Source organism: Rana temporaria (genome assembly GCF_905171775.1).
Source record: "Rana temporaria chromosome 2 unlocalized genomic scaffold, aRanTem1.1 chr2q, whole genome shotgun sequence".
NCBI classification, from domain to species: Eukaryota; Metazoa; Chordata; class Amphibia; order Anura; family Ranidae; genus Rana; species Rana temporaria.
In genome coordinates this window covers 8,039-75,932 of record NW_024404419.1, presented here as the reverse complement: position 1 = coordinate 75,932, position 67,894 = coordinate 8,039, and the positions used below count along the sequence as shown (strand labels likewise).

At 52.4% G+C, this 67,894-nt stretch overlaps 1 protein-coding gene across 1 annotated transcript; it reads right to left on the bottom strand.

Moving 5' to 3' along the window:
• Positions 1-19,422: 19,422 nt before the first annotated feature.
• On the bottom strand, positions 19,423-47,721 carry PTGFRN (prostaglandin F2 receptor inhibitor; the record flags this gene model as incomplete). Its single annotated transcript, XM_040334196.1, has 8 exons — positions 19,423-20,724; positions 22,677-22,973; positions 23,700-23,807; positions 24,231-24,626; positions 29,898-30,299; positions 36,596-36,931; positions 39,163-39,585; positions 47,325-47,721. Coding segments are annotated over 8 exons (2,529 nt in total), but the record flags the coding sequence as incomplete, so codon positions are not given.
• Between the last annotated feature and the right edge of the window lie 20,173 nt (positions 47,722-67,894).

The following is a 67,894-nucleotide window of genomic DNA, read 5'->3' as shown; positions in this document are numbered from 1 at the left end:
AGTCCATACCAGTATAGATCCCAGCACATCACCCAGTCCATACCAGTATAGATCCTAACACGTTTCCCAGTCCATACCAGTATAGATCCTAACACATCACCCAGTCCATACAGTATAGATCCTAACACATTACCCAGTCCATACCAGTATAGATCCCAACACATCACCCAGTCCATACCAGTATAGATCCCAACACATCACCCAGTCCATACAGTATAGATCCTAACATGTTTCCCAGTCCATACCAGTATAGATCCTAACACATCACCCAGTCCATACCAGTATAGATCCTAACACATCACCCAGTCCATACCAGTATAGATCCTAACACATCACCCAGTCCATACCAGTATAGATCCCAGCATATCACCCAGTCCATACCAGTATAGATCCCAGCATATCACCCAGTCCATACCAGTATAGATCCCAACCCATCACCCAGTCCATACCAGTATAGATCCCAACCCATCACCCAGTCCATACCAGTATAGATCCCAACCCATCACCCAGTCCATACCAGTATAGATCCCAACCCATCACCCAGTCCATACCAGTATAGATCCCAACACATTACCCAGTCCATACCAGTATAGATCGCAGCACATCACCCAGTCCATACCAGTATAGATCCCAGCACATTACCCAGTCCATACCAGTATAGATCCCAACACATTACCCAGTCAATACCAGTATAGATCCCAACACGTCACCCAGTCCATACCAGTATAAATCCCAACACATCACCCAGTCCATACCAGTATAGAACCCACCACATTACCCAGTCCATACCAGTATAGATCCAAGCACATCACCCAGTCCATACCAGTATATATCCCAACACATTACCCAGTCCATACCAGTATAGATCCCAACCCATCACCCAGTCCATACCAGTATAGATCCCAACCCATCACCCAGTCCATACCAGTATAGATCCCAACACATCACCCAGTCCATACCAGTATAGATCCCAACACATTACCCGGTCCATACCAGTATACATCCCAACACATTACCCAGTCCATACCAGTATACATCCCAACACATTACCCAGTCCATACCAGTATAGATCCCAGCACATCACCCAGTCCATACCAGTATAGATCCCAGCACATCACCCAGTCCATACCAGTATAGATCCCAACACATCACCCAGTCCATACCAGTATAGATCCCAGCACATTACCCAGTCCATACCAGTATAGATCCCAACACATCATCCAGTCCATACCAGTATAGATCCCAGCACATCACCCAGTCCATACCAGTATAGATCCCAGCACATCACCCAGTCCATACCAGTATAGATCCTAACACATCACCCAGTCCATACCAGTATAGATCCCAACACATCACCCAGTCCATACCAGTATAGATCCCAACCCATCACCCAGTCCATACCAGTATAGATCCTAACACTATACCCAGTCCATACCAGTATAGATCCCAACCCATCACCCAGTCCATACCAGTATAGATCCCAACACATTACCCAGTCCATACCAGTATAGATCCCAACACATCACCCAGTCCATACCAGTATAGATCCCAGCACATCACCCAGTCCATACCAGTATAGATCCTAACACTATACCCAGTCCATACCAGTATAGATCCCAGCACATCACCCAGTCCATACCAGTATAGATCCCAACACATCACCCAGTCCATACCAGTATAGATCCTAACACTATACCCAGTCCATACCAGTATAGATCCCAGCACATCACCCAGTCCATACCAGTATAGATCCCAACACATTACCCAGTCCATACCAGTATAGATCCCAACACATCACCCAGTCCATACCAGTATAGATCCTAACACTATACCCAGTCCATACCAGTATAGATCCCAGCACATCACCCAGTCCATACCAGTATAGATCCCAACACATCACCCAGTCCATACCAGTATAGATCCCAGCATGAGATTTTCCCATTCAGATGGGATGTGTTGTTACATTGTATTACATTGAGTTACATTGTAACATTTTATATATCACTTGTGCTGTGTCTGGAAAATATAACGCTGATGATTGGTTGATGAATCTCTCGTTTTCCCTTCTCTGATCTCCTGCAGCCTTTTTGCAGCCATTTCCCGTCTATAGGATCTCCAGCGATAGGCTGGATCTGATTGGTCGCTGTGGGGGGGCAGCACAGACGCAGCTCCTGCCGCAGACACCGCCGACTGCGTCACACAAAAAAGGGAAGCAGAAGTGGTGAAAGATTGTGACTCCCCAAACACCTCACAGGAACCCCCCCTCCCCCCACAGGACACACCCCTCCCCCAACAGGACACACCCCTCCCCCCACAGGACACACCCCTCCCCCCACATCACTGCGGTTAACCCCTCCGTGGCCAGAACATTTCACCCTCCGCCGATAAGAGCGATTGCCATCAATCATTATATATATAACCCGCGCACATTACACACGCCGATCGCACTTCTTCTCTACAGCTTCTTGTCGCCACTCCAACCCGGATATGTCCCTCCCACCCGGATATGTCCCTCCCACCCGGATAGGTCCCTCTCACCCCGGATATGTCCCTCCCACCCGGATATGTCCCTCCCACCCGGATAGGTCCCTCTCACCCGGATAGGTCCCTCTCACCCGGATAAGTCCCTCTCACCCGGATAGTACCCTCTCACCCGGATAGGTCCCTCTCACCCGGATAAGTCCCTCTCACCCCGGATAGGTCCCTCTCACCCGTATAAGTCCCTCTCACCCCGGATAGGTCCCTCTCACCCGGATAAGTCCCTCTCACCCCGGATAGGTCCCTCTCACCCGGATATGTCCCTCTCACCCGTATAAGTCCCTCTCACCCCGGATAGGTCCCTCTCACCCGGATAAGTCCCTCTCACCCCGGATAGGTCCCTCTCACCCGGATATGTCCCTCTCACCCGTATAAGTCCCTCTCACCCCGGATATGTCCCTCTCACCCCGGATAGGTCCCTCTCACCCGGATATGTCCCTCTCACCCGTATAAGTCCCTCTCACCCCGGATAGGTCCCTCTCACCCCGGATAGGTCCCTCTCACCCGGATATGTCCCTCTCACCCGTATAAGTCCCTCTCACCCCGGATAGGTCCCTCTCACCCGGATAAGTCCCTCTCACCCCGGATAGGTCCCTCTCACCCGGATAAGTCCCTCTCACCCGGATATGTCCCTCTCACCCGTATAAGTCCCTCTCACCCCGGATAGGTCCCTCTCACCCGGATAGGTCCCTCTCACCCCGGATAGGTCCCTCTCACCCGGATAAGTCCCTCTCACCCGGATATGTCCCTCTCACCCGTATAAGTCCCTCTCACCCCGGATAGGTCCCTCTCACCCGGATAGGTCCCTCTCACCCGTATAAGTCCCTCTCACCCCGGATATGTCCCTCTCACCCGGATAAGTCCCTCTCACCCCGGATAGGTCCCTCTCACCCGGATAAGTCCCTCTCACCCGGATATGTCCCTCTCACCCGTATAAGTCCCTCTCACCCCGGATATGTCCCTCTCACCCGGATAGGTCCCTCTCACCCCGGATAGTCCCCTCTCACCCCGGATAGGTCCCTCTCACCCGGATAGGTCCCTCTCACCCCGGATAGGTCCCTCTCACCCCGGATATGTCCCTCTCACCCGGATAGGTCCCTCTCACCCGGATAGTCCCCTCTCACCCCGGGTAGGTTCCTCTCCCCCGGATAGGTCCCTCTCACCCCGGATATGTCCCCTCTCACCCGGATAGGTCCCTCTCCCCCGGATAGGTCCCTCTCACCCGGATAGTCCCCTCTCACCCGTATAAGTCCCTCTCACCCGTATAAGTCCCTCTCACCCGGATTGGTCCCTCTCACCCGGATAGTCCCCTCTCACCCGGATAGACCCCTCTCACCCCGGATAGGTCCCTCTCACCCGGATAGGTCCCTCTCACCCCGGATAGGTCCCTCTCACCCTTGATAGGTCCCTCTCACCCCGGATAGGTCCCTCTCACCCGGATAGTCCCCTCTCACCCGGATAGGTCCCTCTCACCCGGATAGGTCCCTCTCCCCCGGATAGGTCCCTCTCCCCCGGATAGGTCCCTCTCACCCGGATATGTCCCTCTCACCCGTATAAGTCCCTCTCACCCCGGATAGGTCCCTCTCACCCGGATAGGTCCCTCTCACCCGTATAAGTCCCTCTCACCCCGGATATGTCCCTCTCACCCGGATAAGTCCCTCTCACCCCGGATAGGTCCCTCTCACCCGGATAAGTCCCTCTCACCCGGATATGTCCCTCTCACCCGTATAAGTCCCTCTCACCCCGGATATGTCCCTCTCACCCGGATAGGTCCCTCTCACCCCGGATAGTCCCCTCTCACCCCGGATAGGTCCCTCTCACCCGGATAGGTCCCTCTCACCCCGGATAGGTCCCTCTCACCCCGGATATGTCCCTCTCACCCGGATAGGTCCCTCTCACCCGGATAGTCCCCTCTCACCCCGGGTAGGTTCCTCTCCCCCGGATAGGTCCCTCTCACCCCGGATATGTCCCCTCTCACCCGGATAGGTCCCTCTCCCCCGGATAGGTCCCTCTCACCCGGATAGTCCCCTCTCACCCGTATAAGTCCCTCTCACCCGTATAAGTCCCTCTCACCCGGATTGGTCCCTCTCACCCGGATAGTCCCCTCTCACCCGGATAGACCCCTCTCACCCCGGATAGGTCCCTCTCACCCGGATAGGTCCCTCTCACCCCGGATAGGTCCCTCTCACCCTTGATAGGTCCCTCTCACCCCGGATAGGTCCCTCTCACCCGGATAGTCCCCTCTCACCCGGATAGGTCCCTCTCACCCGGATAGGTCCCTCTCACCCCGGATAGGTCCCTCTCACCCGGATAGGTCCCTCTCACCCCGGATAGGTCCCTCTCACCCCGGATAGGTCCCTCTCACCCGGATAGTCCCCTCTCACCCCGGATATGTCCCTCTCACCCGGATAGGTCCCTCTCACCCGGATAGTCCCCTCTCACCCCGGGTAGGTCCCTCTCACCCGGATAGGTCCCTCTCACCGGATAGGTCCCTCTCACCCCGGGTAGGTCCCTCTCACCCCGGATAGGTCCCTCTCACCCCGGATAGGTCCCTCTCCCCCGGAGAGGTCCCTCTCACCCCGGAGAGGTCTCTGTCACCCCGGATAGGTTCCTCTCACCCCGGATAAGTCCCTCTCCCCCGGATAGGTCCCTCTCACCCCGGATAGGTCCCTCTCACCCGGATATGTCCCTCTCCCCCGGATATGTCCCTCTCCCCCGGATAGGTCCCTCTCACCCGGATAGGTCCCTCTCGCCCCGGATAGGTCCCTCTCACCCGGATAGGTCCCTCTCACCCCGGATAGGTCCCTCTCACCCCGGATAGGTCCCTCTCACCCGGATAGATCCCTCTCACCCGGATAGGTCCCTCTCACCCGGATAGATCCCTCTCACCCCGGATAGGTCCCTCTCCCCCGGATAGGTCCCTCTCACCCGGATTGGTCCCTCTCACCCGGATAGGTCCCTCTCACCCCGGATAGGTCCCTCTCACCCGGATAGGTCCCTCTCCCCGGATAGATCCCTCTCCCCCGGATAGGTCCCTCTCACCCGGATAGGTCCCTCTCACCCGGATAGGTCCCTCTCACCCGGATAGGTCCCTCTCACCCGGATAGGTCCTCTCACCCGGATAGGTCCCTCTCACCCGGATAGGTCCTCTCACCCGGATAGGTCCCTCTCCCCCGGATAGGCCCCTCTCCCCCGGATAGGTCCCTCTCACCCCGGATAGGTCCCTCTCACCCCGGATAGGTCCCTCTCACCCCGGATATGTCCCTCTCACCCGGATAGGTCCCTCTCACCCCGGATAGGTCCTTCTCACCCGGATAGGACCCTCTCACCCGGATAGATCCCTCTCACCCGGATAGATCCCTCTCACCCGGATAGGTCCCTCTCACCCGGATAGGTCCCTCTCCCCCGGATAGGTCCCTCTCACCCGGATAGATCCCTCTCACCCCGGATAGGTCCCTCTCCCCCGGATAGGTCCCTCTCACCCGGATTGGTCCCTCTCACCCGGATAGGTCCCTCTCACCCCGGATAGGTCCCTCTCACCCGGATAGGTCCCTCTCCCCCGGATAGGTCCCTCTCACCCGGATAGATCCCTCTCACCCGGATAGGTCCCTCTCACCCGGATAGGTCCCTCTCACCCCGGATAGGTCCCTCTCACCCGGATAGGTCCCTCTCACCCCGGATAGGTCCCTCTCACCCCGGATAGGTCCCTCTCACCCGGATATGTCCCTCTCACCCGGATAGGTCCCTCTCACCCGGATAGGTCCCTCTCACCCCGGATATGTCCCTCTCACCCGGATAGGTCCCTCTCACCCCGGATATGTCCCTCTCACCCGGATAGGTCCCTCTCACCCCGGATATGTCCCTCTCCCCTGGATAGGTCCCTCTCACCCGGATAGGTCCCTCTCCCCCGGATAGATCCCTCTCACCCGGATAGGTCCCTCTCACCCGGATAGGTCCCTCTCACCCCGGATAGGTCCCTCTCACCCGGATAGGTCCTCTCACCCGGATAGGTCCCTCTCACCCGGATAGGTCCCTCTCACCCGGATAGGTCCCTCTCACCCGGATAGGTCCCTCTCACCCGGATAGGTCCTCTCACCCGGATAGGTCCCTCTCACCCGAATAGGTCCCTCTCACCCCGGATAGACCCCTCTCACCCCGGATAAGTCCCTCTCACCCGGATAGGTCCCTCTCACCCGGATAGGTCCCTCTCACCCGGATAGGTCCCTCTCACCCGGATAGACCCCTCTCACCCGGATAGATCCCTCTCACCCGGATAGGTCCCTCTCCCCCGGATAGGTCCCTCTCACCCGGATAGGTCCCTCTCCCCCGGATAGGTCCCTCTCCCCCGGATAGGTCCCTCTCACCCGGATATGTCCCTCTCACCCGGATATGTCCCTCTCACCCCGGATAGGTCCCTCTCACCCTAAGTCCTGTTCGGCGGTCAGGCGGCCAACACAAAATCCCCCCCCCCCCCGCTCAACAACTTTAACCCCAAGTGTGTCCCTCATTCTGAACTTCACAAGTTGGGAGGTATGCACAAGGTGGTGGGACGACAGACCGGTGACCCCAGTCCAGTGGCGTCTGTCCCTTAAGTACCCCTCCCCAGCATGCACAGCGGGACGATCACCCCCACAGATTGGCTGCCGAGAGGGACACCCAATACACCCTGACTCTGCTGCTGCCATCCTTTGCCCCCCAGGCGAACATTGGTGGTTACTCCCAGCACAGCCATGGCTGGAACAGAGGCTAAACTTGGTCCCAATTACACAAGTCCGAGTCACCTAACAGGAGCAGTCCGCTACACAGCCCTCCGTCATTCTCAATCTTTGGAAATCTGCTGATTTCACTAAAATAATCCCTGGTGATCCTGCCATGAAGATCCTTGATAAGGCACTTCCTGTTACAGGGTGACAACGCTCTGTTCCTGTCTCCCAGTGGTGCTCCTGTGTTGTCACCCTGTCACATGCTCCCCCTGGTGGCGATACAAGGGGCCGCACTGATACACATTTCACAGGCAATGATGTGCTGGACACGGGGACATCTCTGGAAAAATAGGGACCCCCCTCCCCATCTTTAGCTGGACACGGGGACCCCCCAATCTCTGGCCAGACACAAAGACCCCCCTCCTTTATCACTGGCTGGACACAGGGACTCCTCTCCATCTTTAGCCGGACACAGGGACCCCTCCCCCCCCCATGTATTGTTGGACAGAGGGACTCCTGATTTCTCTGGCTGGTCACAGGGATCCCCCATCTCTGGTTGAATACAGGGATTCCCAATGTCCCTGGCTGCATTCTGGGACCCCCCAATCTCTGGCTGGGCACAGGAACCCCCCCCCCCCCACACCTCCTGGCTGGACACAGGAACCCCCCCCCACACCACCTGGCTGGACACAGGAACCCCCCCCCCCACACCTCCTGGCTGGGCACAGGAACCCCACCACACCTCCTGGCTGGACACAGGAACCCCCCCCCCCCACACCACCTGGCTGGACACAGGAACCCCCCCCCCCCCCCACACCTCCTGGCTGGGCTCAGGAACCCCCCCACACCTCCTGGCTGGACACAGGAACCCCCCCCCCCCCCACACCTCCTGGCTGGGCACAGGAACCCCACCACACCTCCTGGCTGGGCACAGGAACCCCCCCACACCACCTGGCTGGACACAGGAACCCCCCCCCCACACCTCCTGGCTGGGCACAGGAACCCCACCACACCTCCTGGCTGGGCACAGGAACCCCCCCCCCCACACCTCCTGGCTGGACACAGGAACCCCCCCACACCTCCTGGCTGGACACAGGAACCCCCCCACACCACCTGGCTGGACACAGGAACCCCCCCCCCCCCACACCTCCTGGCTGGACACAGGAACCCCCCCCACACCTCCTGGCTGGGCACAGGAACCCCCCCCCACACCTCCTGGCTGGACACAGGAACCCCCCCACACCTCCTGGCTGGACACAGGAACCCCCCCACACCTCCTGGCTGGACACAGGAACCCCCCCCCACACCTCCTGGCTGGACACAGAAACCCCCCCCACACCTCCTGGCTGGGCACAGGAACCCCCCCCCCCCCCCCCACCTCCTGGCTGGACACAGGAACCCCCCCCCCCCCACACCTCCTGGCTGGACACAGGAACCCCCCCACACCACCTGGCTGGACACAGGAACCCCCCCACACCACCTGGCTGGACACAGGAACCCCCCCACACCACCTGGCTGGACACAGGAACCCCCCCACACCTCCTGGCTGGACACAGGAACCCCCCCCACCCCTCCTGGCTGGACACAGAAACCCCCCCCACACCTCCTGGCTGGGCACAGGAACCCCCCCCCCCACACCACCTGGCTGGACACAGGAACCCCCCCCCACACCTCCTGGCTGGACACAGGAACCCCCCCACACCACCTGGCTGGACACAGGAACCCCCCCACACCTCCTGGCTGGACACAGGAACCCCCCCACACCTCCTGGCTGGACACAGGAACCCCCCCCCACCACCTGGCTGGACACAGGAACCCCCCCACACCTCCTGGCTGGACACAGAAACCCCCCCCCACACCTCCTGGCTGGACACAGGAACCCCCCCACACCACCTGGCTGGACACAGGAACCCCCCCACACCACCTGGCTGGACACAGGAACCCCCCCACACCTCCTGGCTGGACACAGGAACCCCCCCCCCCCCTCCTGGCTGGACACAGAAACCCCCCCCACACCTCCTGGCTGGGCACAGGAACCCCCCCCCCCCCCCACACCACCTGGCTGGACACAGGACCCCCCCCCCACACCTCCTGGCTGGACACAGGAACCCCCCCACACCACCTGGCTGGACACAGGAACCCCCCCACACCACCTGGCTGGACACAGGAACCCCCCCACACCACCTGGCTGGACACAGAAACCCCCCCACACCTCCTGGCTGGACACAGGAACCCCCCCACACCTCCTGGCTGGACACAGGAACCCCCCCACACCTCCTGGCTGGACACAGGAACCCCTCCTTCTCTGGCTGGACACAGGTACTTCCAGTGTTCCTGGTTGGACATAGGGGCCCACCCATTGATGGCTGATTACAGGGACTCTTGAACCCTCTGGCTGGTCAGAGAGACCATCATCTCTGTCTGCACACAGGAACCCCCCACCCGCAATCTCTTTCTAAACATGGCCTACTATAATTCCGCATTACACAATGTCCTCTTCCCATCTTCCAGGAAGGTTTCTAGAAGGTGAGATCAGAGAGAGGAGGTCACCACATTCACAATGACCCAGGAAGTGAAAGACTTGCAGGCTGTGAATGGTGGTGTCACCCTCTGTGAATGGTGGGGTCACGCTCTGTGAATGGTGGCGTCACGCTCTGTGAATGGTGGTGTCACCCTCTGTGAATGGTGGTGTCACCCTCTGTGAATGGTGGTGTCACCCTCTGTGAATGGTGGTGTCCCCCTCTGTGAATGGTGGCGTCCCCCTCTGTGAATGGTGGCGTCACCCTCTGTGAATGGTGGTGTCACGCTCTCTGAATGGTGGCGTCACCCTCTGTGAATGGTGGCGTCATGCTCTATGAATGGTGGCGTCACCCTCTGTGAATGGTGGCGTCCCCCTCTGTGAATGGTGGCGTCCCCCTCTGTGAATGGTGGTGTCCCCCTCTGTGAATGGTGGCGTCACGCTCTGTGAATAGTGGCGTCACCCTCTGTGAATGGTGGCGTCACCCTCTGTGAATGGTGGCGTCACGCTCTGTGAATGGTGGCGTCACCCTCTGTGAATGGTGGCGTCATGCTCTATGAATGGTGGTGTCCCCCTCTGTGAATGGTGGTGTCCCCCTCTGTGAATGGTGGTGTCCCCCTCTGTGAATGGTGGTGTCCCCCTCTGTGAATGGTGGTGTCCCCCTCTGTGAATGGTGGTGTCCCCCTCTGTGAATGGTGGTGCTACCCTCTGTGAATGTCGGTGTCATCCTCTGTGAATGATGGTGTGAGAAGCTGGAACGCAGCAGACCTTGAGAAGCTGGAACGCAGAAGACCTTGAGAAGCTGGAACGCAGAAGACCTTGAGAAGCTGGAACGCAGCAGACCTTGAGAAGCTGGAACGTAGCAGACCTTGAGAAGCTGGAACGCAGAAGACCTTGAGAAGCTGGAACGTAGCAGACCTTGAGAAGCTGGAACGCAGAAGACCTTGAGAAGCTGGAACGCAGAAGACCTTGAGAAGCTGGAACGCAGCAGACCTTGAGAAGCTGGAACGCAGCAGACCTTGAGAAGCTGGAACGTAGCAGACCTTGAGAAGCTGGAACGCAGCAGACCTTGAGAAGCTGGAACGCAGCAGACCTTGAGAAGCTGGAACGCAGCAGACCTTGAGAAGCTGGAACGCAGCAGACCTTGAGAAGCTGGAACGCAGCAGACCTTGAGAAGCTGGAACGTAGCAGACCTTGAGAAGCTGGAACGCAGCAGACCTTGAGAAGCTGGAACGCAGCAGACCTTGAGAAGCTGGAACGCAGCAGACCTTGAGAAGCTGGAACGTAGCAGACCTTGAGAAGCTGGAACGCAGCAGACCTTGAGAAGCTGGAACGCAGCAGACCTTGAGAAGCTGGAACGCAGCAGACCTTGAGAAGCTGGAACGCAGCAGACCTTGAGAAGCTGGAACGCAGCAGACCTTGAGAAGCTGGAACGCAGCAGACCTTGAGAAGCTGGAACGCAGCAGACCTTGAGAAGCTGGAACGCAGCAGACCTGGCCTCCAGCTTCTCCATGAATATGAAGATTTCTTGATGTATTCTGCTGGCCCACATTCCCGCCTTTGATTTCTGGACACAATATGGAGACGCCTGTTGGGAAAATACAGATCTTCTTACAAATCCTTCAGAGAAAAGACGCAGATTCACAAGAGACGTGACCCCGACTTCACCTTTCCAACGTCTTTGAAGAGCGTTTAAGTCGAAGAACAAAGTCTATTTCTTCTCTTTGTTGAGTTTTTTTTTTAGCAAATGATCTCACGGTTGGTGGTTCTGTATTATAACAAATACTAGAATAGCGTGTTTGGGAGGTGTGAATGACCCTTGACATCGGCACCCCCCCCCCTTGGACCTAATGCTGTCTTACGCTTTACAGTTCTATCTATGTGGTTATGATGTCATTGTGCGTCCATCATCCTGTCCATGGTCTATTAGTAAGTGGGAACATGGAGAGGGGGGGGACGTAGTTCCAGCACTGAATGCATGTAATGGCAAGGGGTGCTGGGGGGCCTATTGATGTTGACGGCTGGGGGGATCTATTGTTGGTGGGGTTCTATTGTCGCTGGTAAGGTATATATTTTAGCTGGGGTAGTCAAATGTTGCTGGGGATCAATAATAGCTGGGGAGGGGTCTACTGTTGAGGGAGGGGCCTACTGTTGCTTGCTACTGGAGGGCCTATTGATGCTGACAGCCGGGAGAGGTTTTGTTGAAGGCCCATTGTTGCTGAGGGGATCTATTGTTGCTTTGGGGGGGTTCTACTGTTCCAGGCTGTTGGAGGGTCTATTGCTGGTGACAGCTAGGAGATCTTTTGTTGCAGGTGGGGGGCTATTGTTGCTTGGAGGATCTACTGCTGAGGGAGGGGGTCTACAGTTCCTTGCTGCTGGAGGGTCAATTGATGCTGATTGCTGGGGGATATTTTGTTGCTGGTGGGGTTGTTGTTTCTGGGGGAAACTTGATTGTTGCTGAGGGGGGGGGGGGGGGTCTATTTTACTGCTTTTATTGTTATCATTAACGACTCATTTTCGTATAGGTGTCGCACCTTTCTTGTGCCCCATATTTACGCCGGTCGTCGCAGATAATGGGGTGGGGAGTGATGTGGGGGCCACTTGTCAGTATGAAGATGGAACACGTCTCTGTTAATCTCTGATGCAGAATGTGACTCTTCTTTTATGAGACTCGCTGTTATTGTCCGATGCAGAACGTGACTCTTCTTTTATGAGACTCGGTGTTGTTGTCCTGCACTGGAAATGTTTGTCTTTGTTCGATGTTCTTGGCAACTCTAAGAACTGAAGTTCAGTACTAAATCCCTAAATGGTCGGAAAGACGAATGTGGAAGGGGGAGGGGGACAGAACTGGGGTGTGAATTGTATTCCAAGGATAAATTCCAGGAAGGGGTTGAGGCCGGGTTCACACCGATACGTCACGACAGTCACACACCTTTGGATCCGACCTTGCTCTGCAACTTGAAGTCCGACATGCGTCCGCCTTCACCGGACAGCGATCCGACTTTGATCCCCGACAATACCAGGCACTGTGTGTCGTATGAATCTTTAGGGGGAACTCCACACTCTAAGAGCATACCAGGCACTTTGATCTGGTATGGAGTTTAAGGGGAACACCTCCACTGAAAAAACGGCGTGGGGTCCCCCTAAGATCCATACCAGACCCTTATCTGAACACACAGCCTGGCAGGTCAGGAATGGGGGGTAGGGACGGACGAGCGAGCGTGCCCCACCGAACCATACCAGGCCACATGCCCTCAACATAGGGGGTGAGTGCATTGGGGCAGGGGGGAACCCTGCACCCCCCCAACCCATAGCACATTGTCCCCATGTTGATGAGGAAAAGGGCCTCTTCCCGACAACCCTGGCTGTTGGGGCTTTGCAAGGGGCTTATCGGAATCTGGAAGCCCCCTTTATGAAGGGGGCCCCCACCCTATGTGAATGAGTATGGCAGGACCTCCAGCTGTTGCAGGACTACAAGTCCCATAAGGCATACCAAGACTGACAGCCACAAGCATGACACCCAGAGACAAAAGCAGGGTTTGACAAATTTGCTTGGAATCTAGGAGCCAGCTAAAAAAGTTAGGAGCCAAAAAACACGCACCCCGTCCCGACGAGCTCACGCGCAGAAGTGAACACATACGTGAGTAGCGCCCGCATATGTAAACGGTATTCTAACATCACGTGAGGTATCGCCGCGATCGTTAGAGCGAGAGCAATAATTCTAGCCCTAGTCCTCCTCCGTAACTCAAAACATGCAACCTGTAGATTTTTTTTTTAAACGTCACCTATGGAGATTTTAAAGGGTAAAAGTTTGTCGGCATTCCACGAGCGGACGCAATTTTGAAGCGTGACATGTTGGGTATCAATTTACTCGGCGTAACATTATCTTTCACCATATAAAAAAAAAAAATTGGGATAACTTTACTGTTGTCTTATTTTTTAATTAAAATAAAGTGTATTTTTTTCCCCAAAAAGTGCGCTTGCAAGACGGCTGCGCAAATACAGCGTGACAGAAAGTATTGCAACGATCGCCATTTTATTCTCTAGGGCAGGGATATGCAATTAGCGGACCTCCAGCTGTTGCCAAACTACAAGTCCCATGAGGCATAGCGAGACTCTGACAGCATCAAGCATGAAACCCAGAGGCATGATGGGACTTGTAGTTTGGCAACAGCTGGGGGTCTGCTAATTGCATATCCCTGCTCTAGGGTGTTAGAATAAAAATATATATATAATGTTTGGGGGTTCTAATTAGAGGGAAGGAGATGGAATTGCTGTTTAACTTGTAATGCCAACGGCCACCACCAGATGCCGCCAGGTCACAGAAGGAAGAGCTTGGGACTTCACAAGGCCGCGGCCTCAATTACCGGCCATCGCGCGGCCGGGGGCGCACGGAGACACAGGATCCTGTGCCTCCATGCCCCCCCCCCACCGAGTGATGATGGCAGCCGGCAATTGTGGCCTGCAAAGCCGCGGTCTCAATTGCCGGCGGGGGTCACAATTTCTTGTCACCAATGCGACCTGGCGCCCGGATATTATCAACCCCTGGACAAAAGTATGACGAGATTTGTAGTTTTGTAACAGCTAGAGGTCCGCTAATTGCATATCCCTGCAGTATGTTGTACATTGGACCCCTAAACCTTAAAAAAACGGTGTAGTGTTTTTTTTTTAAAGTAATTTATTAATTGTGTCCAATGTCTCCTGATATTCAGCCCGTGTGTACCCGGCTATAGAATGCCACGCTTTGCGGGCAGAACGGGAACCAAGCTTGGAAGGTCCAGATAAAGAGGTTGAGGGAGTGGAGAACCAAAAAAAAGGATATTTAACAGTCAAAAAGGGCGAAGACCGCGCAGGATGCTCCCTCGGCTTCTACTTCTGAGGAAGATAGGTACGCTCACCACTAGCAGCATCCTTGATAAAAATGTCAAGCGTTGATCCAAAGAAATGTCTGTCCCTCAAAAATCATGTGGATCAAACACTTCCTACAAAAAAATAAAAGATTTTAACCAAAGTGCCCCACACGTGTGTACTGACATGAGACCCATGCAAGAGATGAGAGTGTAGGAATGGCCTACAGGGTTATTTTTTGTTTGCCAAGGTCCAATCCTCCTGTAGGCAGCAGTAGAAACCAAAATGTGCGAGAGAAGGGACGGGAAAGATAATATGTGGATTCCACTGACCTACGAGCAAGTTGGCTTAAAAGGGGCGCGATAAGCACCCATAGCCGTACCAGGGACAAGAAAATTAAAGTTTCGCCCCCTCCCCTTCCTCGGTTTCTCCCGTCAACCTTCGTGTCTCATCACACAGATTAGCAGATCTCCATTGAGTATTGTCAGGTCTTCTGTACATAATGCACTAGAAAGAGGAGAACGTTCACGTATGTGTCCATGATCCTCACAGAACCCAGAAAGGCCCACATGAGAATGACAGGCCTGGAGGATTTCCATGAAGAATTTCTGGGCTCCATGAAGACATTCAGAGCTTCGAGACCCAAGATTGGTGGATACCGCTTTTGGTCTTGGGAATAGTAAACAGGTTGGGGCAATAACCCCTGGGTCTAGAAGGCCCGACAATACTCAGTGGAGATCTGCGAATCTGTGTGATGATACACAAAGGTTGACGGGAGAAACTGAGAAAGGGGGGGTGACACTCCAGTTTGTAGCCCAATGAGCTCCACTACCTGATGGCAAAACGTCTGACATGCAATTTGCCCCAAGCATTCACAAAGGTTAACAATCATCTCCGCACTTTGGGAAGTTGGGGCACACCTTCGTGTCTGAGGATTAAGCAAACTTAAGCCGGGTACACACTGGGGTGGATTCAGTAAGCAATTGCGTCTGCGTAACCATAGTTACGCAGCGCAATTGCTTAGTTGCACCGGCGTAACGACTTTTCTGTATTCAGAAAGCTTGTTACGCTGACTGCAGCCTAAGATATGCATGGCATAAGGCTCTTATGCCCTCATATCTTAGGCTGCATTCTTATGATGGCCGCTAGGTGGCGTTCCCGTAGTGGTCAGCGTAGAGTATGCAAATTGCATACTAACGCCGATTTACAACCGTACGCAGTTTACATCATTTACGGTCGTCGGGTTCCGCGTAAGTCTGCCCATGCTATTAGCAGCGGCAGCCAATGCCAAGTATACCCATCTTTCCCACGTCGTGATGTTTGAAAATTACGTCGTTTGCGTAAGTGAATCGTGAATGGCGCTGGACGCCATTTACGTTCACGTTGAAGCAAATGACGTCCTTGCGACGTCATTTGCCGCAATGCACGTCGGGAAAGTTTCCCGACGGAGCATGCGCACTACGTTCGGCGCGGGAGCGCGCCTAATTTAAATGATCCACGCCCCCTACGGGATCATTTAAATTACGCGTGCTTACACCTGGCAGTTTTAAGGAGCACCCGCGCAAATTACGTAGCTACTGCTTCATGAATGAAGCGTAGCACAGGTAATTTACGGAGGCGCAGCTTTAAAAAAACGGTACGCTGCGCCTCCCTAAGAGGGCGCAATTCCTACCTGAATCCAGCCCACTATTTTTTTTTTGTTCAACTCCACACAAAAAAAAAAAGAAGAAATGCAAGGTCAGTCCAGCAATCTTCCCCACTGAGCTGTAGCCAGCAGCAGTATAAACCGAAGGTTTCCACTGACCGAAGGATTCCACTGACCTTCGAGGAAGTTGGCCTAACAGGGCGTGATAAGCACCCATAGCCGTCCCGGGGACAAGAAAATTAAAGTTTGGCATTGAACAGGAAATATCTGTAATTTCAGAACTCTGCCTGGTCGGTGGTCTCTGGAGGAAATAACCGGCTTCTATGATTTACTTCATTACAAAAGTAGAACATCCTCAGGAAGTGTGATCTGGTCTACCACATTCAGCATTCTCATATACAGTCTGCAAAGTGTGAGAACCGCACGGCTCCGAGAAGTCATCTGTCAGGACACCCAGCTTCTTACACAGCGCCCCCCCTTATCCAGGGCTGTGGAGTCGGTAGATAAATGTTCCGACTCCGACTCCTCAGTTTTATGTACTTCCGACTCCGACTCCTCTGTATTAATATGCGAATGTATTTTATACATTCCTTGAGGGAAAGAAACGCAACCTACCACAGGACTACTGGCTGGGAAGTGCACAGTTTAAGCAAAAGACAAACACAATGAAAACAATCAAGTGGCTGGATAGTAGCAGCAGGCATAAACATCAGGAACAGGATCTTTACCAGTTCAAAAATACAAACCACATTATTTGGTTGTTTTAGAACAAAAACAAAGCTTATCTATAATGAACCAAAATCTGTAAAACCTAGAAATGGTTTATATTAATCTTGAAATGTAGTTCTAGGCTTAGCAAATGCAAATCAATTCAATGTAGAGTTCTAAGGAAGAGAATTGCCTCTGCCAGATCCTCTTTCATAGAGGCTCTTAAGTCAGACTTTATTATTTTTAGGGCTGAAAATAATCTTGCGACACTGACTTGGGTGGGTGGCATTGCAGTAACTATTCTGGCCACATCACTAACGATCTCTGGATAAACAAGGATGGCTTCTTCAACAGTAAGTTTTGATGAGCGATCATACTTTTCATCTTCTTTTAGTGCTTTATAAAACTCCTGTTGGAATTTTTTTATTTGGACACTTACTGGTTCTCTAACATGCGTTCCCTGTAAAAGCAGAACACAACACTATGGAAAGTATAAGTATTGCAGCTCCTAATTGTGCGTTGCGTGCCATATAGTGAAGCACATGAAAAGCGTGCTTCTTCACGGTCACTTAACGTGTTCGTTTTGCGGTTACGTGAGGCACTGCATGCATTGGTCTTTATTCTTACAGTAGAGAAGTCATTAATTATAACTTTTTGTGAATTGGGACATTTAAACTTGCTTTTTTTTATTTTTTATTCCAATCTAAATTTAGTAGGAGTCGGAGTCGGTGCATTGTTTTCCGACTCTGACTCCGACTCCAGGTACCCAAAATTTCCCCCGACTCCGACTCCTCAACTCCGACTCCACAGCCCTGCCCTTATCACAATCTATAATCACATTCTTCTATTGCAGATTCTTCTACAGATGCGACATGCGAGGTTCGTTACAAATCCAAATTCAGACAAAAAAAATGTTCTTAGTCGGATACATCAGAATAGCAACAAATGAAAATTTAAATTAACTCAAAATAAATAATAAACAAAATGATCAGAATTTGAATAAAAAGAAAAAAAAAAAAACATTGCAATGGCGCCATCGTTGCAAGAGGATTCCCAACTTGCACTACTTGAGAATGAACTGCACCTCCTATATGTGGCCACTAGATGGCACCATCACCATAAGAGGATTCATTACTTGCACTGCTTGAGAATGAACTGCTGCATGTGGCCACTAGATGGCACCATCACAAGACTTACAACTGTAAAACCTCATATATAAAATGCAGATAGTAATCCTAGTGGACAGGCCTGGCACAGTATAAAAATTTAAATGAGATTCCTACTTGGGCAGCGTTATAGAATTAGAACAAAAAAAAAAAAAAAGGAGTGTGAAAGGGAAGAGATAGAAATGAAACAGAAAACAGTATAGAAAATTAAAAATAGAAGAGAACAGAATAGCACAGAACAAGACAGAATAGAAAATAAAAGGAAGTGAGAAAAAACTAAATTGAATAAAAAAAAAAAACAGAAAAGAAAAGAATAGAATAAAAACAGAATAGAAAAGATTGAATACAACCATCTTCTGAATTTTAAAATAACCAATATAAGGGGTGTGTCTCTAGAAAGGCCGTCCACAAGGTTTAGGAGGGTGTCTATGGGAATGTTTGACCGTTCTTCCAGATGAGCATTTGTGAGGTCAGGCACTGATGTTGGATGAGAAGGCCTGGCTCGTAGTCTCCACTCTAATTCATCCCAAAGGTGTTCTATCGGGTTGAGGTCAGGACTCTGTGCAGGTCAGTCAAGTTTCTCCGCCCCAAACTCACTCATCCATGTCTTTATGGAGCTTGCTTTGTGCTCTGGTATAAATCATTTGGTGGAGGGGGGGGAGGTTGGATTATAGTGTGCGGTGGAGGGTGGATTATGGTGTGGGGGGGAGGGGATTATTGTGGGGTTGGGTTTGACCCCTTAGTTCCAGTGAGGGGAACTCTTAAGGCGTCAGCATACCAAGACATTTTGGACAATTTCATGCTCCCAACTTTGTGCGAACAGTTTGGGGATGGCCCCTTCCTGTTCCAACATGACTGCTCAGCAAGCAAGGTCCATAAAGACTAGGATGAGAACAAAAGGGGGGGGGGTGGTAAGTAGACCCAGCAATAATCAGCCTTATTACCCCCAAAAAGGGGGGGGGGGCTGCAGGTCTTTGTCCCTCCATTCCAATCATTTTTTATTCACATTCTGCTATTCTTTCCCTTTATGGAAGATGGACCCTTTAAATGAGCTGAGTATTCCGGGTCTGGTAAATGGGGGGGGGGGGGGGGGGAAGTTGTGCGCGGCCCAAATGAGGGGGTGTAAACAAAACAATGAAGAGGGTTGAGGCTATGGGGGAAGGGAATTTGGCAAGAGTGTTTAGGGGGTACCATTACTTTTTTTCCCCCCCAGCAACCGTCCCCCCACCCCCACCATAACCCAGAAACACACATTTCTCATCACCGTCTACAAAACGCGTCGAGCGGACACCAAAATAAAAAATAGAAACTGCATTTTTATTGCTCAGACGGAGAAATTTGGGATAAAAACACACAAAACATCGATATGGCGATTTTCTTCTCCGTCAGGAGTGCAATCAGACTGTTCTGGAAGACGAAAGGGTCAGTCCGGAACCAAAAACTGCCAGCGATCACCCCCCCCCAAATAAAAAGTGAGGGGTACGCGGCTCCCACATGGAAGACTAGGAGCGGGGTTCCAGCAGGGGCTCATCTTCTACCCCACAGATCTAAAAAAGGAAAGACCGGCTGCAATTCAATCCAGAAAGTAATGGAGAGCCTCCTCCTGGGCGGTACCTCCATGATTAAGTCCAGCCTTGTGGGTGGGACCCATCGGACAAGGACGTCCCAGGCGGGGACTCTGTTCATGTTAACTTTATTTTCTTCATAACTTTTTCTGGGAAACGACTTCCGATTTATTTTTTTGGGGTGCAGTCTTTTCTTTTGGAAGGGTGACCCTGCTGGCGGGTTTGGGTCGGACTCGGGGCAGGAAATATAAAAACAAACGCAATTACTAAAACATTTCACACAAGTCTTCAGACATTCAGAGGGAGGATTGTGGTGTGCCGTGTGGGGGGGTCCTCGGCGGAAGGGGCAGGTCACAGTGTCTGCGTTGTACACAGGTCCGTGCCGCGGGGGGCACACCGTCCGCAAACAGCACGCCGGCCGTAGTGTGGCGTTTGCGAGATATAGCACCTGCGCTGGCGGCAGCGTTGCACAAAAATTCCCTTTCCCTGGGTCAGCCGCCAGTCAGGCCGATGGACGTGGGGAGTCAGTCATTATGTAGGGGGGGGGGGGGGGGTACATCCCATCATTTCAGGTACTTATTGCTTTGTAGAGGGGGAGCCGGGTGCAGCAGCAGCAGATCCTTCCCCTCCCCCCCCCCCCCCGTGTCGTACCGTCGTTATGGTCCATTCCTGGAAGAGGCGGGGGGATATAGACAAAGTGGAAGACAGACCCCTCCCCCGCACTGGGTCAGTGGTACAGTCCCATCAGAGTCACACGTGGCTCTTTTTTGGCATTTGTAGAAAAAAGAACCCTCCCCCCCAATTCCGGGTAACAGTCAGTGGCTCATTCAGCGTGGTACAGCACCGGTGAGCGCACGCCACCGTCAGTCCATCTCCATCGACATGAGCCGGCGGTGTTCCCGCCGCTTCTCCGGGACCGGCTGCACCTTGCAGCAGTAACGAGTGCTGAAGTATCCAATCAGGCAGGAGAGGAGGCCGGCCACCAGGGACAGGCTGACGCCAATCAGCAGCGGGTATTTGAATGCACTCAGTACTGCGGGAGAAAAGGAAAACAAATGGATGGTAAAGTTTTAGGATTCAGAAATTGCACTACTTGAAAATGAACTACATCTCTTATATGTGGCCACTAGATGGCGCCATCATCACAAGAGGATTCCTAACCTGCGCTACTTGAGAATGAACTGCGCCTCCTATATATGGTCACTAGATGGCGCCATCACCCATCACAAGACTTACAACTGTGATACCTCATCTATAAAATGCAGACGGTCCCCCCTGTGGGCAGGCCTGGTACTGCACACACCTCTACACCATAATCTGCAGATGAGGAGATGCACCCAATGATCTGCCAGAAATCCAGCAAGTCACCAACTTCCTTTCGTGAGCCGACAACGCTGTCCTTGTGGCACTGAAAGCACAAGCATGCGCTGTCAGCCCTGATTTATGTACTACAGAACACCTCCTGTCTACGTTAGTGGGGGGGGGGGGGGGTTATGGAGATGAAATGGTAAGGGGCACAACTCCAGTACCCCCCCCCCCCCCCCCGAGCATCTTGCGTCATCTAGTGACCCCAGGGCTCCCCTATGCACCAAACTCCAGTACCCCCCCCCCCAGAACACCCCTACGTCATCTAGTGACCCCAGTGCTCCCCAAAACTCCAGCACCCCCCCCCCCCCCCCAGAGCATCCTGCGTCATCCTGTCACCCCAGGGTTCACCACAACTCCAGTGCCCCCCAGAGCATTCTTAGTAATCTAGTGACCCCAGGGCTCCCCACAACTCCAGTGCCCGCCCCCCCCCAGAGCATCCTGCATCATCTAGTGACGCTAGCACTACCCCTGTGCACCCCACAACTTCAGTACCCCCCCCCAGAGCATCGTAGGTCATCTAGTGACCACAGTGCTCCCCTATGCACCCCACGACCCCAGCACCCCACTTCATCTAGTGACCCCAGTGCTCCCCTGTGCACCCCACAACTCCATCCCCCCCAGAGCACCCCATGTCATCTAGTGACCCCAGGGGCTCCCCTGTGCACCCCACAACTCGTGACCCCAGAGCATCCTGTGTCATCTAGTGACTCCAGTGCTCCCCTATGCACCCCACAAACCCCCCCAGAGCACCCAACGTCATCTAGTGACCCCCAGTGCTCCCCACAACTCCAGTACCCCCAATGTCATATAGTGACCCCAGTGCATCCCACAACTCCAGTACCCCCCTTCATCTAGTGACCCAAGTGCTCCCCACAACTCCATTCCACCCCCCCCCCCAGAGCATCCTGTGTCATCTAGTGACCCCAGTGCTCCCCACAACTTTAGTACCATCCCCCCACCCCCAAGGAAACTTGTTTTTGTTTTATCTAGTGACCCCAGCACTACCCTGTGCACCCCCCACCCCAACTTCAGTGCCTCCCCATAACATCCTGCATCATCTAGTGACCCCAGTGCTCCCCACAACTCAATCACCCCCCCTCCGGATGAACATCCTGTGTCATCTAGTGCCCCCAGGGCTCCGCACAACTCCAGTGACCCCCCCCCCCAGAGCCGTATATTAGCCCGGGCTCACAGAACTATACCCACACATGCGCAGCGCTCAGGGAAGGCGGAGGGACTAGTGAAGTCACCAGATGGACCTCTGTGTTGGATGACTTGATAAGGGGGAGGGGTTTGCTCTCAAATGGGACCTGCAACAGCCAAGTCCCAGGTGGGATGGCTCATTGGCATTCATCTGGGGGGGGGGGGCATTCCTCAGTATATGGAGGGAGAGTCTTTCTTGCTTCATCTCTTATAAATAGGAGAAAGGGGGGGGGGGGGCAATAAATTTGGGGCATCAGGTGGTTCTGACCCAGAATGCAGCACTCTACAGATCCCTCATCCTACAATAAGAAATAATTCTCATAAATGACTTGAAGCCGCACTGATTTGTCTTCACACACTGCACTGATGCCGCCCAACCAGCCTGGAACAAGCTGTACGTGGAGTGGAACTTACAATCCATCCTGATGCTGACGGCCACCGGGGAAGACGTCACGCTCTCCTGTCTGCTCCAGCCGCCCTCGCCGGTCCTCACCCAGGGGGTCACCGTACAGTAATGGCCGCCGGCGTCCTCCTCCTCACAGCCGTACACCCGCAGCCTGTACTCCATATCACTGATCCGCTCTAAGGCCACCTCGCTGGAGCCGTTCCTGCGGCTGTGCTGGACCTGAGCCGTCCGATCCGCCCCCGCCAGGAAGACGGTGGAGCCGCTAGGCTTCTGGACGTACCAGGAGACCTCGAATGCCATGTCCGCTGCGGAGAAAACCAGAGAAAGGTGAGGAGGGTCTGGGATGGGAGCGGGGGGCGATGAGAAGGACAGAATGGGTGCCATGTCTACCGGGGGAGGGGGAAGAGACGGAAAAAAAGAAAGGAGGGGGGAGGGGGAGAAAGGAAGGAAAAAGGGAAAGGGGGGCCAAGCTGCAGTGTCACTGCTGGGAGGGAGGGGGGGGGAGTTGGGCTGCAGTGTCACTGCTGGGAGGGAGGGGGGGGAAGCAGAGCTGCAGTGTCACTGCTGGGAGGGAGGGGGGGAAGCAGAGCTGCAGTGTCACTGCTGGGAGGGAGGAGGAAGCTGAGCTGTAGTGTCAGTGCTGGGAGGGAGGGGGGAGCAGAGCTGCAGTGTCAGTGCTGGGAGGGAGGGGGGGGAGCAGAGCTGCAGTGTCACTGCTGGGAGGGAGGGGAGAGCAGAGCTGCAGTGTCACTGCTGGGAGGGAGGGGGGAGCAGAGCTGCAGCGTCACTGCTGGGAGGGAGGGGGGAGCAGAGCTGCAGTGTCACTGCTGGGAGGGAGGGAGGGAGGGGGGAGCAGAGCTGCAGTGTCACTGCTGGGAGGGAGGGGGGAGCAGAGCTGCAGTGTCACTGCTGGGAGGGAGGGGGGAGCAGAGCTGCAGTGTCACTGCTGGGAGGGAGGGGGGAACAAAGAGCCAAGCTGATTAAATTAAGGTACTTCTAAAAATGGCGGCATTATAATGCGCTGCCGTTACCTGGATCCACGCCGGGTCCATCGATGGTTACGATGCACCAGAACTCGGATCGCTCACCACGGTAAATACTGGAGCTGTCTGAGCGAGCCGTCACATTGAAGACGGGACCTGGTCAGAGGAAATAAAGTGACATGATGAGGACTATGAACACAAGATCTTACTGACCACTTACATTTGAGACCAGCAGGGGGCACACCAGGCCAAATCGACCCGAGAATGGATTCCTAGGTTGTGCCCCCTATTGAGGGTAAGGCTGGTGCCAGGAGTCCTCACTTATTAGACATTCATATGCACCCCCCCCCCCCCGCCAACCTCATTGTTATGGGGGGGCCCCAACGCCATATTAAACGCCTATTGGGGGGGGGCCAACACCATATTAACGCCCATTGGGGGGGGGCGAGGGCCAACGCCATATTAACGCCCATTGGGGGGGGGGGCGAGGGCCAACGCCATATGAATAGCCAAGGGTTTCATCCATCACCATGCATCATCCATCACCACCTTACTCCCATGACATATCTCTCATCTCACCTGAATTTTGGAACTCCAGCTGTACGGGATTGGTGGTCTGATTCCGCACCATCCGCCACGCCCCGCCCCCGCCCTGCGTCCAGGCCGAGATCGCACACCGATAGGCTCCGCTGTTATGGTTCTGCGCCTGGTAGAGTCTGAAGATGTAGACGCCCTCCTTCCCCTTCTCTAGGAAGGTATTACTGCCGGCGGGCAGCCTTCGATGCGTCGCCCCCTCGCGGTTCAGAGAGATGACAACGACGGGGGGCTGAATGGGGTCCTGGGGTGTCAGCGTCACCTGCACTGAGTACTGGGGGAAGGGGATGTTCTTAGGCTGCACCGTGCACATCATCTCGAAGGTTCCTCCGGCTGCCGACACCGCCTGTACTGGCCTGGCGGTAACAACGAGGGAGGATTCTGCGGGAAGAGGAGAAACGATTAGGGGGGTTTACAAAGATCCAGAGCCGAGAATGTACCCCCCCCCCCCTTCATAGTAACAGAAATGTCATCACCAATGGGTTCCGAACATTCCAATGGCGTCATCAGGTGCCACCATTATACCATACACAGTCTGGTGCGTCAATTCTAAAAAGTCACTGGCAAACGGCCCCATGGAATCCCGGGACATCCTTCTAACAGGATGCAATACCACGAGTAGAACATAGGGGGCATCACACAGATATCAGGGCCCACATATGGAAACTGAAGCCAGGTATCAGTGACAGATCATGTTTTCAGCAACAGGGCTCGACAAATCCCGGGCACCAGGTCGCCATGGCGACTAGAAATGGCATCCTGGCGACTTGGCTTGTGAGCTGGCGCCATCTGGTGGTGAGCCGTTGGTATTACAAGTTATTACCACCAGATGTGTGGGCTGGCGCCATCTGGTGGTGGCCGTTGGCATTACAAGTTAAACAGCAATTCTAATGTAATTTTTCACTATTTTCACTGCCATCTGCTTCCCTCTAATTAGAACCCCCAAACATTATATATATTTTTTATCCTAACACCTTAGAGAATAAAATGGCGATCGTTGCAATACTTTCTGTCACGCCGTATTTGCGCAGCGGTCTTACAAGCGCACTTTTTTGGGAAAAAATTACACTTTTTTTAATTAAAAAATAAGACAACAGTAAAGTTATCCCCATTTTTTTTTTATATTATGAAAGATAATGTTACGCCGAGTAAATTGATACCCAACATGTCACGCTTCAAAATTGCGTCCACTCGTGGAATGCCGACAGACTTTTACCCTTTAAAATCTTCATAGGCGATGTTTAAAAAAATCTACAGGTTGCATGTTTTGAGTTACAGAGGAGGTCTAGGGCTAGAATTATTGCTCTCGCTCTACCGATCGCGGCGATACCTCACATGTGTGGTTTGAACACCGTTTACATATGCGGGCGCTGCTCACGTATGTGTTCACTTCTGCGCGCAAGCTCGTCGGGACGGGGCGCGTTTTCTGGCTCCTAACTTTTTTAGCTGGCTCCTAGATTCCAAGCAAATTTGTCAAACCGTGGTTTTCAGGATTTTCCCTTACATCTCACAGATGACTTCCCCTGCGTCTCCAACTCCGTAATCAACACAGATCTTCCCAAAGAGGGATCCTGAAAACATGACCCGTCTGGGGAGTACCAAGGACCGGACTATACAAGGTCCTCAGCATCTGAACACTCCCCCAAGGTGTATTCAGCTATGAGGCCCACCCCAAATCTAACAGAAGATCAGCGAGATGACGGGGAAAGGGATTTACGCCTCTAAAGTTTGATCAAGTTTACAAAACCTTTGAAATGGAAAATATGAGTGTCAACGTGAAAGAACAAAAGCGGAAAAAAACAAACAAAAAAAAAAACGCGAATCTTCCATGAAACTGAAAGCAAAATGGGATTAATTTTTTATTTCCTCATACTTATTTTCTTCCTCAGCAGATTATGCCTCTATGCGATTGCCCGCAGATGGTCCACCTCCACAGATGAACCCATCATTTTCAGGAAACTAGGAGAGAGAGAGAGCTAAACAGGATGCTGTGTCGCTGCGCCAATGCAGCAGGAGCTGCCAGCAATCAGCTTAATGTAAATACCAAGGAAAATGGGGTTAAATAAAACAAAAAGGCGGGGAAAGGACATGGACTTTCACTATATTGTTTATTTAACCACTTAAACCCCGGACCAATATGCTGCTACATGACCCAAGGTGTTTTTACAATTCGGCACTGCGTCGCTTTAACAGACAATTGCGCGGTCGTGCGACGTGGCTCCCAAACAAAATTGGCGTCCTTTTTTCCCCACAAATAGAGCTTTCTTTTGGTGGTATTTGATCACCTCTGCGGTTTTTATTTTTTGCGCTATAAACAAAAATAGAGCGACAATTTTGAAAATAATGCAATATTTTTTACTTTTTGCTATAATAAATATCCCCTAAAAACATATAAAAAAAAAATGTTTTCCTCAGTTTAGGCCGATACGTATTCTTCTACATATTTTTGGTAAAAAAAAAAAAAAAAAAAAAAAATCGCAATAAGCGTTTATCGATTGGTTTGCGCAAAATGTATAGCGTTTACAAAATAGGGGATAGTTTTATTGCATTTTTATTAATTTTTTTTTTTTTTTTTTACTACTAATGGCGGCGATCAGTGATTTTTTTTGTGACTGCGACATTATGGCGGACACTTCGGAGAATTTTGACACATTTTTGGGACCATTGTCATTTTCACAGCAAAAAATGCATTTAAATTGCATTCTTTATTGTGAAAATGACAGTTGCAGTTTGGGAGTTAACCACAAGGGGGCGCTGAAGGGGTTAGGGATCACTGTGTGTGCGTGTACAACTGTAGGGGGGTGTGGCTGTAGGAGTGACATCATCGATCGAGTCTCCCCTATAAAAGGGATCACTCGATCGATGCGCCGCCACAGTGAAGGATGGGGAAGCCGTGTTTACATACGGCTCTCCCCGTTCTTCAGCTCCGGGGAGCGATCGCGACGGAGCGGCTATAAACGAATAGCCGCGCCGTCGTCCCGGATCGCTCCCCGAGGGAATCCGACCGCCGCATTTAGCTGGGGGGGTCCTGATTGGACCCCCGACCCACGGAAAGGCAAGGACGTACATGTACGCCCATCTGCCTGTACGTGCCATTCTGCCGACGTATATCTACATGAGGCGGTCGGGAAGTGGTTAAAGTGTAACTTACACAGGACCCCCTCCCTCAACCACCCCCAGCGATCTCCCATTCTGAGCCCCGGTATAGCCGTCTCAGGGGGTCAAGGCTTAAAAATCCCCTTGGCATTCACGCGTCTTCTTCCCCACTGACAGGACGGGCTACGTGGATTCTGATTAGTTGGCGCTAGGGGGACCACAATTCCAAACTACCATTCAGGGACACCCTCCCTTCCCAAAAATCAGCTCGTGCTGTAACGAATCACAGCACAGTGATTGGACACAAGAGGCGGGATTTATGATTTCTCCAATCACAAGCGGGGGGCGGGGATTGTGCTCCTCCAGGCATTCCCGGGCAGGACAAGTACTGTCAGTGAGTAAAGCGGTGATGTGGCGGCCTTTTTTGGGGGCATCAGATTGGCCCTGGGGGGTGTCTGTCAGTTTCATTCCGGGACACTGTATTGTCCTGGAATGAATGTGCCCGGGACAGACCTGCAACATGCGGGACTGTCCCGGGCAATCCGGGACACGTTGGCGCCGACCAATTAGTATGCTCCAAAATGTCCCTCCTGATGAGGTATGTGTTGGAGATTCAGATGTAAGGGTTTCCAAGCAGGACCCCTGACACCGCTATACCAGGGCTCAGAATGGGAGGTCGCCGAACAATAGTGGACATAGCCGACCTATGGAATACAGTGGAACCTTGGATTGCGAGTAACGCGGGAAATGAGCGTTTCGCAATAAGAGCGCTGTATTTCCTAAAATCCTAACTTGGTTTGCGAGTCCGGACTCGCAAAACAAGCAGGATTCAGGCCAAAGCGGCGTGCAGTACCGCATTTGGCCTGAGCTGGACGGCAGCGATCATCGCCGTTCGGAAAGGCCCGAGGACAGCTTGGCTTTCTGAGGTCAGCCGAACTGTCCTTGGGCCTTTCTGGCCATTTCCGAGGCTCTTAGCCCTCTGGACGCATGCGGTATTGCATGCCATTGAAGTCAATGCGGGAAAAAATTCAATTTTAGTTTCCATTGACCTCAATGGGGAAACTCGCTTTGATATGCGAGTGCTTTGGATTACGAGCGTTCTCCTGGAACAGATTATGCTCGTAATCCGAGGTTCCGCTGTATATGGTACTGTGCTGCCACCTAGAGATTGCAGGCAGAAATGCTTCCCTCATAGAAGCGGATGTATCAAGGAAGTGGGGGAGGGCTACAACCCAATAGGAAAGTCTACAAAACTTTCGGAGTTGCCTGCAGCAAAACCTGAAGGGTGGACTCTACCGGGAGACAAAGACAATCCCCACCACACAGGAGGGGGGGGGGGGGGGGGGAATACTACATCTACCAGGAGACCACACTAAAGCTTCACTACAAGACAAAAAAAGACTACCTAGATGGAGAACCTGCTTCCCTGACATTGCTTGCAGCCCGGAGTCCTGTTTGCAAAGGAAATTTTAGACCAGCTATAACAGAAGACAAGCGACTTTTACTGCATTGCTATTGCATACAAACGTCTGCCAGGAAAGGATAGGTAGTATTTGTATCAGGGTTTGACAAATTTGCTTGGGATCTCGGAGCCAGCTAAAAAAGTTAGGAGCCAGAAAACGCACCCCGTCCCGACGAGCTTGCGCGCAGAAGCGAACACATACGTGAGCAGCGCCCGCATATGTAAACGGTGTTCAAACCACACATGTGAGGTATCGCCGCGATCGGTAGAGCGAGAGCAATAATTCTAGCACTAGACCTCCTCTGTAACTCAAAACATGCAACCTGTAAATTTTTTTAAACGTCGCCTATAAAGATTTTAAAGGGTAAAAGTTTGTCGGTATTCCACGAGCGGACGCAATTTTGAAGCGTGACATGTTGGTTATGAATTTACTCGGCGTAACATTATCTTTCACAATATAAAAAAAAAAATGGGGATAACTTTACTGTTGTCTTATTTTTTAATTAAAAAAAGTGTAATTTTTTCCCAAAAAAGTGCGCTTGTAAGACCGCTGCGCAAATACGGCGTAACAGAAAGTATTGCAATGATCGCCATTTTATTCTCTAGGGTGTTAGGATAAAAAATATATATAATGTTTGGGGGTTCTAATTAGAGGGAAGAAGATGGCAGTGAAAATAGTGAAAAATTACATTAGAATTGCTAATTAACTTGTAATATTTAACTTGTAATACCAACGGCCACCACCAGATGGTGCCAGCTTACACATCTTGTGGTAATAACTTGTAATACCAACGGCTCACCACCAGATGGCGCCAGCCCCCTTCCAAGCCAAGTCGCCAGGACCCTATTTCTAGTCGCCATGGCGACCTGGCGCCCGGGATTTATCGAGCCCTGATTTGTATGCATGTAAATGTGCAGCACTCTGAAGGTCTTGTAGGGTTTTCGGGTAGCTGGAAGCAGTTTGCCCATGCAGCATTCTTGTTCAGTAAAAACATCAATATACTACTGGGATTTTTACCTTGGGTTCACTGCAAGAATGCGACAAAAAGTTGATACACGAAAGAGAAAAGGCAACAATACAAAATGTTCATTACCTTCTGCAGCCCAGTCGACAGTGACGGGTCTGGAGGTCTCCCGGCTCACCGGCGTCCAGCTGCTGTTAAGTTGCCGCTTCCACACGGTGCCCACACAGCGGTAGCTCCCCCGGTCCTCCTCCGACGTCCACTGGATCCGCAGGGCGAAGGTGCTGGGGTCCTGGCGAGAGAAGATCACCTCGCCCTTGTCCAAACGCTGCTGGTACGCCTCTCCTGCCTGGAGGGTCCAGTCCTGGTTCATGGAGCCCACCAATCCGGAAGTGGCAGGGTTCTGCCCCTGGAAATACCAGGACACGGACAGCCGCGGGTCCCCCGAAACAGTCATGTGACACAGGAGCTCCGTGGGCTCATCCGACATCTGGGGAAGAACGGACGTGTTCAGCATCACCTGGAGGTCCGGCACTGCGGAGATGGAGGGAACGGGGAGTTAGTGCAGAAATAAGGGGAGTTTACAGCAATGGTGTTCCCCCTCCCCCTCTATAGAGATCAGGGTGTAACAGATCACAGGGAAAGGTAGATGGGGGGGGGGGGGGAGAGATCACAGGGAAAGGTAGATGGGGGGGGGGGCAGAGATCACAGGGAAAGGTAGATAGGGGTGTAACAGATCACAGGGAAAGGTAGATAGGGGGGGTGGAACAGAGATCACAGGGAAAGGTAGATAGGGGTGTAACAGAGATCACAGGGAAAGGTAGATGGGGGTGTAACAGAGATCACAGGGAAAGGTAGATAGGGGGGGGGGCAGAGATCACAGGGAAAGGTAGATCGGGGGGGGCAGAGATCACAGGGAAAGGTAGATCGGGGTGTAACAGAGATCACAGGGAAAGGTAGATAGGGGTGTAACAGAGATCACAGGGAAAGGTAGATGGGGGTGTAACAGAGATCACAGGGAAAGGTAGATAGGGGGGGGCAGAGATCACAGGGAAAGGTAGATCGGGGGGGGGGCAGAGATCACAGGGAAAGGTAGATAGGGGTGGAACAGAGATCACAGGGAAAGGTAGATAGGGGTGGAACAGAGATCACAGGGAAAGGTAGATAGGGGGGGCAGAGATCACAGGGAAAAGTAGATAGGGGTGGAAAGGATCACATTACATCACATCAGTGATCTGTTACACCCCTATCTACCTTTCCCTGTGATTTCTCTGATGTGATGTAAAAGGTAGATAGAGGTGTAACAGAGATCACAGGGAAAGGTAGATAGGGGTGTAACAGAGATCACAGGGAAAGGTAGATAGGGGTGTAACAGAGATCACAGGGAAAGGTAGATAGGGGTGTAACAGAGATCACAGGGAAAGGTAGATAGGGGTGTAACAGAGATCACAGGGAAAGGTAGATAGGGGTGTAACAGAGATCACAGGGAAAGGTAGATAGGGGTGTAACAGAGATCACAGGGAAAGGTAGATAGGGGTGTAACAGAGATCACAGGGAAAGGTAGATAGGGGGGACAGAGATCACAGGGAAAGGTAGATAGGGGTGTAACAGAGATCACAGGGACGGGTAGATCAGGTAGATGGAGGAAGGGGTGTAACAGATCACAAGGAAAGGTAGATAGGTGTCTGATCTGATCTCTCTGATGTGATCTCTGTTACACCCCTACAGGGCCGATCCGCCCTATAGGCTCACTATGCAAGCCGCTTAGGGCCCCCGCAAAGTTGCGGTGGGCCCCCGAAAATAAATAGAGTAAATTTTCAGCCCCTCACCCCGCTTCTCAACTCGCTGGCTGCATGGGAGAAGAGGTAAGAAGTCAGCACCCCTTGCTTCTCACATTAATGTAAGATGTCAAGGTACGCGTTTCTCAACTTTAATCTTTATTGTGACATGTAATTTAGCTTAGGGCCCCAGGGAGGTCAGGATCGGCACTGCACCCCTATCTACCCTTCCCTTGTGATCTCTCTGATGTGATGTAAAGGTAGATAGGGGTGTAACAGAGATCACAGGGAAAGGAAGATCAGGTAGATGGTGGAAGGAGTGTGACAGATCACAAGGAAAGGTAGATAGGGGTCTAACAGATCATATTCTCTGATCTCTCTGGTGTGATCTCTGTTACACCCCTATCTACCCTTCCCTTGTGATCTCTCTGATGTGATGTAAAGGTAGCTAGGGGGGGGCAGAGATCACAGGGAAAGGTAGATATGGGGGGGGGCAGAGATCACAGGGAAAAGGTAGGTAGGGGTGTAACAGAGATCACAGGGAAAGGTAGATCAGGTAGATAGAGGAAGGAGTGTGACAGATCACAAGGAAAGGTAGATAGGGGTGTAACAGATCACATTCTCTGATGTGATCTCTGTTACACCCCTACAGGGCCGATCCGCCCTATAGGCTCACTATGCAAGCCGCTTAGGGCCCCGCAAAGTTGCGGAGGGCCCCCGAAAATAACTAGAGGCCCCGCCTGGTAAGAAGTCATTTTCAGCCCCTCACCCCACTTCTCAACTCGCTGGCTGCATGGGAGAAGAGGTAAGAAGTCAGCACCCCTTGCTTCTCACATTAATGCAAGATGTCAAGGTACGCGTTTCTCAACTTTAATCTTTATTGTGACATGTAATTTAGCTTAGGGCCCCAGGGAGGTCAGGATCGGCACTGCACCCCTATCTACCCTTCCCTTGTGAACTCTCTGATGTGATGTAAAGGTAGATAGGGGTGTAACAGATCACAGGGAAGGAAAGATCAGGGTGTATAAGAGAGGCCACAGGGACGACGAGAGAGGGGCCACAGGGACGACGAGAGAGGGGCCACAGGGACGACGAGAGAGGGGCCACAGGGACGACGAGAGAGGGGCCACAGGGACGACGAGAGAGGGGCCACAGGGACGACGAGAGAGGGGCCACAGGGACGACGAGAGAGGGGCCACAGGGACGACGAGAGAGGGGCCACAGGGACGACGAGAGAGGGGCCACAGGGACGACGAGAGAGGGGCCACAGGGACGACGAGAGAGGGGCCACAGGGACGACGAGAGAGGGGCCACAGGGACGACGAGAGAGGGGCCACAGGGACGACGAGAGAGGGGCCACAGGGACGACGAAAGAGGGGACGACGAGAGAGGGGCCACAGGGACGACGAAAGAGGGGACGACGAGAGAGGGGCCACAGGGACGACGAAAGAGGGGACGACGAGAGAGGGGCCACAGGGACGACGAAAGAGGGGCCACAGGGACGACGAAAGAGGGGCCACAGGGACGACGAAAGAGGGGACGACGAAAGAGGGGCCACAGGGACGACGAAAGAGGGGACGACGAAAGAGGGGCCACAGGGACGACGAAAGAGGGGACGACGAAAGAGGGGCCACAGGGACGACGAAAGAGGGGCCACAGGGACGACGAAAGAGGGGCCACAGGGACGACGAGAGAGGGGCCACAGGGACGACGAGAGAGGGGCCACAGGGACGACGAGAGAGGGGCCACAGGGACGACGAGAGAGGGGCCACAGGGACGACGAGAGAGGGGCCACAGGGACGACGAGAGAGGGGCCACAGGGACGACGAGAGAGGGGCCACAGGGACGACGAGAGAGGGGCCACAGGGACGACGAGAGAGGGGCCACAGGGACGACGAGAGAGGGGCCACAGGGACGACGAGAGAGGGGCCACAGGGACGACGAGAGAGGGGCCACAGGGACGACGAGAGAGGGGCCACAGGGACGACGAGAGAGGGGCCACAGGGACGACGAGAGAGGGGCCACAGGGACGACGAGAGAGGGGCCACAGGGACGACGAGAGAGGGGCCACAGGGACGACGAGAGAGGGGCCACAGGGACGACGAGAGAGGGGCCACAGGGACGACGAGAGAGGGGCCACAGGGACGACGAGAGAGGGGCCACAGGGACGACGAGAGAGGGGCCACAGGGACGACGAGAGAGGGGCCACAGGGACGACGAGAGAGGGGCCACAGGGACGACGAGAGAGGGGCCACAGGGACGACGAGAGAGGGGCCACAGGGACGACGAGAGAGGGGCCACAGGGACGACGAAAGAGGGGCCACAGGGACGACGAAAGAGGGGCCACAGGGACGACGAAAGAGGGGCCACAGGGACGACGAAAGAGGGGCCACAGGGACATGAGAGAGGCCACAGGGACAGATCTAGATTTCAGTCGCAGGCCCTGGAAGTGGATCCCACCAGAACCTCAGCCAATAAATCGGGATGGACGGAGGAGGCCCACCCACACAATCTGCACCCCCGATCAGCCATAGGATTTCCACCTTTATATAATGTAATCCAATCTGTGATTTGAGGCCGGTGAAGAGTGATAAAACCTTTCCAATACATTAAAAGGCAGAGAGGAAAATCCAAAAAGTTCCCGGAGGTGAGGGGGGGGGGTTATATTCCTGGACGAGTCGCGGCCACACACAGAGAGCAGCCGGCATACGGGAAGGCATTTCCTGCTGGAGAGGAGCGCCGACGAGGCCTATAAATTCCATGCAGGCTTCCATGAGACAATTACAGGAGAAGTCTGCCATAAAAACTACATACAAAGCAAGGTGTACTGTTGCCATGGTTGCCAAAATGTAATTTGTTTTGCAGTCATAAAAGCTCAGAGCGGAAAGTGGAAGAATATTATTTTTTATAAACGGAGGGGAATTTCGCTTTTCTGTTTTGCGACACAAGTGATGGGAAAGTCCCTCTTGGAAACACAGAGGGCACGCCATTTCAAAAAAATAAAAAATAAAAGTCTGGGCCGGAGTCGGCCCTTAAAATGACAAAATTTCTCGGGCCGCCATCACATTTATTGCACCTCTGGAGATTCCTATTAATTAAATTCCGGCGGCCTGCGCAGATCAGGTGCGGCTGGCGGGATTGGACGCGCTGAAGCGAGAAGCGCTAATCACACAACCCAGCAGGAGGTCCGATGTAGGAAGGAAGAGTCAGCCGAGGGTGACGTGAAGAGGCGCAATCTACTTGTATTAACCCGAAAAAAAAAAAAAAGGAAATTCTTCCCCCCTCCCCCACCAAGACCAGACACCCCCACAGCATCAGCACTGACAACACGAGTAGCTTCATGAAAAATAATAAAAGATAACAAAAATGATAATGAATGATAGATTAAATAGTACAAAATTAACATAAAATGTAATTAAATCCCCATTTTTTTTTTTTTAATATAAAATAAAAAAAAAACTAGATACAGCCCATCCCCCCGACACACATCAGACTGGAGAACTCTGCAGCCTTGGCACAGTCATTCATGATGTCTTAATGGAAAAAAAAAAAGATAATAAAAAAAGTAGTTTAAATATATATTTTTTTTATAATAAAAAAAAAGAAAATTTATATATATATATATATATATATATATATATATATATATATATATATATATATATATATATATATATATATATATATATATATATATATATATATATATATATATATATATATATATATATATATATATATATATATATATATATATATATATATATATTATTATTAAGTGGTAATAATAAGTGGTAATATATATTTTTTTATAATAAAAAAAATTATATATATTAATTTATTATTTTTTTATTATAAAAAAATATATATATATATCACTACTCATTATTATTATTGAGTAGCGATATATATATATATATATATATATATATATATATAAATATAATATTTATTAATTTATTGTAAAAAAAATATATCACTACTCATTATTATTATTATTATAATAAAATTTATATATATATATATATATATATATATATATATATATATATATATATATATATATATATATATATATATATATATATATATATATATATATATATATATATATATATATATATATATATATATATATATATATATATATATATATATATATATATAAAATTTTATTATAATAATAATAATAATAATAATAATAATAATAATAATAATAATAATAATATATATTTTTTTATAATAAAAATAAATAAATATATATTTAAACTCCTTTTATTATCTTTTTTTCCCCCCCATTAAGACATAATAAAAATGAACTAGGAACAAACCACCATCCTTACACCACAGACCCCTACAGCTTTACCACTGCCATCCCCAGTGGTCGAATGAAAAAAATATTTATAATACATTTATATGGATTTTTTTAATTTATATTTTTACACCCATTAATACATTAAAGTATGGCAGCGACAAAACGGTGGGGATCTCTGGTCTGGGGAAGTGGGTTGTTCCTATTTTTATATATATATATATTTTTTTCCCCCTCATTAAGACATCAGGTATGTCAGCAACAAAGCTGTGGGGAGCTTCTGGTCTGAGGATAGGGAGTTCCTAGTTTTATTTTTTAATAATATTATTATTATTATTATTATTATTATTATTATTATTAATAATTCATTATCCGTTATTTAGGCTTTGTTTTTCCCAAGACATTGATGCAGTACCAGGGCTGTAGGGGTCTCCGGCCTGAGGTGGGGGAGGTTTTGCATATACTGTATATTAAAAAAAATTAAATAAACATTTATATATATATAATATATATATATATATATTATATATATATATATATATATATATATATATATATATATAGAGGCCTTGGTGCCGTCAACCCCAGTGGCCAAAAAATAAATAAAAAATTAAGCCATACTCAATTATTTTTTTTTTATAAAAAAATACAACCAGGAGCAACCTCCTCTCATCCTTGATGTCCCCAGCCGCATTATATCTGACATACCAAGAGCACATGGGGTTAACAGGATCACTTACCTTCAGAGACCACCTTCACCTTGACAGCATCGGACGTCTGCTCTGCCGCTTTCTTCCAGCTGCCATCCCTCAGCGGGGTCCAAGCGGAGCCCCGACACGTGTAATCCCCCGAGATCCGAGCCTGGGGCACCTCCAGCTTGTGGGTGTAGGTCCTCTCCTGGGACGGTTCTGGGTCGGGTCCCCCGGGCAGCTCTTGAATGTCTCCACCATCGGACCGGAACCAGCGGACTTGGATCAGCACTGGAACATTGGAGTCCAGAGACACCTGGCAGGGAAGGGTGAGGGGGGACCCCTCTTGGACCTCCACTTCCTTCATCGGTATGGTCACTGTCAGATCTACAATACAAGAGGCATGGGAAAAGACTTATTAATGGCGTCGCTCCCCCATAGATAATGCAGAGTATATTCTCTAGGGCGCAGGCTGGCATCATTTTGGATTAAAGGGAAGGCGCTCGGTTTTGGGAGACATAGGATAATGGTGATGGGTCAGATTTTTGGGACACATAGGTAGTGAGAGCCCAATCTCCAAGAGCCCAAGCTGTGGTCATGCTGGATTGGATTAGAGGGATGAAGCTCACTTTTGGGACATACAAAGATAACGGGCGTCTAATCTTGGAAAGTTCCCGGCTGGGGTCATGTTGGATTGGAGGAGGGATAGGGCTTGGCTTATAGGGACACATGGGGTAATGAAATCCAATCGCAAAAGGCCTGCTCTGGGGTCGTGTTGGATTGGAGAGATGGGGTTTAGCGCGAGGATACACATGGTAGAGGTAACCCAATTTCAAAAAGGCCCAGAGCTAGGGTTGGGTTTGATTTGAGGGATGGGGCTCAGTTCTGGGACACGCAATGTAGTGGGTGCCCAATCTCAAAGGGCCCGAGTTGTGGTTGCGCTGGATTGAAGGGGACAGGACTCAGGTTTTGGGACCCATAAGGTAATGGGAATCTAATACTGAAGGGGAGACTGGAGTTGTGCTGGATTTGAAGGAAGGGGCCCAGCTTTGGGAACACACAAGATAATGGGATATTATGTTTAAGGGCCCACATTGTGGTTGTGTTTGATTTAAGGGATGGGGGTTTATCTTGAGAACACACAGGGCAATGGTAGCCTAATCTCCAAAGGCCAGAAACTAGGGCTGTGTTGGATTGAAGGGATGTGGCTCAGTTTTGGGGGACACATGGTAGTGAGAGCCTAATCTCCAAGGGCCCAAGCTGTGGAATGGATTAAAAGGGACGGAGCTTAGTTTTAGGACATACAAAGACGACGGGAGTCTAATCGTGAAGGGCCCGGCTGGGGTCATGTTGGATTGGAGGGATGGGGCTCAGTTTTGGGACACACAAGGTAGTGAGAGAGCATAATCTCCAAGGGCTCAAGCTGTGGTCAAGTTGGATTGGATTGAAAGGACGGAGCTCAGTTTTAGGACAAAGACAACGGGAGTCTAATCGTGAAGGGCCCGGATGGGGCTCAGTTTATAGGGACACGGGGTAAAAGAAGTCTAGTCCCAAAAGAAGAAAAGTGCAACGCTCAGATGTAATAAAGTGACATTTTCGGAAGGACGAGTTGCCATCTTTCTAACTTATACCACCATAATTACAAAAGGCTTCCCCTGGGGTCGTGTTGGTCTGAAGAGATGGGGTTTAGCTTGAGGACAGGGTAATGGTAGCCCAATCTCAAAAGACCTAGAAATAGGGCTGGGTTAAAGGGAAGGAGCTCAGTTTTGGGACATACGATAACAGGAGTCTAATGTTGAAGGTGCCCGGCTGGGGTCATGTTGGATCGGAGGGATGGGGCGCAGTTTACAGGGAAACGTGGGGTAATGGAAGTCTAGTTTTCAAAAGGCCTGCTCTGGGGTTGTGTTGGATTGGAGAGATAGGGTTTAGCATGAGGATACACAGGGTAGAGGTAACCCAATCTCAAAAGGCCCATAGTTAGGTCTGGGTTGGATTGAAGGGATGGAGCTCAGTACTAGAACATGCAAAGTAGTGCGAGTCTAATCTCAAAGGGCCTGGGTTGCGGTTGCACTGGATTGAAGGGGGGACAGGGCTTGGGTTTTGGGACCCATAAGGTTATGGGAATCTCTAATCTTGAAGGCGAGACTAATCTCCAAGGGTGAGGAGCTAGAATTGTGTTGAACCAAGGGGAGGGGGCTTGGTTTTGGGATACACAAGGTAGTGGTAGTCTAATCCCAATGGTCCTGGGCTGGGGCTGTGTTGGCATGGGGCTCAGCTTGGGGGACACCTAGGGTTATGGGAGTCTAATGTTGAAGGGTCTGGGCTGGGGGTCTAATCTTGAAGACCCCCGGGATGGGATCATGTTGGACTGGAGGGATGTGGCTCAGTCGGGGGGAAACGCAGAGAGGGGACCTGGCGTGTTCGGATCATAGGTTGCGTGCATTTGATGGCTAATCCGAGAAATGCTGAACTGCCATTCCCAGCTTCCCTTCATTATTAACCATTTCTATTATCCACATTACAGAAGATCATTATACGGGACAAGCTGGTAACAGACCTCCCGTGTTATCCATGGGACACAAACAGTCAGTCAACACAGGCTCCGCCCCCTCACTCACCCATTGGCCAAACCTCCACCTGAGCCACGCCCACTTTCTTCTCCTGGATCTTCTCCCAGCCATCGGGCCCCTGCACCCAGGTCTGGGCCACACAGCTGTAATCCCCTCCATCAGATGTCTGGGCGCCATCTACAGTCAGCTGGAACTTGTCAGACCCGGCCGTGTCCAGCCGCACCTCCCCGTGATTGTATCGGTCAGCATAGTCCGGTCCAGGCTGGAAACGCCCTAGGTGGGTCAGTGTCAGGACCTTGCTGGAGGTGGAGCCTGCCGTCTGTCGCTCCCAGGTCAGGGACAGGTGAGTGTGAGCGGCTGAATCGGAGAAGCCCGCCTGGCACTGCAGCTGGAAGGACCCTCCTTCCGTCACATTGCGCACAGTGGTCGAACGTCCCTTCGGGCCGTGCAGGCTCAGCGTGTCGGGGATCACTAGAGAGAGAAGGAGAGAGGCATTAGGATTGGTGCAGGACAAACCCCAGAGACCCAATACATGACAGGTTGGCGATGCAGAACAAACCCTTGTGAGCCCTTTACATTACCATCATTGGAGCCTTGTGTTCCCCATGTTCCTTAAAGGGTCAGTCCACCCAGAACTGATCATTCAGTTTAGTTTCCTCCATTTAATGGGCATCTCTGTACTGGAGTTCTGGTTTTGTTCACCAGCTGCAGCATTTTTGAGGAGCTCCAACCATCCTTGTTGGGTTTTATCTTAGAATATGAAGAGCGCAATAGGGAAACATCACCGAGGTTGATGGACCAGAACCAGGAAAATCCCCGGGGACACACAGGAGCCAGCAAGTGGCTCATCCCAACAGACTGCCATTAGAACTGAAACAACGCTTTTGGGTGGACTAGCCCTTTAGAACAGCCTTCCATCTCATGTAGTGGTCGTAGTGGTTCCTGAATTTAATTGCCCATCTCTGACTATTTTAAAAATTTCTAAAAAAAAAAAAAAATTATGGATAACCCCAGATGTCCTCGGCCCACACAAGGTCAGATGTCCGTTGCCCCCCCCCCACAAGGTCAGATGTCCTCGGCCCCCCACAAGGCCAGATGTCCGTTGCCCCCCCACAAGGCCAGATGTCCTCTGCCCCCCCACAAGGCCAGATGTCCTCTGCCCCCCCACAAGGTCAGATGTCCTCTGCCCCCCCACAAGGTCAGATGTCCGTACAGACTGGATCTGTTCTTTTTCAGATACCTGGCTGGTGGCCCCGAGATGGTGAGGTTTTAAATGAATATGAAGGGCCCCACAAGTATGTAAATGTGGAGGTGTGATGTGAAATGGGCATTGTGTACCTTGCTGAATCAGAGTCTATGCAGGACTACAAGTCCAAGAGGAACCCTCAGAGTATCTAGTCCACCATAGTGCAGACGAGACAGGGGGAGAGCGATGGAGGATCCAGACAGTACAAGGAGCTTGCGGCTTTCCCGCCATACAAGTGTAAGTCAGGCACTTCAGGGGTTAATAAAGGAATATATTATAGGAATACTAGGCCAAACATGGCCGCCCTCTGGCCAATGTATTGTATGTACAGTATTGTAGCGTCCTCCTTATAGGAGAACTCGGCATGTCATTGTGCAGCGGAGACCCCCCACTGAATGGAGATCTGTTCTATGTCAGCACAACCCCCCACCCCAACCACCCCCTGGGGGCACTTCTTTCTTCAAACACAACTTCAAAAAGGATTCTGAAGGTCACACGAAGGGTCACTCTGCCTGGTACCCAGGACGCCATGAACAGGGCCCCAGACAGTGTCCTCACTTCCCTCGTTTATAGAAAATGGGGGACATCTATGGGAGACGTGTTTAACAAGAGACAGAACTTCATTACATAGAAGATTTCTGGTAGATCAACTCTAAAAAGTGTATGTAGAGCGCAAACTTATTTTTTTCTTACAGTTGGATGGATTGTAGAAGTGTGAGGACTCCGGGGGAAAGTTTCCTACTCCTGCCTGTGCCACCCACTTTGTTCTGGTGTCACCGTAGCTGAAAGGGAAATCTTACAATTTGTGGTCCCCAGAACAGGAAGAGGAAATATTCCAATGGGGACACCTGTCCGAGAGGGGAATTCTCTCACTTCCTGATGTGTCTCTTGGATAGGAAGTGAAAGGAAATCTCCCCAACTGGATGGCAATAAAACTGAGGGGGTCTTAAACAATCCCTACTCCATCCAAAACTAAAAATAATGCTTTGGCTTTACATAAACCTAAAATGTCCAGAAGAAACAAGAAGGAAGAGCCAGGGTTCATTATTCCCAGACCATGGATTGCTATATGCTGATCTCATACAGAAGAGTTCACCAATCCTGGGTCATCGGTTACTTTGGCCTGAGATTGGTGAACTCCTCCATATAGGACCAGGACAAAAGTAATCCATGGCCCGGAATTGGTGACCAGGACGGAGTAATCCATGGCCCAGGATTGGTGAACTCCTCCATACAGGACCGGGATGAAGTAATCCATGGCCCAGGATTGGTGAACTCCTCCATACAGGACCGGGATGAAGTAATCCATGGCCCAGGATTGGTGAACTCCTCCATACAGGACCGGGATGAAGTAATCCATGGCCCGGGATTGGTGAACTCCTCCATACAGGACCGGGATGAAGTAATCCATGGCCCGGGATTGGTGAACTCCTCCATACAGGACCGGGATGAAGTAATCCATGGCTGGGATTGGTGAACTCCTCCATACAGGACGTAATCCATGGCCCAGGATTGGTGAACTCCTCCATACAGGACCGGGATGAAGTAATCCATGGCCGGGATTGGTCAACTCCTCCATACAGGACTGGGATGGAGTAATCCATGGCTGGGATTGGTGAACTCCTCCATACAGGACGTAATCCATGGCCCAGGATTGGTGAACTCCTCCATACAGGACCGGGATGAAGTAAGATTTACTGAGATTTACTAATAGGTTGCCTTGGTATCAGTGAGCTCCTCGATACAGGACCAGCATATAGTAATCCATGGCCTGGGACTGGTGAACTCCTCCGCGTGGAACCAGGATATAGCAATTCGTGTCCCGGGATTGGTGAAGGCGCCTGTACAGGACTGGGATATGGCAGTCCATTGCCTGAGATTGGTGTAAGCTTTTGTACAAGACTGGCATATGGTAACCCATGGTCCGGGATTGGTAAACTTTTTCATATGGGACCAGCATAAAATGTATCTATATTCCAAGATAAAGCTCCTCCATACAGGACCAGGATATAGATACATTTATGCCAGTCCCATATGAAAATGTTCACAAATCCCAAGCATTGCCTTACTTTATCTCAATCCCATACAGAGGCATTCACCAATCTCAGGCCATGAATTACTATATCCTGGTTCCACATGGAGGAGTTCACCAGTCCCAGGCCATGGATTACCAAATACTGATCCTGTATGGAGGAGTTCACTGATCCCAGGCAATCTATTAGTAAATCTCTGTACCATGCCAAGACGTTAACCCATCCAGGTCCATGGATCATTATATGGCGCTTCTGTACAGAGAAAGTTCACCAAACCCTGGCCATGGATTACTAGATCTTTAGGCCAGTCCCAGGCCATGGATTACTCTATTACGTTCCTGTCTGGAGTACATCAATCTTGGACCACAAAGTATTAGATGCTGGTCCAGAACAGAGGACTTCACTATTCACCAATCGAGGAGAAAGAAAGAAAAGAAAAAAAAAAGAAAAAAAAAAAAAAAAAAAAAAAGAAAAGAAGGAAAGAAGAAAAGAAAAAAAAAGAAAGGAAAGAAAAAAGAAAGAAAAAAGAAAGAAAGGAAAAGAAAAAGAAAGGAAAAGAAAAAGAAAGAAAAAGAAAGGAAAAGAAAGGAAAAGAAAAGAAAATAAAAGAAAATAAACTTGGGCCATGAATTACTTATATCACAGTTCTGTACAGAGGAGTTCACCAAGCCCAGGACATGCTGGTCTCATGCGGTGGAGTTAATGGGGGGCTTCACCGTTTATTCAGGACCAGGATATGGTAATCCATTGCTCAGGATTGGTAAACTGTGAAGCCCCCCCCATGGACTCCACCATATGAGACCAGCATGTTCCGGGCTTGGTGAACTCCTCTGTACAGAACCAGCATGTAGTAATTTTGGCCCAAGTTTGGTAAAATGGTAATCCATTGTCCAGGATTGGTAGAGGAGATGACTGAACCCAGGCCATGGATTACTATATGCTGTCCGTACAGGGGAGTTCCTGAATCTTGGGTCATAAATATATGCCGTCTCGTGAGGAGAAATTTCCCCAATCCTATGCCATGCATTACCACATGTCCGTCCCGTACAGAAGAGTTCCCCAATCCAGGACCATAGATTAATATATGCCAATCCCATGTGAAAAAGTTCCACCATCCCGGTTCATGGATTACTATATGCTGGTCCTGTACGGAAGAGTCCACCAATGCCAGGTCATGGATCACCACATAATGGTCTCGTAAAGGAGACGTTTCCCAATCACAGGCCATGGATTACCATATGTCAGTCCCATATAGAAGAGTTTCCCAAGCCAAATCCATGGATTACCTGAATCAATCCTGTATGGAAGAGTTTGCAAATTCTGGTCCACAAATTGATATATGCCAATCCCTTGTGAGAAAGTTCCACCATCCCGGTTCATTGATTACTATATGCCGCTCCTGTATGGAAAAGTTTCCCAATCCCAGGTCATGGATCACCACATGCTGGTCTCCTAAGTAGGAGAGGTTTCCCAATCCCAGGCTATGGATTACCACATGCTGGTCTCCTAAGTAGGAGAAGTTTCCCAATCCCAGGCCATGGATTACCATAGGTCAGTCCCATGCAGAAGAGTTCCCCAAGCCAAGGCCATGGGCACATGATGGTCTCGTAAAAGGAGAAGTTTCCCAATCCCAGGCCATGGATTACCATAGGTCGGTGCCATGCAGAGGAGTCAAATACAGGAATCAATCCTGTATGGAAGAGTTCGCCAATTCTGGTCTACGAATAGATATATGCCAATCCCATGATAAAAAGTTCCACAATCTCGGGCCATGGATTACTATATGCTGGTCCTGTATGGAAGAGTTCCCCAATCCCAGGCCATGGATTACTATATGCTGGTCCTGTATGGAAGAGATCCCCAATCCCAGGCCATGGATTATCATACGCTGGCCCCATGTAAAGGCATTTACCAATCCTGGGCCATCACCAGCTACAATGTTCTTGCTGTTCTAAAGTGCAGCCATAGAATTTATTACAAATCTATAGAAAGCCAAGAATTAGAGAACACTTATATAAAATATTCTCCATCCAAAAGCTGTAAATTATAACATTTGCAGATCGGTTGACATTCAGTCAGGGAGGTTATCATTGGGAAAGTGTCCCCAGGGGAGGTTATCATTGGGTAAGTGTCCCCAGGGGAGGTCATCATTGGGTAAGTGTCCCCAGGTATCTAAGTGGACTTACACTTCGAGATTGGAGTAGGGTAAGTTGCTGAGATATGCATGTGTGGGGGCTGGGGGGGTCCGCAGTGAGTAAATCTAATGTACATCTTTGGGTCTGCATTTCTGAACACAACCAGCAGGAGGCAGCAGACTCATCTACTCACCACTGACAGCGACTTTTGGAAGGAACAAAGGAAAAAAAGGTTCAGAGAGTTTTCCAACATAAATAAAGTCCTGATTAAAGCAGAGAGAATGATGGGGCTTCCCACGTATCAACCACAGAGTGAAGCTGGACCAATCCCAGGACCCGCAAAGCCTTTAAAAAGTGTCTCGCTAGCAAAATCCAAACACGTATAGGAGTGCCAAGCTGTACTCCGGCAGGTCCCGGCATCCCACAATGCGTGCCTCGCTACTATTTCTAGAAAAGGCCATTCCGAGCATTTGTGGGAGGTTCTGGGGTTTGGGGCTCCCGAGGAGCCGAGACCAGCACAGGGGTGAAACCCCTGGCAGTACCACCTCTTACAGAATGGCAATTGGATCAAAGCACAGGTTCTCTTTAAAATAAAAAATAAAATAAAAAAAGTTAGGGCTGATTATTTTCTCTTGCAGCATAGAGTGGACTGACTTGCTCCTGAATTCTACAAAGTGAGTGCAGCTCCACCTGCAAGAGAGGCCACCGAGTCAGCAACCCCACAGCAAGCAATCAGGATTTTCTTTCAATCTCTATCCTACAGATGAAAGATCAGAGGAGAGATCTGATTGGCTAAGCTATCAATTTACAGAAGGAGAGGTGAGGCACTTCCTTCTCTGGGAGGGTACAATCTCCACAGCACCCAAATGCTACTCGCCCACAAATCGAGGAACGGTCAATGCCCACATCAATGAATTCTCATGGAATTATGGGAAATGTTGCTCCTATAGTTCCCCCGGAGATCTTCTTTAAATATAAAGCAAAGAAGGAGGCCTGGACTCTCATTGTGGAACTCCAGCCAAAGCATTCCAATTTGGAAACAGTTGGGAGGGTTGCGAAGCTCTGATGGGATTCTGTATTGCGGTCTTTGTCCCCAATGAGATTTCCTTCACCTGTCGGTTTTGGCTTGCCCTTCGATTTTCCACCAGGACAGAAGCTCCCCTATGTGTTGCATCCTTGCAGCTGTTGCTGGGAGAAGGTCACCAGCTAGCCCTTCCTCCTATGCCAAGAACAAAGCTTGGGCACCCAGAAGTAACATCACCCCAAGCCAGAAGTGGCGTTGGATCACACAACTACAGCAGTGACGCCAAGCTACAGCAGCTTCCATGAGTACTGGGGCCTTTAGACAGGACCAGGATGCCTGCCCCCCCCCCCCCCAAGACGCATTTTAGCAAGGCTTCCGCCCCCAGCACAGCAATGCATGCATCACAATCAGGGCAGCCATCAGAAATGTTGGGGCCCCTTACACAGCTTTAGGCCTGCCCAACCCCCCAGGGCTGACCACCAACATTCCCCAGGGCACGCCCACTCCACGCCCAGCATCACCCATTCCTCTCCACAATGTATCCCCATCCATGCCCAGTCTCACCCATCCCTCTCCAGGATGCTGGGCGTGGGTGGGATATACATTGTGGAGACTGGGATGGATGGTGCTGGGCGTGGGCAGGGATAATTTGTGGAGAATGGAGGAATGGATGATGCTGGGCGTGGGTTGGGATATACATTGTGGAGACTGGAGGGATGGATGCTGCTGTGCGTGGGTGTGGAGACTGGAGGGATGGATGGATGGTGCTGGGCGTGGGTGGGGATGTACATTGAAGACTGGAGGGATGGATGGCGCTGGGCGTGGGAGGGGATATACATTGTGGAGACTGGAGGGATGGATGGTGCTGGGCGTGGGTGGGGATATACATTGTGGAGACTGGAGGGATGGATGGTGCTGGGCGTGGATGTGGAGACTGGAGGGATGGATGGTGCTGGGCGTGGATAATTTGTGGAGATTGGAGGAATGGATGGTGCTGGGCGTTGGTGGAACATACATTGTGGAGACTGGAGGGATGGATGGTGCTGGGCGTGGGGATATACATTGTGGAGACTGGAGGGATGGATGGATGGATGGTGCTGGGCGTGGGTGGGGATGTACATTGGAGACTGGAGGGATGGATGGTGCTGGGCGAGGGTGTGTAGACTGGAGGGATGGATGGCGCTGGGCGTGGGTGGAGATATACATTGTGGAGACTGGAGGGATGGATGGTGCTGTGCAATGGTGTGAAGACTGGAGGGATGGATGGCGCTGGGCGTGGGTGGGGATATACATTGTGGAGACTGGAGGGATGGATGGCGCTGGGCGTGGGTGGGGATATACATTGTGGAGACTGGAGGGATGGATGGTGCTGTGCTTGGGTGTGGAGACTGGAGGGATGGATGGTGCTGGGCATGGGTGGGGATACACCCTTCTTACTCATATCTAGGAGGGGTCCTGAAGGACGAGGGAGCAGGGAAAGACCTCCAAAAAAGTGTCCAGTAGCAAGCAGAGGAATAAAAAAACAAAAAAAACACACACACACACACACACACACACACACGCGACACGTCTCAGAGGGACCTCCTCTTGGGGACGCATTTCCTTTCTTGGTGGGAGAAGCCCACCTCATACGGTGTTCTAGACTGGTAAAAGAAGATGAGAGTTCCACACAGATGTTTTTTCCATACAAATGGCTCAAATTTCAAGAACTACAGATATCTAGCAATTGAAAAACATTTGGCGCCTTCTGCCGGTCCCCATATATTTCTTACCTTTCAGCTGCACATGGTCGTCGTAGTTCCCGCTGACGGTGGCGTCGGTGCTGGGGGTGGAGCAGGTGTAGTTCCCCTCGTCGGACGAGCTTAGCTGTCGTAACCGGAGGAGGACCTCGCTGTTCCCCGTTCTCTGAAGCTGGATGTCGCCCGCCCTCACCCGACCTTTAAGTGCAGCGTCTGTGAAGGTGTCATCCCAGGTACTGAGGACCCTGACCACAGGGCCCGACCCCGGGGAAAATGTCCATTCAAAGTTCTGCTCTCCGGGGCCCTCATAGTCACTAACGTTACAGGAGATGGCGACATCGGTGCCTTCCACCCGCAGGAGGGGACCTGAAGGGACGCGGACAATACGACTCCACACACCAACTGTAGAGAAAAAGAAACACACAGGGTGAGGAGGACATCACTCAAAGCCCCGAACATCAACATTTACCAGACCCCAAAATGGATGTATGAGGAAGGGGGTCCAGACTGGGTGGAAGACAAATAAAAGGAGGAAGAATAAAGTTTAGGGAAGGAGGAAGGAGGAAGAATAAAGTTTAGGGAAGGAGGAAGAATAAAGTTTAGGGAAGGAGGAAGAATAAAGTTTAGGGAAGGAGGAAGAATAAAGTTTAGGGAAGGAGGAAGAATAAAGTTTAGGGAAGGAGGAAGAATAAAGTTTAGGGAAGGAGGAAGAATAAAGTTTAGGGAAGGAGGAAGAATAAAGTTTAGGGAAGGAGGAAGAATAAAGTTTAGGGAAGGAGGAAGAAGGAAGAATAAAGTTTAGGGAAGGAGGAAGAATAAAGTTTAGGGAAGGAGGAAGGAGGAAGAATAAGGTTTAGGGAAGGAGGAAGGAGGAAGAATAAGGTTTAGGGAAGGAGGAAGTATAAAGTTTAGGGAAGGAGGAAGAATAAAGTTTAGGGAAGGAGGAAGTTTAGGGAAGGAGGAAGAATAAAGTTTAGGGAAGGAGGAAGGAGGAAGGAGGAAGAATAAAGTTTAGGGAAGGAGGAAGGAGGAAGTTTAAGGAAGGAGGAAGGAGGAAGAATAAAGTTTAGGGAAGGAGGAAGGAGGAAGAATAAAGTTTAGGGAAGGAGGAAGGAGGAAGGAGGAAGAATAAAGTTTAGGGAAGGAGGAAGAATAAAGTTTAGGGAAGGAGGAAGGAGGAAGAATAAAGTTTAGGGAAGGAGGAAGAATAAAGTTTAGGGAAGGAGGAAGAATAAAGTTTAGGGAAGGAGGAAGGAGGAAGAATAAAGTTTAGGGAAGGAGGAAGAATAAAGTTTAGGGAAGGAGGAAGAATAAAGTTTAGGGAAGGAGGAAGAATAAAGTTTAGGGAAGGAGGAAGAATAAAGTTTAGGGAAGGAGGAAGAATAAAGTTTAGGGAAGGAGGAAGAATAAAGTTTAGGGAAGGAGGAAGAATAAAGTTTAGGGAAGGAGGAAGAATAAAGTTTAGGGAAGGAGGAAGAATAACGTTTAGGGAAGGAGGAAGAATAAAGTTTAGGGAAGGGAGGAAGAATAAAGTTTAGGGAAGGAGGAAGAATAAAGTTTAGGGAAGGAGGAAGAATAAAGTTTAGGGAAGGAGGCGGAGGAAAGGGTTAACGACCAGGTTAAGGGAAGGCGTAGGAGGAGGGGTCATCACCAGTTGGAGAAAACTAAAAAGGAGGAAGGGGTTAGAATGGGGTTCAGGGAAGAATGTGCAGAGAAGGGTCAGGACAGGGTTGGAGAAAGATAAGGGAGGCGAAGGAAAGGGGAGGTCGGAATGGGGTTTTTGGAAGTAGTAGAAGAAAGGGTCAGGATGGGTTTGGAGAAGGAGTCAGGATAGGGTTAGAGCATGGAGGTAACGGAAAGGGGGTCATGGAGGTAAAGGAAGGGGGTCAAACGGTGTTATGGGAAGGAGTTGAAGGAAGGGGGGTCAGGGCAGGGTTCCAGGAAAAAAGCTAGAAGAAGGGTTTTGGAAAGGAGTTGAAGGGGTCAGGATAGGGTCAGAGCATGGAGGTAAAGGAAGGGGGTCAAACGGTGTTCCAGGAAGGAGTTGAAGGGGGTCAGGGCAGGGTTTCAGGTAAAAGAAGGGTCAGGATGGGCTTTGGGGGAAGGATTAGGGCAGAATTTGAGGAAGGAGCTGGAAAGAGAGTCAGGACAGGGCGCAAGGAAGGAGTTGGAGGAAAGGTTGGGATAGGATAAGGACGGCATTGGGGGAAAGACTTGGATGAAGGGTCAAGTGGGTAGGCTTTCTCAAACGGGGTTCCGCAAGAGTTTCCCAGGGGTACAGCCACGATCTACCCGTCAATCGCATTCAGGTGACAGTAATGGAGTTTGGCGCGAGTGTCCTCATCTGGCACCTCATCCCGGGAAATTGTTTAAACAAGAAGGGGGGGTGGGGAATCGGGATTATAATGGTGCCCAAGCAGATGAAGATTACAAAAACAATATTTAAAAGACTTGTGTTATTTTATTACAAAAAATATATTAAACATACAAAACATTCACAGGTGCAATAAAAACAGCAGAGCAATAATATACAGGCGATACTGGCCAAGGTATTGACAGCCTACGGAGGTTACAGATCAAGAGTCCGGGAGGAAGGAAGGCTCAGGACCGGGTTCCGGGAAGGGAGTTGGAGGAAGGAAGGCTCAGGACCGAGTTCCGGGAGGGAGTTGGGAGGAAGGAAGGCTCAGGACCGGGTTCCGGGAGGGAGTTGGAGGAAGGAAGGCTCAGGACCGGGTTCCGGGAGGGAGTTGGAGGAAGGAAGGCTCAGGACCGGGTTCCGGGGAGGGAGTTGGAGGAAGGAAGGCTCAGGACCGAGTTCCGGGAGGGAGTTGGAGGAAGGAAGGCTCAGGACAGGGTTCCGGGAAGGGAGTTGGGAGGAAGGAAGGCTCAGGACCGGGTTCCGGGAAGGGAGTTGGGAGGAAGGAAGGCTCAGGACAGGGTTCCGGGGAGGGAGTTGGGAGGAAGGAAGGCTCAGGACAGGGTTCCGGGGAGGGAGTTGGGAGGAAGGCTCAGGACCGGCTTCCGGGAAGGGAGTTGGAGGAAGGAAGGCTCAGGACCGGGTTCCGGGAAGGGAGTTGGGAGGAAGGAAGGCTCAGGACCGGGTTCCGGGAAGGGAGTTGGGAGGAAGGAAGGCTCAGGACAGGGTTCCGGGGAGGCAGTTGGGAGGAAGGAAGGCTCAGGACAGGGTTCCGGGGAGGGAGTTGGGAGGAAGGCTCAGGACCGGGTTCCGGGGAGGGAGTTGGAGGAAGGAAGGCTCAGGACCGGGAGGGAGTTGGAGGAAGGAAGGCTCAGGACAGGGTTCCGGGGAGGGAGTTGAAGGAAGGAAGGCTCAGGACCGGGTTCCGGGAAGGCTCAGGACAGGGTTCCGGGGAGGGAGTTGGAGGAAGGCAGGCTCAGGACCGGGTTCCGGGGAGGGAGTTGGAGGAAGGAAGGCTCAGGACAGGGTTCCGGGAAGGGAGTTGGGAGGAAGGAAGGCTCAGGACCGGGTTCCGGGAAGGGAGTTGGGAGGAAGGAAGGCTCAGGACCGGGTTCCGGGGAGGGAGTTGGGAGGAAGGAAGGCTCAGGACAGGGTTCCGGGGAGGGAGTTGGGAGGAAGGCTCAGGACCGGCTTCCGGGAAGGGAGTTGGAGGAAGGAAGGCTCAGGACAGGGTTCCGGGAAGGGAGTTGGAGGAAGGAAGGCTCAGGACCGGGTTCCGGGAAGGGAGTTGGGAGGAAGGAAGGCTCAGGACCGGGTTCCGGGAAGGGAGTTGGGAGGAAGGAAGGCTCAGGACAGGGTTCCGGGGAGGCAGTTGGGAGGAAGGAAGGCTCAGGACAGGGTTCCGGGGAGGGAGTTGGGAGGAAGGCTCAGGACCGGGTTCCGGGGAGGGAGTTGGAGGAAGGAAGGCTCAGGACCGGGAGGGAGTTGGAGGAAGGAAGGCTCAGGACAGGGTTCCGGGGAGGGAGTTGAAGGAAGGAAGGCTCAGGACCGGGTTCCGGGAAGGCTCAGGACAGGGTTCCGGGGAGGGAGTTGGAGGAAGGCAGGCTCAGGACCGGGTTCCGGGGAGGGAGTTGGAGGAAGGGCAAGGTTTGAGGAAGTATTTGGAATAAGTGGAAGGACAGAGTTTGGGAAAGAAACTTAAGGAAGGGGAACAGTTTGGGGGGGATTTAGGATAAGCTGGGAAGACTTTGGGGGATCTCTACATTCTGTATATAGAAGTTTAGTCTGGTGGATATCAAACTGACGGGGGAGGGGGGTCAGTCCATTCCATGGAGGGGGGGGTCAGTCCATCCCATGGACGGGGGACACATACAATCCACATACTGAGGCAAGTACAACATTAATGGAGGCGTGTTACAGGACTAGGTAAGGGAGGCGCGGCACACAAGGGGTTAAGTCGGAGCTGTGATTGACTGTGGATGATTGGCGGCCGGTTACCCGGGGGGGGGGGGGGGGGGGGGGCTGATAGTGTAACAAAGGACGGTGCGGTGAGAGTCAATTCTTATCCTATACGTTGCGCTACATTCATCCCCCCCCCCTTCTGATCACTTCATACCGATGACAGCTCTGCAGAGCATTGCGTCTCCCGCAGAGCCGCATTTCACATCATTTACCCCCAGCGCTTCTATGGCGCCGACATAGGAGGTGGTGTTTTACAGAATACACAAAACCTGTCCCGTCAGTTACTGTACCCCCCTCCCCCCAAAAAAAGTAGATGGCAGTTTCCTGACTGTACACCCCCCCCCCCCACACATCAATGGAGGAGAGAAGGTCGGGGGACTTGGAGGACACACAAGAACATACAAACTCCATGCAGGCAGCGTGTCCCGGGAGGTCGCATCCGGTGCTGCAAGAGTGCCAACCGCTGTCACCGAGGTCCATACCGCAGCCATGACCCAACGTGACCGTCAGGGCCCCGCAACGTGCCACCGACAGAGCCCCGCAGAGCATTGTACCCGCTACAGGGCCCCGCAGAGCATTATACCCGCTACAGACAGTGCCCCGCAGAGCATTGTACCCGCTACAGACAGTGCCCCGCAGAGCATTGTACCCGCTACAGACAGAGCCCCGCAGAGCATTGTACCCGCTACAGACAGTGCCCCGCAGAGCATTGTACCCGCTACAGACAGTGCCCCGCAGAGCATTGTACCCGCTACAGACAGTGCCCCGCAGAGCATTGTACCCGCTACAGACAGAGCCCCGCAGAGCATTGTACCCGCTACAGACAGTGCCCCGCAGAGCATTGTACCCGCTACAGACAGTGCCCCGCAGAGCACTGTACCCGCTACAGACAGGGCCCCGCAGAGCATTGTACCCGCTACAGACAGGGCCCCGCAGAGCATTGTACCCGCTACAGACAGGGCCCCGCAGAGCATTGTACCCGCTACAGACAGGGCCCCGCAGAGCATTGTACCCGCTACAGACAGAGCCCCGCAGAGCATTGTACCCGCTACAGACAGGGCCCCGCAGAGCATTGTACCCGCTACAGACAGGGCCCCGCAGAGCATTGTACCCGCTACAGACAGGGCCCCGCAGAGCATTGTACCCGCTACAGACAGGGCCCCGCAGAGCATTGTACCCGCTACAGACAGGGCCCCGCAGAGCACTGTACCCGCTACAGACAGGGCCCCGCAGAGCACTGTACCCGCTACAGACAGGGCCCCGCAGAGCATTGTACCCGCTACAGACAGGGCCCCGCAGAGCATTGTACCCGCTACAGACAGTGCCCCGCAGAGCATTGTACCCGCTACAGACAGGGCCCCGCAGAGCACTGTACCCGCTACAGACAGAGCCCCGCAGAGCACTGTACCCGCTACAGACAGGGCCCCGCAGAGCACTGTACCCGCTACAGACAGTGCCCCGCAGAGCATCTCAGCATATCACTGATAGAGCTCTGCAGAGTATCACAAGTCAACCAACCTGCCACTGACAGAGGCTTGCAGAGCATTGCGCCTCATCACACCAGTAAAGCAGACTTTCCCACACTGCAGAGCGTTGCTCCCCCCAAATCTTCATCCCAGGCACGGAGCGAAGTCTCCCTGACCTACAAAAGCAGCGGCGGCTCCCCGCAGTTCCCCCCTCCCCCCACCAATTACCCGGTGCGGCGGCGGAGGAGGGAGATCCGTATTATAGAGGATCAGAATTTTCACATCAATTAAGAAGCTGTCAGCGCTGATCCTCCATCCCGACCCGCCGATCGCCGCACAGACCCCCAAATACTGTACATGGGGGGGGGGGCCACATCAGGAGGTTATACATCTCATCTCTCCTAGACACCACGCCGGGGGGTCTCACTCCTCCTGCTGCATTCTACAGAAAAGAGGAAAGAGGCGGCAGGTGGGGGGGGGGGGGGGGGGGGCGGCCTTAGATTGTCAGCTCCTGGGCCCAGCGCTCTCTTTTATTCATATACAGGTTCTTCCATGTCTTCTATACAGCGCCGCCATGGATGGCCTTAGATTGTCAGCTCCTGGGCCCAGCGCTCTTCTTTATATACAGCTTCCTCCATGTCTTCCCTCTATACAGCACTGCTAAGGATGGCCTTAGATTGTCAGCTCCTGGGCCCAGCGCTCTCCTTTATATACAGCTTCCTCCATGTCTTCCCCCTATACAGCGCCGCCATGGATGGCCTTAGATTGTCAGCTCCTGGGCCCAGCGCTCTCCTTTATATACAGCTTCCTCCATGTCTTCCCTCTATACAGCACTGCTAAGGATGGCCTTAGATTGTCAGCTCCTGGGCCCAGCGCTCTCCTTTATATACAGCTTCCTCCATGTCTTCCCCCTATACAGCGCCGCCATGGATGGCCTTAGATTGTCAGCTCCTGGGCCCAGCGCTCTCCTTTATATACAGCTTCCTCCATGTCTTCCCCCTATACAGCGCCGCCATGGATGGCCTTAGATTGTCAGCTCCTGGGCCCAGTGTCATATACAGCTTCCTCCATGTCTTCCCCCTATACAGCACCGCCATGGATGGCCTTAGATTGTCAGCTCCTGGGCTCAGTGTCATATACAGCTTCCTCCATGTATTCCCTCTATACAGCGCTGCTGCAGATGTCGGCGATACATATCAATAATAAAAAGGACTACAGCTGGAGGGAGGTAATGCGAGAAGATGATTGGCCGAGTCGGCCCACCCAACAACCCACCCATTCCCCCCCCCACCCCAACAACTGAAATGTCACTTATGGGTGGTCACATGACTTCTTGGAGCTAATGGGACACCCCTCCCTTGAAGACAAGGGGCACCATGTATAGGATGAGGGTATAAGTCAGTCAGATGACACTGAGGTAAAGCCCCCCCCCCCCCCCCCCCCCCACACCTGGTATAGGAGTCACATGACACCTACTGGAGGTAAAAGGGTTCCCATGACAATGGGCACCATGTATAGGGTGGGTGAATGGGTCACATGACACCTGCCGGGTTTGAGGGGTCCCCCACACACAACCAGCACCATGTGTAGGATTGGGGGGGGGGGGGACATGTCACATGATACTTCTCAAAAAAGTAAAAGGGGATGAGATGAGATGAGAGTAGGAGTCACATGACCCTTCCCAGAGGTAAAGGGGCCCCCCCAGACAACCGGCACCATGTATAGGATGAGAGTAGGAGTCACATGACCCTTCACAGAGGTAAAGGGGCCCCCAGACAACAGGCACCATGTATAGGATGAGAGTAGGAGTCACATGACCCTTCCCAGGGGTAAAGGAGCCCCCAGACAACCGGCACCATGTATAGGATGGAGGGAAAGAGTCACATGACACTTCTCAGAGGTAAAGGGGTCCCCAGAGAACCGCCACCATGTATAGGATGAGAGTAGGAGTCACATGACCCTTCCCAGGGGTAAAGGGGCCCCCGTAAAACAGTACAGGGTTAAGGAAGGTAAAGGGGCCCCCCAGACAACAGGCACCATGTATAGGATGAGAGTAGGAGTCACATGACCCTTCCCAGAGGTAAAGGGGTCCCCCAGACAACATGTATAGGAAGAGGCAACAAGGTCACATGACCCTTCCCTACATCTTGAGGCTGCTGCAGGATGACGGTTGGAGGATGTCGGTCACATGGATGTCGGCGTGCCGCAGCAAGCGCGTGTGTAAGCGTCTGTTCTGCTCCCGGCAGCCAATCAGGAGCCTCCCTTTCTGCGGCGGTGGGAAGAATGGAGAAGAGGACTTTCTATGGGAAGTTATGATAGGAGGGCGGGGTCCCCGTCACCACAATAATTGTAGGAGACTCTCCCGGGGTCACGGGCCGATCGTCTAACCGCAGACCGATGACCTCACCGCACGCCTGTGATGTCACCCGCAGCCAATCAGAGGCCCCCGTCCGGATAACAGGACTTCTATTCATAGAAACGTGTCGCAGCGAGCCCGGCGTTCCCAGGGCAAAGTATGTTAACCCTTCCCTGACTACAATCTGCCCCCCCCCCCCCCCCACTGATCACCTGACAAATCTCCGACACCTGGGATCTGCTCTGTCCCGGTGACAACCAGCCGGAGGTGGGGGGAGGGGTGCGAGGGGGGGGGATAAGGGGGGGTTGGGACGCTCACACTGGGTGACTCACCACCTGGAATGCAACTTCCTGGTTTCACTTTTGCAATAAAATCCCAAAAAAGATTTCCCCAGAAAAACAATCGCAAAGCGATTAACGACGATCCCCCGCCAATCACATACCCCCCATCTGCCCAGAGTGCGCCCATCTGCCCAGAGTGCGCCCCCATCTGCCCAGAGTGCGCCCCCATCTGCCCAGAGTGCGCCCCCATCTGCCCAGAGTGCGCCCCCATCTGCCCAGAGTGCGCCCCCATCTGCCCAGAGTGCGCCCCCATCTGCCCAGAGTGCGCCCCCATCTGCCCAGAGTGCGCCCCCATCTGCCCAGAGTGCGCCCCCATCTGCCCAGAGTGCGCCCCCATCTGCCCAGAGTGCGCCCCCATCTGCCCAGAGTGCGCCCCCATCTGCCCAGAGTGCGCCCCCATCTGCCCAGAGTGCGCCCCCATCTGCCCAGAGTGCGCCCCCATCTGCCCAGAGTGCGCCCCCATCTGCCCAGAGTGCGCCCCCATCTGCCCAGAGTGCGCCCCCATCTGCCCAGAGTGCGCCCCCATCTGCCCAGAGTGCGCCCCCATCTACCCAGAGTGCGCCCCCATCTGCCCAGAGTGCGCCCCCATCTGCCCAGAGTGCGCCCCCATCTGCCCAGAGTGCGCCCCCATCTGCCCAGAGTGCGCCCCCATCTGCCCAGAGTGCGCCCCCATCTGCCCAGAGTGCGCCCCCATCTGCCCAGAGTGCGCCCCCATCTGCCCAGAGTGCGCCCCCATCTGCCCAGAGTGCGCCCCCATCTGCCCAGAGTGCGCCCCCATCTGCCCAGAGTGCGCCCCCATCTGCCCAGAGTGCGCCCCCATCTGCCCAGAGTGCGCCCCCATCTGCCCAGAGTGCGCCCCCATCTGCCCAGAGTGCCCCCCCATCTGCCCAGAGTGCGCCCCCATCTGCCCAGAGTGCCCCCATCTGCCCAGAGTGCCCCCATCTGCCCAGAGTGCGCCCCCATCTGCCCAGAGTGCGCCCCCATCTGCCCAGAGTGCGCCCCCATCTGCCCAGAGTGCGCCCCCATCTGCCCAGAGTGCGCCCCCATCTGCCCAGAGTGCGCCCCCATCTGCCCAGAGTGCGCCCCCATCTGCCCAGAGTGCGCCCCCATCTGCCCAGAGTGCGCCCCCATCTGCCCAGAGTGCGCCCCCATCTGCCCAGAGTGCGCCCCCATCTGCCCAGAGTGCGCCCCCATCTGCCCAGAGTGCGCCCCCATCTGCCCAGAGTGCGCCCCCATCTACCCAGAGTGCGCCCCCATCTACCCAGAGTGCGCCCCCATCTACCCAGAGTGCGCCCCCATCTACCCAGAGTGCGCCCCCATCTACCCAGAGTGCGCCCCCATCTACCCAGAGTGCGCCCCCATCTACCCAGAGTGCGCCCCCATCTACCCAGAGTGCCCCCATAGGAACCATTCACCCCCCCCATTCAGGTCTTATACTCCTAAAACACTATGGGGGGGGCCTTCAAACTATGGCCCGGGGGGCCACATCCGGCCCTCAGTATAGCGGGGTACACACTGCAATTCCATCTGATGTGATTGGCTGTAAGAATGTTCACAGTTCACGAATATACTGGGGACCCCGATATATTGGGGGATACTAATACATTCGGGGGCACGATGGGGACCCCGATATATAGAAGGGGCGCGATGAGCTGATATATGTGGGGCAATGGGGACCCCGATATATAGAAGGGGCGCGATGAGCTGATATATGTGGGGCAATGGGGACCCCGATATATAGAAGGGGCGCGATGAGCTGATATATGTGGGGCAATGGGGACCCCGATATATAGAAGGGGGAATGCCAATATGGGGGGCAATGGGGACCCCAATATATACAAGGGGCGCAATGAGCCAATATATGTGGGGCAATAGGGACCCCCGATATGGGGGGCAATGGGGACCCCGATATATAGAAGGGGGATGCTGATATGGGGGGCAATGGGGACCCCGATATATAGAAGGGGGATGCTGATATGGGGGGCAATGGGGACCCCGATATATAGAAGGGGCGCGATGAGCTGATATATGTGGGGCAATGGGGACCCCGATATATAGAAGGGGGAATGCCAATATGGGGGGCAATGGGGACCCCAATATATACAAGGGGCGCAATGAGCCAATATATGTGGGGCAATAGGGACCCCCGATATGGGGGGCAATGGGGACCCCGATATATAGAAGGGGGATGATGATATGGGGGGCAATGGGGACCCCGATATATAGAAGGGGGATGCTGATATGGGGGGAATGGGGACCCCGATATATAGAAGGGGGATGCCAATATGGGGGGGCAATGGGGACCCCAATATAAAGAATGGGAATGTTGATATGGGGGCAATGGGGACCCCGATATATAGAAGGGGGATACTAATATATTCGGGGGCACGATGGGGACCCCGATATATAGAAGGGGCGCGATGAGCTGATATATGTGGGGCCATGGGGACCCTGACATATGTGGGGGGGGAATGGGGACTCCGATATATAGAAGGGGGAACGCCGATATGGGGGGTAATGGGCACCCCGATATATAGAAGGGGCAGCTGGGACTCCAATATATTGGGGGGGGTGGAAGGGGAACCCGATTAGGACAAGGGGGCGGTGAGGACCCTGTATATAGAGGGTGGGCTCTGATTGGGTCAAGAGGTCCTTCACCCCCTAGATATACCCCCTCCCCCCATGGATGGACGGATCTCGGATCAGACAGCCCCCCCACATGGACGGACGGATCTCGGATCAGACAGGTCCTTTTCAGTTTCCAGGACGGTGGCGCCGAGCCCCTCCCAGGACAAACACAGGGAGGCCGATCCCTCGGTGGTGGAATGCGGCGGCGGCTCAGTACACACCTGTCCTATTATCCTTGCTGAATCCGCACAATACTCCTCTCCATCACATGGGGGGGGGGGGGAGGGAACCACTCACAAAGTCCTGATACCCTCCGCAGAACTACAAATCCCAGCATGCACTGGCAGCTCACTCTTGGACTGAGATACAGACTCAGAGATGACAATCATGTAAATCCTGGTGCGGTTCTTGGCTCTGTTCACAAATGTCTGACACAGATCAGCCCCCTGCTGCACCCCCTCACCTGGCGATTTGCTACAATGTACAGTCTGATCACTGGGGGAGGGGAGATTGCATTTCCTCCCCCAGTGATCAAAGTCACAAAGTACACCCCCCCTCCCCCCTCTGCATCTATACAAACTTCCCATCGCACACAGTGCTGCTCTCCCAGCCGTCACTGACCCGGGACAAGTCCTTGCAGATCCCACAGATGAGAAGCTATCACCATGCCAGACACCCCGCCCTGCCGGTGACATCATCACCGGCCCCGTCATACCTGGCTGGGTGCCCCGGGGGGGGGGGGGGGTAAATCATCTCACCTTTCACAAGAAAAAAGGAGAAGTCTCTATAATGTCACCTGCTGGGAGCTCAGATAGAGTGTCAGCTCTGGGGGACAACTGAGGAATGTCACCCGGGGTCATACTGGGGTCACGACTCTCAGGAGGCCCATTATCCAATCTGTGGCCGGGAGAGGGTTAACATTCCAGTCATATGGTACAATGGGCTCTGATCTTCTAGTACAGCCCCTCCCCCCCCCCTACACGAGAAGAGAGGAGTGCCAGCCACTGTGCCCACAGCCCCATCCAACCTAAGCCCAGAGTGACACCGAGCCAAGGGCAACCCTATACATGGTTCCCCGAGCCAAGATTGCCCCCATCCATGGTGGCACCTCAACCTAAGCACAGAGTGACGCCGAGCCAAGGTCACCCCTATCCATGGTGTCACCTCAACCTAAGCCCAGAGTGACACCGAGCCAAGGCCTCCCCCATCCATGGTGGCACCTCAACCTAAGCCCAGAGTGACACCGAGCCAAGGCCTCCCCCATCCATGGTGGCACCTCAACCTAATCATAGAGTGACACTGAGCCAAGGTCAACCCTATACATGGTGTCACCTCAACCTAAGCCCAGAGTGACACCGAGCCAGGGTCATCCCCCATCCATGGTGGCACCTCAACCTAAGCACAGAGTGACACCGAGCCAGGGTCATCCCCCATCCATGGTGGCACCTCAACCTAAGCACAGAGTGACACCGAGCCAGGGTCATCCCCCATCCATGGTGGCACCTCAACCTAAGCACAGAGTGACACCGAGCCAAGGTCAACCCTATACATGGTTCCCTTCACCCTGATTATAGAGCGACACCGAGCCAAGGCCTCCCCCATCCATGGTGGCACCTCAACCTAAGCCCAGAGTGACACCGAGCCAAGGCCTCCCCCATCCATGGTGGCACCTCAACCTAAGCCCAGAGTGACACCGAGCCAAGGCCTCCCCCATCCATGGTGGCACCTCAACCTAATCATAGAGTGACACCGAGCCAAGGCCTCCCCCATCCATGGTGGCACCTCAACCTAAGCCCAGAGTGACACCGAGCCAAGGCCTCCCCCATCCATGGTGGCACCTCAACCTAATCATAGAGTGACGCCGAGCCAAGGTCAACCCTATACATGGTTCCCCGATCCAAGATTGCCCCCATCTATGGTGTCACCTCAACCTAAGCCCAGAGTGACACCGAGCCAAGGCCTCCCCCATCCATGGTGGCACCTCAACCTAATCATAGAGTGACACCAAGCCAAGGCCTCCCCCATCCATGGTGGCACCTCAACCTAAGCCCAGAGTGACACCGAGCCAAGGCCTCCCCCATCCATGGTGGCACCTCAACCTAATCATAGAGTGACGCCAAGCCAAGGTCAACCCTATACATGGTTCCCCGATCCAAGATTGCCCCCATCTATGGTGTCACCTCACCCTGACCAAAGAGCGCCACCAAGCCAGGTCACCCCCATGCATGCCGTCACCTCACCCCTCAAATCTTCATCACACTCTGCACACAGAGCGACACCGAGCCAAGGTTGCCCCCATCCATGGTGTGCCCTCACCCTGTTCATAGAGTGACACCGAGCCAAGGTCATCCCTATAAATGGTTCCCTTCACCCTGATCATAGAGTGACGCTGTGCCAAGGTTGCCCCCATCTGTGGTGTCACCTCAACCTAAGCCCAGAGCGACACTGAGCCAAGGTCATCCCTATACATGGTGGCACCTCAACCTAAGCACAGAGTGACACCGAGCCAAGATTGCCCCCATCTATGGGGTCCCCTGACCAAAGAGCGCCACCAAGCCAGGTCACCCCCAATGCATGCTGTCACCTCACCCCTTAAATCTTCATCACACCCTGCACACAGAGCGACACCGAGCCAAGGTTGCCCCCATCCATGGTTCCCTTCACCCTGATCATAGAGTGACACCAAGCCAAGGTCAACCCCATTCATGTTACCTCGCCCCTCCAATCTTCATCACACCCTGCACACAGAGCAACACCAAGCCAAAGTCGCCCCCAACCATGGTGCCACCTCACTCTGATCATAGAGTGAGGCCAAGCCAAGGTCAACCCCATCCATGGTTCCCTTCACCCTGAGCCAAGCCAAGGTCACCCCTCGAGCTCTCACTATACCACGGACACCGAGCCAAGGCCACCGCCACCCATGGTGTCACCCTTCTGGCTCTCACTATACCCCAATTACCAAGTGACACCGAGCCAAGGCCACCGCCACCCATGGTGTCACCCCTCTGGCTCTCACTATACCCCGATCACCGAGTGACACCAAGCCAAGGCCACCGCCACCCATGGTGTCACCCCTCGGGCTCTCACTATACCCCGATCACTGAGTGACACCAAGCCAAGGCCACCGCCACCCATGGTGTCACCCCTCGGGCTCTCACTATACCCCGATCACCAAGTGACACCAAGCCAAGACCACCGCCACCCATGGTGTCACCCCTCGGGCTCTCACTATACCCCGATCACAGAGTGACACCGAGCCAAGACCACCACCACCCATGGTGTCACCCCTTGAGCTCTCACAATACCCTGATCGCCGAGTGACACCGAGCCAAGGCCACCCATGGTGTCACCCCTCGGCGTCTCACTATACCCCGATCACCGAGAGACACCAAGCCAAGGCCACCCATGGTGTCACCCCTCGGGGTCTCACTATACCCCGATCACCGAGTGACACCGAGCCAAGGCCACCCATGGTGTCACCCCTCGGCGTCTCACTATACCCCGATCACCGAGTGACGCCGAGCCAAGGCCACCCATGGTGTCACCCCTCGGGCTCTCACTATACCCCGATCACCGAGTGACACCGAGCCAAGGCCACCCATGGTGTCACCCCTCGGGCTCTCACAATACCCCGATCACCGAGTGACACCGAAGCCAAGGCCACCCATGGTGTCACCCCTCGGGCTCTCACTATACCCCGATCACCGAGTGACACCGAAGCCAAGGCCACCCATGGTGTCACCCCTCGGGCTCTCACAATACCCCGATCACCGAGTGACACCGAGCCAAGACCACCGCCACCCATGGGGTCACCCCTCGGGCTCTCACTATACCCCGATCACTGAGTGACACCGAGCCGAGTTCTCCCCCCACCTCAATTCATCAAGTCTGTTACTTTCATGTTGAGACATTTCCAGCAGAGTCCCAATTAAACCCCAAAATGTAATTGGAGATTTGTTCGGTCCGCCAACGCTCCCCCCCCCCCCCCCCATACATTATTGCGCAGAAAAACGACAGCTGTGATGGAGAACGCCAAGACCCAGCTGTCCCCCCCCCCCTCCCGTCATAGGACACAGGGGGGGGTATTATATGTCAGGGAAAGGAGAACAACTAAACTATTCTACATATACATCAATCACCATGAATAGAGGAACCGCTCAGGACAGTTCAGACACCATCAGCCAGGGGGAGCCGGCGCTGACCACAGGTCTTCATACATCATGTCCATTGGGGGGTCTTTGGAGAAAGTCCACGAGTGGCAACTTCACCCCAGAAGACACGCGGATACATGACCGGGTCACCCTAAAATGATCATAGATCCATTCAGAATACACATACAGTATCTGACAAAAGTAAGTACACCCCAGTTTTGTAAATCTTGTCATGCGACAACACTGAAGAAATGACACTTTGTATCTACAATGGCCCGGATTTTTGCGGAGGCGCAGGGCAACGATTTTAGCCCTGCGCCCCCGCAAATTTGCGCCGCTGCCCTCGATTCATGGAGCAGTAGCTCCGTAAATTGCGAGGGCGCGCCGGCAAAATTGCCCGGCGCTAGAGCACGCAATTTAAATGATCCCGTAGGGGGCGGGAATCATTTAAATTAGGCGCGCTCCCGAGCCAAGCGTAGAGCGCATGCTCCATCGGGAAACTTTCCCGACGTGCATTGCGGCAAATGACGTCGCAAGTACGTCATTTGCTTCCAAGTGAACTTGAATGGCGTCCAGCGCCATTCACGAATCACTTACGCAAACGACGTGAAATTCAAATTTCGCGACGCGGGAACGACGGGTATACTTTAGCATTGGCTGCCCCTACTATTAGAAGGGGCAGCCTTACGCTAAACACGCCGTACGGAAACGACGCAACTTGCGTACGCAGGGCTCGCGCAACGTTGTGAATCGGTGTTAGTATGCAATTTGCATACTATACGCTGAGCACAATGGGAGCGCCCCCTAGCGGTCATCGCAAGAATGCAGCCCAAGATATGCGTGGCATAAGAGCCTTATGCCACGCAGATTTTAGGCTGCAGTCGGCGTTACGATGTTCCTGAATCAGGAGCATTCGCTACGCCGGAGCAAGTAAGCAATTGCGCTGTGTAACTATGGTTACACAGGCGCAATTGCTTCTTTAATCTGGGCCAATGTTGTGTAGTGAGTGTACAGGGGGGGGGGGGGGGGGGGGGGGAGGAGTGTACACAGGGGGAGGGGTCTTTGTATCTACAATGTTGTGTAGTGAGAGTGTACAGGGGGAGGAGTGTACAGCTTGTATAACAAATAACTCAACACACAGCCATTAATGTCTAAACCGCTGGCAAAAAAAGTGAGGACACCCCTAAGTAAAAAATCTCCAAATTGGGCCCAATTAGCCATTTTCCCCTCCCCCGGTGTCACGTGACTCGTTAGTGTTACAAGGTCTCAGGTGTGATAAATTTGGTGTTATCGCTCTCACTCTCTCATACTGGTCACTGGAAGGACAACATGGCCCCTCATGGCAAAGATCTCTCTGAGGATCTGATATAAAGAATTGTGTCTCTACATAAAGATGGCCGAGGATATAAGAAGATCGCCGAGACCCTGAAACCGATCTGCAGCACGGGGGCCGGGACCATCCAGCGGTATAACAGGACGGGTTCCCCTCCCCCGCCTCGCCATGGTCCACCAAAGAAGGTGAGGTCACGTGATCAGCGTCCTATCCAGAGGTTGCCTTTGGGAAATAGACGTATGAGTGTTGCCAGCAGGGGTGGGGGGAGGGGTCAGCTTGTCAGTGCTCAGACCATACGCCGCACACTGCATCAAATTGGTCCCCAGAAGGAAGCCTCTTCTAAAGATGATCCACAAGAAAGAGCCGCAGTTTGCTGAAGACAAGCAGACTAAGGACACGGATTACTGGAACCGTCTCTTGTGGTCTGATGAGACAAGATAAAGGTATTTGGTGTCAGATGGTGTCAGGCGTGTGGGGGGGAGGGGCCAGGTGAGGAGAACAAAGACGAGTGTGTTTTCCCTACAGTCAGGCATGGTGGGGGGAGGGTCATCGTCTGGGGATGCATGAGTGCTGCCGGCACTGGGGGGCTACAGATCATTGAGGGGACCATGAATGCCAACATGTACTGTGACATACCGAAGCAGAGCATGATCCCCTCCCTTCAGAGACTGGACCGCAGGGTAGTATTCCAACATGATAATGACCCCAAACACACCTCCAAGACCACCACTGCCTTGCTAAAGAAGCTGAGGGTAAAGGTGATGGACTGGCCAAGCATGTCTCCAGACCTAAACCCTATTGATCATCTGTGGGGCATCCTGAAATGGAAGGTGGAGGAGCGCAAGACCCCGGGGACTCTCCTCACAGGCCCCCCCCCCCCCCGGGACACTCCTCACAGGGACCCCCCCCGGGACACTCCTCACAGGGGGCTGGGTCAGTATGGGAGTCTTCAGGGACGTGGTTACCTGGGGGGGGGCTGGGTCACTACGGGAGTCTTCAGTGACATGGTTACCTGGGGGGGGAGGGCTGGGTCACTATGGGAGTCTTCAGGGATGGGGCATCACTGGGGGCTGGGTCACTATGGGAGTCTTCAGGGATGGGGCATCACTGGGGGCTGGGTCACTATGGGAGTCTTCAGGGACGTGGTCACCTGGTGGGTGGGGTCACTATGGGAGTCTTCAGGGACGGGGCATCACTGGGGGCTGGGTCACTATGGGAGTATTCAGGGATAGGGTATGTTATACCTGAAGGGTTTCACATGTACTGGCACTTTAAGGCTGGCTCCACCCAGCAGTGATGACAAGGGTCAAGGGGCATAGTAGCCATCTTAGAGAGACCACATGTAGAAAGCAGAGATATGTAATGTCCTGAGATGCATGTTGCAGTGTACCTCCTGTACTGAATAAACATCCATTGTACCAGACCAGAGTCTTGTGTCCCTCACAACACAGAGGATATAACAGTGGCGACGAGGATGGGATTTACAAAGTGTCTATCAGTCTGAGAGAGAGACAAAGACATTGTGGATTGTCACCTGGATAAAAGCAATCACAGATCCCAGCAGGAAAATGTCATTAATCGGGACATTAAGTGAGTTTGATGGAGAACAGACATCCTGGAGTTCCTGGGTTGAGAGACTGGAACAGTATTTCAGTGCAAATGCCATCCCAGACAACAGGCAAGTAGCAGTGTTTCTGACAGTGGTTGGGGCCAAGACATATGACACTCTGAGGGATCTGCTTTCCCCTGTAAAACCAGCAGCTAAGACATTGGCAGAGCTGCTGACACTGCTAGAGAATCACTTCCAGCCTAAACCATTAGAGATTGCAGAAAGATTTCACTTCTATCAGAGGCAGCAGCAGACAGGTGAAGAGATTAAAGCTTATGTGCTCGCCCTTCGCAGACTAGCCTCTACCTGTTCTTTTGGGGACTACCTACCTACTGCACTGAGAGATAAGTTTGTTATGGGACTGAATTGTGAGTCAACACAAAAGAGACTGTTAACAGAGAAAGACCTTACCCTTACAAAGGCAATTGAGATAGCTTCAGTGATGGAAATGGCTGTGAAAGATACAGAGGAATTGAACCCCCAGAGCAGAAGGGAAGAGGTGAAGCAGGAAGTTTTCAGAACAGTAGTCAAGCCAACTGTCGCAAACTGGAACTACAGACCCCCACCAAGCCGGGAGTCAGCTTGCTACCATTGTGGGAATACAGACCATGACCACAAAGTCTGCCGGTTTAAGGATCAGACCTGTCATAATTGCGGTAGGACCGGCCATCTGAAACGAGTTTGCCGTAGCAAGAAGGTGCGAGATAAACAACCTCTGAACCCCAAGACTAAGACATATATGGTGGGAAGATATACATCATCATCTGAGTCAGAGGATGAGGAAGTGCTCCACAGGTTGGACATACATCATATGCATTCAGCACCCTCCGCAATGACTGTAGATGTAACCGTTGAGGGAAAGAATCTCAGGATGGATGTAGACACAGGAGCAGCAGTTTCAGTTATCACCCAGAAACAATGGAGACAACTTCAGACCCGAAAAACTGTCCGCCCAACACCAATCAAACTGCAGACATACTCAAAGCAGATACTCCACCCACTGGGTTACGCAAAAGTAAAGGTATTGTACAAGGGTCAGACAAAGAGACTGCCATTATATATCCTAGAAAATGGGGGACCCCCTCTCTTTGGGAGAGACTGGATTGCTCACTTTGGTATGCCAGACATCGCCATAAGTCCCTGTAACACCGTTACAATTCCATTAGGAGATAATGAGGGATGGGTGGTGTCCCTGAAGCAGCGGTTCCCAAAGATTTTTGATGACCAGTTGGGAAAAATAAAGCATGACTGTGTGAGACTCAAGCTGAAACCCAACGCTCAGCCTAAGTTCTTCAAAGCTCGGACAGTACCTTTCGCACTCCGAGCAGGTGTGGAAGCAGAACTAAGTCGGCTGGAGGAACAAGGTGTCATCTCAAAGGTAGAGCACAGTGAGTGGGCATCACCAGTTGTACCGGTAAAGAAATCGAATGGGGACTTGCGCATTTGTGGCGATTTCCGCATGGCACTGAACTCTCAACTGGAAATAGACCAGTATCCCCTACCCAGAGTAGATGACATTTTTGCCTCTCTTGCAGGAGGTCAAAAGTTCACCAAGCTTGATCTCAAACAAGCATATTTACAATTTGAGGTCCATCCTTCTTCCCGCAAGTTTCTGACCATCAACACCCACAAGGGACTGTATCAATATAATCGGATGGTGTTTGGGGTAGCCTCTGCCCCAGCCATTTGGCAACGAAAAATGGACGAGATTTTGGCGGACATTCCTTTCACTCAGTGCCTGCTAGATGACATGCTCATTACAGGACGGACCGACCAGGAACACAAGCAGAATGTGGAGCTTGTGTTGGCGAGACTCCAAGAACAGGGTCTGAAAGTGAACTTAGCAAAATGCCAATTCATGGTGCCTAAATTGGAGTTTTGTGGCCACCTTGTGGATGCAGAAGGTATACACACCACGGAAGCCAAGGTTGATGCTTTAGTCAAAGCTCCAGCCCCAACCAACGTCCAGCAGCTGCGATCATACCTTGGCTTGCTGAACTATTACCACAAATTCCTGCCAGATCTGGCACACACCTTGTTTCCGTTGAACAAGCTTTTGGAGAAACACTCCAGATGGGACTGGTCGGCTGCATGCCAACGTGCTTTTGAAGTTTCTAAGCGGAAGCTGTTGGCGTCACGCATGCTCGTGCACTATGACCTCCAGAAGCCTCTCACCTTGGCTTGTGATGCCTCACCCTATGGTCTGGGGGCGGTACTATCTCACATCTTACCAGATGGGTCAGAAAAACCAGTGGCATTTGCCTCCAGGTCTTTGACAAAAGCAGAAAGCAATTACTCACACATTGACAAAGAGGCTCTTGCGCTGATATGGGCAATTAAG